This window comes from Ostrinia nubilalis, chromosome 6 (genome assembly GCF_963855985.1).
Source record: "Ostrinia nubilalis chromosome 6, ilOstNubi1.1, whole genome shotgun sequence".
Taxonomy (NCBI): Eukaryota; Metazoa; Arthropoda; class Insecta; order Lepidoptera; family Crambidae; genus Ostrinia; species Ostrinia nubilalis.
Genome location: NC_087093.1, coordinates 2,948,954 through 3,012,971, shown reverse-complemented (window position 1 = coordinate 3,012,971; position 64,018 = coordinate 2,948,954). Strand labels below are relative to the sequence as shown.

Here is a 64,018-nt window from a genome sequence, read left to right as displayed (position 1 = left end):
ATACAATTAAATATTTGAACAAATTGTCAACTGATTAAAATTCATAAGGCTCTGCAGAGGCAGCGCTCTCCGTTTGTTCGTTCGGGCTGGAGGACGTCGGTTTTGTATAATTCTGTAATGGGAACGGCGGAAATAACACCCGGAATAATACATATCAATGTTTATCTACATTTTTGTCTATATTGTGGATCGTAGCATATTATTCTATCGAAAAACCCTTAAGAGTTGTTAAAGGGTTCAACACATTTTTTTCTGCAGATCTGAATGCGAAGATTTGAAGAATGTCGTTCATAACCATATTTTTCAGATTTTAATATTTCACGTAGGTATAGATTATAGATATACCATTGGCAACCCTTTTCCTGGTAAGATTACAATTAAAAAAAGTTTCAAAGTTACTGTTAAAGTAAAATAATCAAAACTCGTTTAATACTTCTCTGAAACTAACTAAGACAAAACCGCACAAGACTGAAGCAAATGACAACTATCTCTTATTTGAGGCTAAGACTCAAAGTTAGGATCGCTGCAGAGCCATGTAAGTAACGAAACTATCGCCCGTATCCACAAACATTACTATGAGGACACGTGGACGCAGAGGGTGACACACAAACCAATCACAGAGCTCTATTCAACGCTGTGCGTTCCATTTGCTGCTTCATTTAAGCAAGCAACATTTGTGACGGTACGGGCGTAATAATTGAGTGAATCTACATCGAAAACGAATGAGTACAAAATGTATTTAGCAATCCTATCACCGACGAACCTCATTAACTAGGTTCAATTACACACAAACAAAATAATTACACCTAAAATAAACTTACTACTTATCAATTGCTATCAATATTGACCTTTGGTACAAACACTGTCATGAGACATTCAGGTAACATTTTTACCCGAATGTAGCGTGAATTCTTCAATTGTATGAAAACTTCACGATACAATCACGCTACGTGCCACTGGCTTTTAACGGGAACTTTAATATTATTTATACATATTATGTTTTATTTTTATTTTATTTTGTTTTATTCAGAAAACAAACAGCTTACAAATACATAAATTGCATAGATACAGTGTAGTTGGTCAAAGCCTATAATTTTCACCTCTATAATGAACATTTTGTATAAAGAATTACATAAAATATGAGTCAAATAAAAATATAAATAGTAAATGACATTATAAGTACATACAAGGAGACAGGTTTCATGTTATACCATTTCAATAGAGTGCTTAATCTAACTTTTGATCAAAGCCACAATTTGCTTCTGATATTTAATGTTACAGACACATTATGGACAATTTTCCCTAAATAAGAACCAAAAGGTTATTCTAAATTACGTTTAAATTACCAAGGACCATTTAACTTTAGACCCAATATAAGTTCGTGATTTTATAGCTTTTATAGCAAATAATAAAAGTAGGTACACTTATCAAAGCGTTTGATAGAGAATAGAAACAACTAAAGTAAATAAGATCAAAAAGCTTTTGAAATAAAGTCTGGGGGCACGGCAGTGCCCCCGCCAAGTCGAGCGCGAAGCAAACACTGCCGTACCATCCTTTACTGGAACCATTTCGCCGCATTTTCAGGCCCCTATTTGAGAACCTCTGGATAAGACCACAACGCAGAAATTTTCGTCATCTAGTAAGCTATAATCACATACTTCAAATCCAAAATTTCAAGCCTGTAGGTCATTTAGTTCCGAAGTTAAGCGAAAGCAAAGTTTCGTATTTACGACACTCACTCACTGATAATCATCAAAATAGAACTAGTACTTCCCGTAAACTCAGAGAGCTGAAATTTGGTACAGAGTTAGGGTTTAATGGCCACATAAAGGGAAAACTATAAAAACTAGGAAAATCTAAGATCTGGAGTAACCACATTCATAATCAATACTACTCCGGCACCGTGGTGTTCGCATGTATCGCTCGCCACTAGATGGCGCTAGCACTAGCAAGCGGTGTCCAGATTTTTTTCCTTTCTAGAGTCCCCCGTCGATTAAGTTGAATGTTATGTAATTTGCATTTCGTTAATTTCGTTTATTATATTATAAGGTTCGCTAAGGTTATGTTATTTAAATAATTGTTCATTCGTTGTTCGTTGTCCATTTTAAGGGTCGTTGAGTTTATTTGTGTTTAATATCGTAAAAAAATGTCGATAAAACGACGACGTTGAATAATTTTGCCACTTTCTACAAAAAGAAGTGAAATCCCACCAAAAACATTCTGTAAAAAACTAGCCAAGTCTCGGTGGAGCTGCTTGTTTATCTCTAAAAAGTAATGAAATCTAGACAAAGTCGTGCCAAGTCTATGGTTCTTTACTGCGATTTCTTTATTATTATAGTTAATGTTGTGTGACTTGGCCGTTGAAGGGTACAAAACGAGGTGCTCCATGACACAATTGCACCAATCGGTCGCTAGAACCGCTACCTACCGCGCCACTTGGAAAACGTTGATTCAACAATAACCAGTCAATTGTAGGTTAATAAAGCTGCGTATTTCAATAATACTTATGTAATTATCTTAATAAAGATTGTTCAACGGCCAAGTCACACAACATTAACTATAATAATAAAGAAATCGCAGTAAAGAACCATAGACTTGGCACGACTTTGTCTAGATTTCATTACTTTTTAGAGATAAACAAGCAGCTCCACCGAGACTTGGCTAGTTTTTTACAGAATGTTTTTGGTGGGATACATTTTAGAAAATGTGGTCTAAAGGAATATAACTATGCTAATCTTGAACACTATTGCCAATCTATATTCCAGGAGCATAGAGCACAGCTCCCGCGGGCTGCCTCTCTCTTTGACGAGCCATAATCCACATCAGAAGGTATTATGGTGTCGCTGTCGTAGTCGTAATACGTATTTCTAACTAGCTTTTCCCGCGGCTTCACCCGCGTGAAATTTAGTTTGTCACAGATAGTCATATTATAGCCTATATGTTATCCTGGGTTATCTATACTAATATTATAAAGCTGAAGAGTTTGTTTGTTTGTTTACTTGAACGCGCTAATCTCAGGAACACCGATTTGAAAAATTCTTTCAGTGTTAGATAGCCCATTTATTGAGGAAGGCTATAGGCTATATACCATCACGCTACGAGTAATAGGTGCAGAGCAAAAATGAAAAATGTTGCGAAAACGGATTTTCACGCGTACGAAGTCGCGGGCACAGCTAGTAAACAATAATACTGTAAAGTTTCATCAAAATCCATTCAGTAGTTTTTGCGTGAAAGAGTAACAAACATCCAGACATCCAAACTTTCGCATTTATAATATGTATTAGTAGGATGAAAAGATATTATGTATAGTTGGGTATACCTTACATAATAAAAATATTAGATTGAAAATCCGTTCCACTTTGAATTCGTTATTCGAATATTTGGAAGTTCCAATTAGAGATTATAATAGGTACATTTAGGAGTACATTTTCAGGTCATTATTATCATGAATTTTCAATAACAAGCATGCAATTATTTAAACTTGAATAATTATGAAAAACTAGAATTTAAAAGTACAGAACAGTACTGAGAAAAATATTCAATTGAAATAGCCTTGTATCACATACAACGTGTCATGTTAACCGAGATGCGTCTCATGGCAACATTGCTTCCAATTGGATTGATTAAATGGTAGTCGAGTTCAAATAATTGCGCAATAAATATCTTTTTATACAGGTTGTCCCTTATACAGGGTGTCCCTGAAAGTATGGAACAAAAAATAATTTTGAAAATCGGTCTACAATTGACGGAGTAATCGGTGAACATACATAGAAAAAAAAACATACATACAGCTGAACATATGAGGAGTGTCTTTTCAAAAGGGGATACCTACATTCTATCTTATTTTTCACAAAATGGGAAAAACTTATATGGGAAATATTTACAGACCTACCGAAAAGCATTATTTCTGTTATGAAACTATTTCATTACAGTGTTCTAACTACACTTTTTGCCAAAAAATATGACTTGTTAATTTAAAGTTACAGAGTTCAGAAAAATCATAATATCCTCTTTTGACACGGATCTTTTATAATATCCCCCTTTGTTCTGTACTTACTGTAAATATCCCCTTTAGATGAGCCTACTATTTTGTAAATATCCTCTTTTATATTGTACATCTCAAGATTTTAAATGATAATAAAACCACAGAATAATAATAAGTAGAATAATAATAAGTACTACGTACAGAAGTTTTACTTCGCGAAGGTATTTAAAAAAAATTATGCTCAATGTCATTAACAATATGGTGTAATTTAGCTGGTCTCAAGAGTCAAGCACCATTTTGTTGACAAACGTCAGTGATCGGCACTGCGCCGAAGCTATAGGGCTGACTTCGGTAAAATGATGTGACGTGAGGTGCCAAACTGTGGAAAATGGCGGAGAAAATACATGATTTAGCATGAATTATCATGAATAATATTACCTAACTACTTATTTACCTCTCAGTGTCTTGAGGCAACTTAAAAATGTACATTCTGTGTTTTTATTATTATTTAGGCAGATAAATACTGCACAGTATTTAGTACCATTTTATTTATTTTCTTCCGTCATACACAAGAATACGCGTGCGTAAGTCAAAGTTCGCTCGTATGTGAGGCCTTGTCGAATAGTATCCTGTAGGTGGGCCATCGTGCGTGTTTTGTTTTCGATGTAAACTCGCGGAGGCCTGATAAAACACAGATTATTCTTTTTTTTTTAATAATAATAATGACCAAAATTAAAGACGCTACTAAACAGAATTATATTTTTTTAATTATTAGACATTCAAATCCTGATTTGTCCAATATCAGGTGTCAGACAATCACACAACATAGATTCCGTTTTACGTTAATTTTGCGTTCCGTTCTACAGAGTAAAATGTCTAAAAATAAATCCTAAAGCATAAAGTTAAAGGAAATAAAACACTATGTAAAAGTAAATATCCCGTTTTGAAACGGCTAATTGGTATAGTGTAAATATTTGTATTGTAAATATCCTCTCTTGTTATGAAATGAAAAATAACTATTATTTTTTTAATTTTGTAAGTGTAAATATCCTGTTCTGAAATGAACACTCATATTTGAAGCTGCTTTACTTGGGAGAATATCCCGTTTTGATTAAGATTCAAGTGACGAAAGTGAGTATTCAGCACTAAGAACAAGACTGCATACTCAGTTTAATAAATAATAAAAATGTAAATATCCCCTTTTGAATAGACACTCCTCATATAACCTCCTCCTTTTTTGAAGTCTGTTAAAAAAGGATTGATTACAATGCAAATGCAACAACTTTCCTACATGAACAATACACAAAATCTAAAAAAAGTATCTTTACTAATTGGCTGATTATTGAAGACTATTTGTATGAAAAAAAATTAAAAGGTTTTTATTTCGAAGATTTGAACCTCCTTCTCTTGGGCAAATCATTTGAGCCGTAAAACCAATCCTTTTTGTTTGATCCATACTTACACGAATAAATGAATAGCATATTAAAGGAAAAAGTGCCTTCATTTGAAGGAAATGCTCTCCAAAAATTCAATTACTTTATCCTTTCAGCAGACAGACGAAATAGTATCTGGAAATGGCAGATACCTGTCTCCGTTTCGTCCTCCTCACATACTTCAGATATGAAACTTTTAATTTGTTTTTTCGGCACTTGATTTGGTTTGATCTTCAAAATTCTTACAAACTAAACCACAAATAAGTAGAGCAAATTATCATACTGTAAATGACGAATTAAATTAAAACTTGAAGAAGTATTTACAAATAATGCTTTTTAACTAAACTACCAATGCGTGAATACAGTAAATTATCATACTGTAAATGACGACTTAAATTAAAAGTACTAAAAGTAGTAAAGTACTACTTTCTTGTTGTATTTCTTATTAAGTTCGTACTTACGAACTTTTCTTAAAATGAGACATAAAACACAGACATTAGTCAGACAGACAATTATGAGTCACGATAAGTTTATAAATGTCACACGAAAACGCGACGTCATTTCCACACGCCCTCGTTGGTTCTAACTTTTGACATCTCTACGCAAAATCCTTCAAGAAAATACTTCAGCTTTATCTTAGAAGCTTTGGAACTTGCAAACCCGAGCTTTCGCTTTTCAGACAGCACGTCAGCTACTTATCAGTTATCACAAATCGACATGCGTCAGCCAAATTTGATAAGTAATCTTATCAAAATGCGGATAATTACAATGTAATATAATGCCACAATAAGTCGATTATCCTTATCTCCATAGCTACTAAATTACGTATCAGAATGGTTAATGTAGCATTATATGAATACGTTTGAGTGTGCGATATTATTGTAATAATGATTTATAGACTTATATGATTTATTTAAATGAGCAGCATTTTATGGTGTATTTAAATTTAATTTATGGTGCACGAGTACATAAATTGGATTTTTTAAATACAGGTTACAGACAAAATGTAGTAAGCCTTGAAAGTACTTTATCAAATGATACAAGATATCGGTATATAAATCTTTATGAGCTGTATGGAAGTTTTCCAACCCGTCTGGCCAGTCTATAGAACAAATCCTCATTTCGTCTCTGGTGAATAAGAGAGGCTCATGCTCCTACAGTGGTGATTAAATGACCTGTAAGCCTAGGATGCGCGCCACGATAAACTTTTGTCGAGGAATTTTATCCATTTTACGACAAGCCTATACATTTGTCGTCCAAGCTTATCGATAAGATTTAATCATGGCGCCCATCCTATCCCAGCTGATGATGATAGAAGTTATAGCAACTTTATTCCCTTCCTTAATGCTGTGTCTAGAGTTTTATTTAAGAATTATCGATTTTACGACAAGCCTATACATTTGTCGTCCAAGCTTATCGATAAGACTTAATCATGGCGCCCATCCTATCCTAGCTGATGATGATAGAAATTATAGTACCTTTATTCCCTTCCTTAATGCTGTGTCTAGAGATTTTACACAGTATTTAAGAAATAATTTGACATAAACTTAAGCAGTGAGTCTAGAGAATGTCTTGCTTGAGTTTAATTCCCGGAAAATTCACGACGTTCCCGCGTGTTCAGCTTCTAATTACGTATTTCGAGACTCCTCGTTTTCTTACGCTGTGTGTGTTTGCCAGAATAAATTCTAATTCTTTATCTTCGCAACGACACGATGACTCAAGAGAAATACGATTAAAAATCGTCAATGAAGTTCTAAAGTGCGCAAGTCAAAAATGTGCATTTTACAGGAGATTGGTCGGATAAAAGCACGCGCTCTTTCTTCATCCATCATCATCATCATCATCATTTCAGCCATAGGACGTCCACTGCTGAACATAGGCCTCCCCCAATGACTTCCACATCGCACGGTTGGTAGCGGCCTGCATCCAGCGCCTTCCTTTCTTCATTCAATGACATCAAAATGTTAAAACTGTCAAAAATGACTTACGCACTGTTAGAACTTGACTGGCGAAATGCTTTTGTAAATGTGTGACATTTAATTTAAAGAACTACTTTCATAATAACGTGACCTGATACTAAAGAAGTAATAAAAATAAGTGTGTCATCTATTTCAAGAGATACTTAATGTCAAATGGTGACTATTAACATGTTAACGCCTGCGGTGTGAACCATAATCTGACCGCTATAATGACGCCTAGACAAATAGCTAGACATGGAGGGAATATGAATTATTTGTGTCCAAACGAATGGCCAGCGGTAACAAGCTATTTTAGTAACGAACTGTATCTTTGTACAGTCAACCCCACATGTTTCATTCATTTCGTATTCTGGAATAATGAAGTTTAGTATTATACATCAAAGAGAATGTGAGTCTTCAGATTTATTGGAAGAATAATACAATGTATAGCCATCATAGAGTACTTACATTTTTTTTTTTTAAGACATTTTCTTATTTTACAAGTATCATCAACATCATCATCAACAGCCCTTTGCAGTCCACGACTGGACTATAAGCCTTCTCCACTTTAGTGGAGGGTTTTTCCATAATCTTCACGCTTGGCAGGCGGGTTGGAGATCGCAGCTTAAAAGATTATTGATTTTTAAATCAGTAAGCGCTGCTGCCTGATATATTTCCGACTATAAATTGTGTTTAATCGAACCCGAGACATCGCTGGCATTGTACATGAACCACCAGGTCAGTCGGCCCTTACTTAATTATTAACTGCTACTTATAATAATTGACCGCTCCAAAACTAAAGGTCACTTTATCGTAGCGACTGTACTTCCACGTTTTGAGTGCCTTTGTTGCTAGGTTACGTAAGAGTGACGTAACATCTGGCTGTATAGCTTATACTTGTGCCGTCCACGTGGGCCGGCTTACGTAAGGAACAGTCTGGCTCAATTGTCCGAAAACCGTACCAGACAGAGATAGTGTGGGAAATATCTAAACAGGTTTCGGACGATAATGATTATGATAATTATTCATATCATTATAATACTTTTGAGGACTTCCAAGCGTTGCATTTTGAATCGAGTTTACCATTGAGTATTTGTATTTGCGGTTCTTATGGATTTCTATGCAAATTTTAATCGTAACTTTGGTCATTCAAAACCAAATGACCATTATTTTGCAGCCAAATGGATGCCTGTGCACAAAACTTCTTGGCCAGAAGTACCTTGATATTTGAGACATGCTTAGCTATTTAAATTCGACATCTTACAGAATATAAGAGGCGAAAAGGAACCTTTTACCCGCTTAAAAATGTTTTCTATTCTCCAAATAAAAGTAATTTAAATAAACCACATCTGAATATAATAAATCATTTTATAAAGCCCACTAAATTACAATTCTTGCATAGATGGAGTTCGATTTTCGATCATGATCATAACCGGTTATTCTTTAAACTTTTACCGATCTCATGTATGGAACGCGTCGAATTACTTCTAACTTACACGAATCCCTCTACATTTAACGTAACTCTACTAAATATTCCGCCGTCGTCTGCTCCGTCTGAGCTCGCCCAGTGGCTCATTTCACTACTTAACTTCCAACTCGGCTTGCAACGTTAACCCTTAACCATCTACCGGGGGTCTCCCAGACTCCGGTGAATTTGTTTCTTCTTGTCTTATAAGATTTTAACCACGGCTGCAGCATAGCAGCCGAAACGTCAAGCCATGAGTACATAATGTAACTCAGTCATAAATCTCGCATTAAGACCCGTGTATTTCTATTTTAGTTGATTCTTGTCGTAACTAGTCGCATTGCGCTGTAAGAGATTTTATCTTTTTTGGCAAATGTCTTAGATTGTTTACGCCTTTATATGTTTTTTGAAATAAAACACTGTAAAAATTACATTTTTTTAACTTAATTCACCTTTTGACAACTTAGGTTGTTTGATTAGAGTCCTGAGAAGAGGAGTCTGAGAGACTCCTGGTGGGTGGTTATGTGACTGATACAAGAGGTAGGTAAGTTAAGGGCTAAAACGGAATGATAGCCAGACAGTGCGGGCATACGATCGATACTTGCCTAGAACACGCAAGTCTGGTAATGCTAGAGTGCTGCCAGGTGTGAGACAGCGGGACGTCCCACTTTGCATAATGAACAGCTTTAGTTAGGACTGGGCTGACATTAGCTATGGCGTCTATACCCAAATATTTGATTCGTTATCAGTACGTGTGTTACAGATTTACACTTGCAGACCTTTATTTAGGTTTTCAGGAAAAGTAGTAGTAATACTAGGGCAAGCTTTACGAGAGGTGTAAAAGCGCTTTCTAAAAGCCTAAAAAATAAATAACTTTTGTGACTCTAAATCTCTATGGTACCTGGAGGCATTCCAAGTGAGTTGGTGAGTTTAAAATTAATTTTTGATTGCTTTCCACATATAAAACCGAGTCTAAAGTGTTTTATCAAGATGTGACGATAAAAACCTGGTCACGAAATGTTATTGTAACGCTAGCTGCTTTTCACCTGATTCCAGTAACCGATTAGCGAGCTTATTAAGCCTGAAACGTTGTAATTAAACTTGGAAACTGACAAAACGCTAAAAATAATGACCTTACCCTTTATTTAAGTTAGGCTATAAAACAGGACAAAGAATGAGTCCATTGTTATAACTAATTAAGTTACACACTTAAAGCAGTCTTTTTAATACAAAATTATGAATTTTAACAGTAGGATCAAAATATGTTTTGTCCCGGTATTAACCGGATTAAACTGGTCCTCACTAGTGAGCACTGGAAATAGCCAGTTACACTACAGGCATGGGGTTAAAGTATAATCGCTTTTGCGGTTGAATGTACACAGGACTATGCAAAACAGCGGCACTTTCGATCCTTACTGCTATTACAGTGTGAGGGAAATTGGAACTTATTTTCATTATGTTTTAACAGAAAAAAGGGTGTCGCAAATTTTCTGGTTTTATCGTCGTCTTATTCTGTCATGTGTGCACGCAGTCTACAGCACATCGGACTATACATTTTTGTTACAAAATAGACCCTATTATAACTACATAAGATATAACTCAAAGGTAACTGACTGACTGAGACTGACTGACTGACTGAGACTGACTGACTGACATAGTGATCTATCAACGCACAGCCCAAACCACTAGACGGATCGGGCTGAAATTTGGCACGCAGGTAGAGGTTATGACGTAGAACATCTAAGAAAGGATTTTACGAAACTCCACCCCTAAGGGGGTAAAACAGGATCCACGCGTACGCTAGTAACTACATAAGATGCGACAGTGTTTGGCTTGGTGTGCCTTTCTCTGTACATGACTGTTTGTCACTTTTAGCAGCCATTTTTTCATGTAATCTGTGATTATACTTCAACTTTTTCGTATGTTATGCCTAAAGCAGTAACTTTTTTTGCCGTTTATTGTACGTCTGAATAAAGTATACTGTAATAGCCCTAAATACTATAGGCAGAAGGACTTAAACCCTGTGCTGTGTTTGGTTATTTGGGGCAGGGTTTGCGCTAGAGGTAATTTGACTTGTAATATTGAGAACGCGTGCTGAATTAGTTTTGTTTGTAAGCACATAACTAGTTAGCATGTATTCTTAATTCATAACGTAACATTATGAAACCAGTCTAGGTATTATAGGTATTATTGATTGAAAGGACCAAATGGGCACTTGTTTTACATTTTTCTGATTTAGTTCTTTATGAACACTAGTTCCTTGGGGGAGGCTCTTGTCCAGCAGTGGACGTCTTTCGGCTGAAACGAACGAACGAACAACCAGTAGGATTTCTCATTACTTTATAATGATACTCGCATATTTTTTTAATAATGACATTGCCTTAAAGTTAATGTAAAATTTTAAAGTAACAAAGTTTAACACTAGCCTAAGGATTTAAATATAAATTGTTTAAACTTCGCTTACACAATATCTTCAAAGATAAAGAGAAAATCTCTACAAATTAAAAGATACGATTCAAATTGTACAGAATAGTCTTGTGTGCAGGAGGCTTAAGCCTAATTCCATTCTTACCGTGTAATTCGCCTTAAGTGGAAATTGGGGCAGAATGACCCAGTTACTTGAATTATATGGCTTACTATTGAAAACGGTATTCACCTAGTTATTATTCATGATTGAACATAATAGCTTTTGATACTAATGAATTACTTTTGTGAAAAAACTATTACTCATATTTTGGAAAGTATTGGGTACAGTTTCAAATTACAATGCTGTGGTCGCGGGTTCGAATCCGAAAAAAAATTATATTTCTAGTACCCATAGTACAAGTTTTGCTTAGTCTGAGACTGGATAGAACATTATAAAAATTATTAGGGTATATTATTTAATGTTAGTTTAAATTCGCTGCCTGCTGCTGTCTTTCCCGAATATTATAACCCGGGCCTTTTCAAAGCGAGAGTGAATAGGCACTTACAGGGTAGATATGTACCATCCTAGACTTCATCTCACTTAACACCAGGTGCGATTGCGGCCAATTTCCTGCCCTGTTACGCATAAAAAATCAAATAATACCTACCTACTACCTACTGAAAAAACAATAACCGATATAAGCACAATAATAATGATAGTAGGTCTTATAAGTCGTCACAAGTGACGCAAAAAGTTCGCACTTACGTAAGTGACCGTGTATACATCCGACGTATAAGATACATCAACATCTACTTCCTTCGTACAGTCTTTAATCAACCATAACATGACGAATTGACAACGTTAGATACTGGTGTTATTGTGATAACGTTATACAATTACTTTAAGGGTGAGTTGCGCCACCTGACTTAACAGTAACTATGACGATAATCAGTGCTTTTTGTATGGAGTTTGACAGATTTTTGACATTTGTCAAAGTTGAATTTAGGTGGTGCAACTCAGCCTAAGAAACTAGAAAATGATACCGAATATGAATGGTGGAAAAATTTACACGTTCATAATATGGCTCTACTTTTCAAGTTCTGTACAAGTGTTAAAATAATGTCCGTAAGATGTATTTTGGTCACAAATTACTTAATAGTTACTGTTTGTGGCATAAAAGATGAGTACGCTGCAGAAATTATAAGGTAATATTATTTTAGAATTGCATCGTTTCATAGCAAATCATAGAGAAACTAAGCAGTCTTCTTATGAGCATCATCAGTAGGTAACCAATCCCTACTAATATTATAAATGCGAAAGTAACTCTATCTGTCTGTTACACTTTCACGCCTAAACCACTCAACCGATTTTGTTAGTTTGAGTCCCGTGAGAGTACATAGGATAGTTTTTATCCCGGTCTTTGAAACGGGAACGCGCGCGATAAAGTTTTTCTGTGACAGACAAAATTTCACGCGGGCGAACCCGTGAGCAAGAGCTAGTAATCTATAAATAGAGAACTAGAGTCATAAAATCTAGTTCAAACGTCAATGAGCCTGTTAGTCCGTTTTATTGGGAATCAATTTGTCGGACAAGTAATAATAGATCCGTAACGTTACTTTTAATTGGCTCTATTAGACAAGTGGTGGACGAATTCTTTTGTATTTAACAGTTTGGTGTGCTCTTGGTTGGAACATTTATAAAAGCATTTTTTGCTTTCAGTAAGTATCAATGACTATGGACTTATTTAAGAACTAATTTCAATTTTATTCATAAATGTATTTACAATACCAAAAAGGCTATTCGTTTTCAGTAAATAATGTCAATGGACTGTAAGATTCTATTATAAGAACGAATTAAAATATTATATTAATTGATATTTATGTATACAAATACATTTATAGTGTACTCGTAATTGGCGGTTTTAATGCTCATTCTACGCACAACATCACAATTATTTGGTAAAATTTTCTGGCGTTCTGTGCATAATTATCAAGAATAGTCAATCAAGTCAATTTGTATTGGGTAAAACTTATCTAGAATTTATTTAAGTCTGCAAACAAATGATACAATTACAATTTACAGGGTGTTAGGTAAATGGGTATATGAGCCGACAGTAGCCCATGTTAACATGGGCATATAAATGTTATGGTGAAGTCAGAAATTTGATATCATCATTTATTTTTTTTTAATTTTCATAAAAAATAAATTTTATTAAATCCGATTTGTATGAAAATTAAAATGAAGATATCAATTTTCTGACTTCACTGTACCATTTATATGCCCATGTTAACATGGGCTAGTGTCGGCTCATATACCCATTTACCTAACACCCTGTATAATGCAACTTTAATTCACCAGTTTCAAACTGAAAGCGATACATAAATTGCATATTTAATTTAAAGCAAACGATGCAAAAGATTCTTAAGGTATAATGCTACAATCTTCTGTTTGTAATAAAGGAGGCTATCTTCCGGCCTTGTTAAATATTGCATTAGATCGCTGCAGATCCTTTAAATTTCAGTTACGTATTTGGCTTGAAATGAAAAAAAAATTAAACACGAGCTTTGCGAGCGCGGAGGCTTTTCATTTTCATAGCATCAATGAGGATCATTTCGATTTTTAGCTGTGAATGCAGATTTATAGGGCTAAGAAATCCTTAATACACAGTCCAAAAATTTTTGTTCTACGACAAAAATTGACGAAGTTATGGCCAAATTACTAAAAAAGTTCACTGACCGCCCGGCGCGGGGACGATGACGTCATTATATCCGATCCGAACGCTGCCGGCGTACTGCGTGGATAGAAAATATTTTTTTCTAGCCAAACTATCAGTTTTAGAGAAAAACTTGTAATGACATTTATTCATCAGAATAAAGTAAGCTGTCAAAAAATCCGCCAAAAAAGCAAAAAATCCACACGCTCATACTATTCAATGGAACGCAGAAACGCGATTGGGGTCTCCGCGGTGGTATATTTGGCGATTTATTCAAATAAAGTAGTTAGCCTAGAAGCTGGGTATGACTCCCCCGCCCCCCTCCTCTCCCCAGGTCATAAGCTGGGCATGACTTCCCCTCGGCCAGAAGTTGGGTATGATTTACCCTTTTTTGGACATAGCGATACTTATTTTTCACAATTTTTATTTTTAAAAATTACTGGTCGATAGGTTACTTTATTTTGATGAATAAATGTTATTAAAAGTTTTTTTCTAAAACTGATAGTTTAGCTGGAAAAAAATATTTTCCATCCCAATAGTACGCCGGCTGCGCTCGATTCGGATATAATGACGTCACGCGGCCCTGCGTACGTTGACTTTTAGCGGCAAAAACGGCCTATGTTTATTACTTAATATCTTCGTAAGTAATGGTCCGATTTGGAAAATTCAAAAAGATATATCTTTCTTATGTCTTAAAGATTAACGTAGATACTAGTTTTATTGAATTTTCTACAACAGTACTGATCCTCATTGCAATGTATATTGTACACAAAGTTTCACTTTATTTCTAAAATATAGAACCTTAATATCCTCTGTATTTTTTAAAAACCCTAACTTTCTTAAACACTTATGACTTTCCAACTGTTTTCCTGGAAAATAAAAAAAAAACATGTTTTTCCAATTGTTGCATTCAGTGATATCAGAGGCGCATTCCGGGCAATCTACAACTTCATTATGCATACGATTTGTTGGAGCGAGCTATTTCAGTGATGAAATAATTTTAGACAAATCCCTGGCTCAAATCTGAATTTGAAATAGTAAAATACACTTTTACTCGTTTATAAAAGAACACTATTTTAGTTGCTGAGTGTATGTTTAGTACGGACATAGATAAACATACATAATTTATCTTTAATATCCGTAGTAGGCACTATAATGTACCTTGCTTTATGTAGGAATATTAGCTTTTTTATCAGTGTAGAGATTTCTTTTCGTCTGTCACAGTCTTTATCGTTGACTGACTGACATAGTGATCTATCAACGCACAGCCCAAACCACTGGACGGATCGGCTGAAATTTGGCATGCAGGTAGATGTTATGACGTAGGCATCCGCTAAGAAGGATTTTACGAAACTCCACCCCTAAGGAGGTAAAACGGGATCCACGCGTATGAAGGTCGCGGGCGGCCGCTAGTTAAAACTATAAAAAGCAAGCATAAACACGAATTATCATATCACTAACTTGAGAAATGAAGGGTTACCCATGTAAATATATGCTGCAGTTAGTGTCTATGATATATCGAGCTCTCCCAGGAGATGAATTTGACTAATATACAACGTATGTTACATACCAAATATATTATGGTTGCAAAATATGCGTAGGTGATTACTTAGAAAATATATACATATGGAAATTGGGATTTAGGTATAATGTCAGTTCAAGGGCTCCAAGTTTTGATGATTCCTAGAAAAGTGGAAGTCGGTGTTTACTCTAAAAACTTTCAATCTACACGTGGCATGGCTAATGAGAAAAGTCTGAAGGTTTCTGAGAGCCATTAGGAAATTAATTCCCTTTGGGTAAATGGGTACGTTTCTAATAGTATTTTTTATGTAAAGGCACGTTATTTGACCGCAATCGCATCTGGTGTTAAGTAAGATGTAGTCTAGGATGGTACAGTCACGGAATGAAAAGGTTCATCAGTTTTCAAATTGATTCCTTCAACGAATCGCGAGCACATATTACCTTTTGAAACTATGTTACAGAATAATCTCGAGTTAGAGAAAATAATCTTTAACTGTTCGTCAATAAAGTTCAAAATTATTCAGATCAAAGTTGTTTGACGATTTAACTTGTTAAGAAGATTATTATGATTGATAAACTAAAACCTTCTTGTTGGTACAACCTGCCATTATCTATTGAAAAAAAAAAACTACATTTTGTAACATTGCACTGATGGGATAGAAAAATAAACAAGCAAAACCTCATTCGTTAGCAAACGTCATATTTATTTAAATGTTAGCAGCATTGTTTCTTGCACGGTTATGTTGGCAGGTTTGACTCTTACAGTACCTAGTGAAAACCGACACTAAGGTGACGAACCTTTTCATTCCGCGACTGTACATCCCTGTAAGTGCTTATTCACTCTCGCTTTAAAAAGGCCCGGAAATATTCGGGAAAGACAGCAGCAGACAGCGAATTCCAGTCCCTATCTGTTCGCATTATAAAAGAGTTATCGAAACAAAAAAAATGGCGTCTTGTCTCGTTGTAATACAGGCAATTTTGCAACAAACATTTATAGTATGTGAATAAAGTCCAACAATGTATTTGATGATAAAATGTCCTTTATTTTGATTTAGTTTCACAAAAAACAATTCTCCCGTGACACTCTTGATGACATGACATTTTCTTCCTTTTTATTACTTTATGGTATTAAACATTCCGCCCACCATGACCGGAATGGTCATAATTCCGCCCACCATGATTAACCACCAACGAAAGAGTGGACTGTATAGTTAGGTTAGGAAAACATTATAAGAAATTTAAATTGGTTAAATCATGGTGACTAGATAACAAAACAATAGTTAGAGTTTAACCTCATAAATGGATAGGTATACAAAAATATTGTTCTAAGATAACTTAGCAACTTAACTTACTTGTTCACAAAAGTGGTTAAACAAAACGAAAACAACAAAACTCATCACTTAAACATGATAATATAAAAATAAAATAGCTCTATTCAGCCACTGGCAAAACACACAATTTTACAACAGGCCTTTTAATAATGGTATCTCTACATTTTATACTAACAACCCTCGTAAGGTTGTCCAAACCTTTGTGCTTTTCGGTAATTATGCCCATTAACCACTTCGCAGGGGGAAGATCGTCTTCTTTAACTAAAACTACATCCCCGATTCTAGGCTCTGGTGTTGTATTTGCCCATTTGTACCGCTGCAAAAACTGAGTTAAATATTCGTTTGACCACCTACGCCAAAAGACCTGGAGCATTTGTTGGGTTAGCTGCCAGCGTTTCAAAGATGATATTGTTGACGTTTCATAATTGTTATCGGGCACAAGTACTAAAGGTTCACCGATGATAAAATGACCTGGTGTGAGAGGTGTCGGATCTTGTGAATTGGTACTGATCTGTGATAACGGCCTTGAGTTAAGACACGCTTCAATTTGGTATAACAACGTAGATATTTCTTCATAGGTAAGGGTTGCTGTGCCGATCACTCGCTTCAGATGATGTTTTGTAGATTTTATCCCACTCTCCCATATTCCACCGAAATGAGGAGCTCTTGGTGGGATAAAATGCCACGTGGTTCCAGCTGTGGCCAAACTCTCTGCGATTTCTCTAGCCATGGTTGAGTGCTCTTGGGCCACCAAGGTCTTCAACTCTCGAGCGGCGCCCACAAAGTTCGTTCCATTATCGCTGTAGAGATCAGCGCAATGTCCACGTCTCGAAACTTTTATCTGGCGAAACATTTTGACTATATCAGCCACCAAGCAAATAGGATGCAGTCTCCACCTCATCGCCAAATGACGAAGATCCGATTGAAGCCTTGGGCCTACCAACAATTCGCTGTTGAGAGATACACCATTCTTGTCTCGACATGAAGCGTCAAAAACCACTCTTAGTTTGGTTGTTGTTCTGTTGAGCTTCACTACCGCGTGATGAGGTAAGTACACACTTTCTGTTTTGTCGATCTCGTCGTTTGGTACTTTTTCCATGTGACCCAGCTCCAGATACTCTGCAATAACATCGGAATAGAGATCCTTGAGATTTGGTGATTTTGATAGGCGTCTTTCTTGCATTAAAAATCTGCTTACAGCTATTTCTCGCGAGTTGCCTGATTTACAGTTTGGAGTTTCTTCTTTAAATGGCAGTTTTACGATATAACGTCCAGAAGGGTCTCTTGTGGTAGTTTGATTGAAAAATTCTTCGCATTTTTGTTCTTCAGGTGTGTGGTGACGTTTATCGAGAAGACACTGATCAGATTCTATTTCCCAAAAGCGTTTAAGATCAAACTCTTCTTCGACAACTTGAGTGTGTAATGTTGTTATGATGTTTCTACAGCTTTGTTCAGTTTTCCTGTCTTCAGATACTTGACCAGATAATATCCAGCCGAGTCTGGTGTTTTGAGCTATAGGACACCCTATTGGACCCTTAACTAGTCCCTCAGATAATATCTGACAATACACCTCTGCACCTAACAGCAAGTCTATTTTGTTTGGAACATTAAACTTTGGATCAGCCAACTTCATTTCAGGCATGTGTGACCAAAGTTTCAACTCAACCTGTCGTTCAGGAAGAAATGTGGTAAGTTTGGTAAGAACGTGAGCTTTCACCCTAATTGTGAAGTTCGGATCGTAAATTGATTGCAGTTTGATGTTAACTACATGTTTAGAGTTGACTGATGAATTACAATCACTCCCTACCCCAGTTATAACACTTTTGCTTGCTATTTTCTTCAGCCCAAGTAATTGGACTGCAGACTCCGTCACGAACGAGGCCTGTGATCCCTGGTCCAATAAAGACCTAAGTGTTACGAACGATCCATTATTTGTTTCAGCTTTTACCAACGCGGTTGCTAAAAGAACTTGACTCTTGTTGTTAGAGAAACAAGTGGTAATGTTGGTTTGCTGGTCAATGTCATCAGATGTTGTCGCTGTTGTCGCAACAACATGATTGGTTCTTGATGGGTTAATTGATTGTGTTGTTTGAACATTGTTGGATGGTACGTTGTTATTGGTTGAATGCAATAAAGAGTGATGCTTCTTATTGCAGACTCTACATCTAGTAGGTAAACGACAAGTCATAACCGAATGATTCGCGCCCAAGCAGTTAAAACAAAAATTGTTGGTTTGGACAAAGTTACGGCGAGCTGATAGTGTTTCATTTGCGAATTTCTTACAATTGCCAAGTTTATGGTTGTTGTCAGAACAATAAGAACAAGAAACCGATATTTTGCTAGGGCTGTTCTCTACTACATGATGGGACTGGGTACTTTTCATAACTTTGGGATCCAAAAATTCGAGAGACCTAAAGCGATGTTCTATGAAATCTAAAAATTGCTTTAATGTTGGTAAATCATTGGTAAGGTCACAAATTTTTGCTTCCCACAGTTTGCGAGATTCATTATCTAATTTTGACGACAAAATATAAATAAGAATGATGTCCCAATTTTCAGTTTTTACACCTGTGTTAGCTAATGCATTTAGACATTCATTAGTAGTATCAAACAAATCGTTTAAACGCTGCTAGAAATCCCTGTGAAGTGAGATCGGTTACAGCCTCTAGATGTACAGCCCTTGTGGCCATACATACAAATAGGCAAATGTAGCCTTTGTATGCTCGGTAACCTCTACCTTTAGAAGCTCTGATCTGGATGGGTCCAGCATAATCAACTCCACTCTGATAAAATGGGCGTATCGGCGTGATGCGTGCTGGAGGTAGCTGTCCCATGAGTTGATGTCTAAATTGTGCTGCATGTCGTACACATGTGACACATTTGCGCACAAACAATTTTGTGCGGTTTTTTACATCAAGAATCCAATATTTCGATCGTAGATAATTTACCATCAATTGAGGTCCTCCGTGAAGGGTTCGTTGGTGAGCATCGGCAATGACAAGATCTGTGAAGTGAGATTTTGATGGTAAAACAATCGGGTGTTTTTTGTTATCACTGATGTTAGCTCTCTCAAGACGACCACCAACTCTCAAAATGCCTTCACGATCCAGAAAAGGAGTCAAAGTGGTAAGTTTGCTCTTCTTGTTAACTGTACCTGTAGTCTCGATATCTTTGATTTCTTGTGCAAAATGAGCAGCTTGACACGCTCTTATGCTAACTAGAATTGCTTCTGAAAGTTCTTTGCTAGTTAACCATATCGGAAACGTCGTTGCTTCAATAGATTTCTTTGCCTTTGATGCAAATCTCCTACAATAAGCTATAACTCTTATTAGTTTTTGTAAAGACGAATACTTGGTCCACAATTCAAATTCATCTTCTTTGGTTACATGGTAAGCTTTCTTTTCTTTCTCTTCTAGGTTCGTGTCCTTTATGTCCGTTCTGTCGTGTTCTATGGTTATGTTTTTTAACCATGCAGGTCCACTTTTCCAGAGATGAAGTGTATCATATTCAGATGGGTTGATTCCACGGGAAGCGCAATCTGCAGGGTTATCAGAGGATACCACATGTGACCACTGTTCTCGGTCTAAAATAGCTAAAATCTCTGACACTCGATTTGCTATGAACGTCTTCCAGCGACTTGGATGACTGCTCAGCCAAGCTAACACGATCGTTGAGTCCGTCCATGCATGTAAGTTTGACTTTGGTACCTTCAAAATTTCTGAGACTTCCTTTAACAACTTCGCTAGTAGAAGAGCGCCGCACAACTCAAGCTTCGGGATGGAAATTTGCTTTATTGGAGCTACTTTTGTTTTGCAGGTGATAAGAGTGACCATAACATTTCCAGCTTCATCTACCACGCGCGCATAGACCACAGCAGCATATGCATCAGACGAAGCGTCGCTGAAGCCGTGTAACTCAACTGTGATACACTTTGAATTCGTACCAATCCGGCTCGAAGGACCATGAATAAAGTCCAACAATGTATTTGATGATAAAATATCCTTTATTTTGATTTAGTTTCACAAAAAACAATTCTCCCGTGACACTGTTGATGACATGACATTTTCTTCCTTTTTATTACTTTATGGTATTAAACAGTATGACTAGCTGACCCGGCGAACTTTGTTCCGCCTTAATGGCAATAAATAAGCAGACTTTTTTATTTCGAACGGGATAAAAAGTATCCTATGTCCTTCTCCTGGCTCTAAACTACCTCCCTGACAATTTTCAGCTAAATCGGTTCAGCCGTTCTTGAGTTATAAGTGGTGTAACTAACACGACTTTCCTTTATAATACAGTGTGAGTCACGTTAAAGTGTACATATGAAAATAGATGAAACTAGACCTATTTTTATCGACAAAAAAGAGGTCAAAATTTTTTTGAGATTTTTTTTTTAATTTTTTATAGAATTTTTTTCTTCCAATTACTTATTGTAAAGAAAACGTAATAACTTTTAAACTAAGCGGTATATCCTGATAAAATAAAAACAGTAATAATGCTAAATAACAGGCAATACTAAAAAAATACATAAAATACACAAAAAATGCCAACAAATAATAAAAAATGATACTTTTTGAAAAAAATCTGCTTAAAAATTCGTATTTTTTTGGTTATTTGATAAATTTCTCCAAAAAATGCCCTTATAACAGATGGTTTTTATTACTTTTTATTATTCTCTATCGTATTACTTTTGAAAAACCAAAAATCGCATGTCTCTATCCCTATCACAACATTTGCTATGATCGTTTGAACTAAGCCTCTCCGGGCGCGCCATTCAACGCTTCGTTGACAACGAAACTGAAAATGGCTACATTTGTAATTTTGATAAAGACAAGTTAGATTTCAAATAAAAACAAAAGATTTCGAAGTGAAATAAGCAATTAAGTTAAAATTAAAATTATCTCTACCTGTAGCGGAGAATAATGTTGTGGCAGGCCTTTGTTCAAACGATCATAGCAAATGTTGTGATAGGGATAGAGACATGCGATTTTTGGTTTATATATAGGTAATACGATAGAGAATAATACAAAGTAATAAAAACCACCTGTTATAGGGGCATTTTTTGGAGAAATTTATCAAATAACCAAAAAAACACCAATTTAAAAGCAGATTTTTTTCAAAAAGTATCATTTTTTATTATTTGTTGGCATATTTTGTGTATTTTATGTATTTTTTTAGTATCGCCTGTTATTTAGCATTATTGCTTTTTTTATTTTATCAAGATATACCGCTTAGTCTAAAAGTTATTACGTTTTCTTTACAAGAAGTAATTGGAAGAAAAAAAAATCTATAAAAAATTAAAAAAAAAATCTCAAAAAAATTTTGACCTCTTTTTTGTCGATAAAAATAGGTCTAGTTTCATCTATTTTCATATGTACACTTTAACGTGACTCACACTGTATAGATGTGCTGTCGACTGTACCATGAATAGTTTTTCAACATGATGACTATAGCCCGGTTTCTGAAGAGAGATTCTTGGCTTGAGCGTGCTCATCTTCTTATCAAATTCAATAAACTGTACATATTAAATTCACCCTTAAGTATAAAATGAGCACGTTCAAATACTAATTTTCAATTCAGAAACCCGGCCAGTGGCTTAGATACTAAAACGCTGAAAATTGTCTTTTATAGTTTAATAACACACTGCCTCCTGTCACACAAAAAAAACCTTAGAAAATTATCAAATAGTGTAATAATGATGATGGCCTCTTCCAACCATAATCCTCTTTCTCTACTAAAATGATGATCAAACCAAGCCTGTTTTATTACGCATTCCAGTTAGTAAAACAGAGACTTGTAACCTTTGTTCCCAGATAATAATATTACATAGTTTAAAAACATTATTGGTTAACACGACTCTATGAACGGCCATTATCTTTACATTTATCTCGGTTTTTCGCATTTGTTAAATGACTAATTGGGTCAAGTACACATGTACCAGTTGAAGTGTGTGATTGTGTCAACTTAAAAATAGGACAAATAACAATAACATTTGCTTTTGGCTTGGTAACGGTACTTTATCAAAATATTGGACTGGAGGCGTAGATTGTTAGAGCTCTACTACTCCCATTCGCATACATTTGACCAGGGTTCGAGGATATATATCAAGGGATATATATATCAAGATATATATCGGATATATATCCGATATATATCAAGCCGGTTTTGATGATATATATCAACTTTTAAAATTTGTTACTGGATTTGTACTTTTTGACATAAGATTTTTATTTTTTTTAGGTTATTTGGCCGTATTTCAAAGATATTTCATGTTTTTGCTTTATTTGTCTGATTTTAAGTTTTAAAAACATTAAAAACAGGTTTATGTAACACATATGCAATAGTATTCATGAATAATGCAATAAAATAATACTATGGCTTTCATACAAAATTGATATATATCAAAGTTGATATATCGGATATATATCATAAATATCCGATATTTTGATATTTATAATAAATATCGGATATTTTCGAACCCTGCATTTGACCGAATTACATGATCGAAATAGAATCTTATAAAATTGAATGGTTCGAACAACGGGTGTAGTCTTAGGGTAAGTTGCACCACCCTACTTTAACGGTAACTATGACGATAACCGGGGCTTTTTGTATAGAGTTTGACAGATTTTTGACGTTTGTTAAAGTAAGATGGTGCGTGCAACCCAGCCTTATTCTACATTGCTCTAGATACTTCTGACAAGGTTCAATAGTGGATTATATACAAATCATGAGTTTACTTCAGTTCGTTTATTGTACATAGTTGAAACTTTCTTGACCAAAAGATCGCAAGTTTTAGATTATTTGTGCCCAGCTTTAAACATTGTTTTAGTGTCAATCTAATTGTCTATTATGAAAAATGATGCTCCTTGCGATCGAGCTTTTCATGTGCCTAAGACATCTAATAGAGTCTGACACTAGTATTTTACAGACCGTGAAAATCCACAAAAAGAAAATGCGTTGCAACTGCTTTGAAACTGCGCTGCTTTCAGTGTGCCTCAGCCGCGCTGCAACTGACCCGCACTGCTTCTGACCCGCGTTTGGTCTGTGGAAGCCTTTAACCTTGACATTTTCCCGCGACTAGATTTACCTAATACGAGTTAATGTAAATTATTAAAGAAGAATAAGGCTGAGTTTCACCACCTAACTTTGACCGTAACTTTAACGATAACCGGTGTTTTTTGTATGATGTTTGATATATTTTTGACGTTTGTCAAAGTTAAATTAATATAGTGCAACCCAGCCTAACAATGAAAGACTCTAAAAAACTAACAAACTTCTAGTCTAAAGGTAATGTAACAACATTTAACATCGCTCAGGCATATCGATAAAGTTCTTACAATTTTTCCAATGATCTCAATACCTCGTCCTCATAAAGCTGGCCCGCATATTACCCGGCTTTATATCGCAAACCCGGATCGAATAAATGCCGCACTAGCCCCAGGAAGTCCCGATAGGATAGGAATTCTGGAAGCCTTTAACGATGGGATTAAATGCTCTTTTTAGGTACATTTATTGTTTTTTTTATAAGCCCGTGAGACGTAATATGTTATGTAATTCAAAAGTATATTTTTCTAAACAGTGAATTTTCTTGATGCAAAGTATACAAAAATCTATATGTACACATATTAAAAAGGCGACAGCAAACTTCTCATTTTGATATTTTTTTCACATGTTTACGAGTATAACAGTGTACATGTTGTACCCACTTGAAATAAGTCTACATAGTTCCATTATTCAATTACGTTCCTTTACTAGAGAAGTAGAGAAAAAGAAACTATAATCCGGGCCTCTTCAAGGCGAGAGTGAATAAGCACTTACAGGGCAGATATGTACCATCCTAGACTGCATCCCACTTAACATCAGGTGCGATTGTTGTCAAATACCTGCCTTGTTATGCATAAAAAAAAGACTTATTCCTTATAATATGTATATTACTATTCTTTCTCGTCTCTTCAAGAGTTTCTTGAAGGAGGTATTCGTGTAGTCCAATCAACTTAGTTAGTTCAAGGCGAGTCGCAAATCGCAGTCAACATGCCACTTAAACAGAAATAAGTGGCTTACATAAGGTCTCAGTTCGGATTTAAGTAAAGTAAGACCATTTATAGGATTTACAAGGAACATTTACAGTGGAATACACTAAAATAGGAAAATCAAACTCTATATAAATACTGGTTGGTTTGGTGATGAAAATAATATACAATATAATTAAATAAATTACTGTAAGGTTTGGTAATGTAATGACTACTTTATCCTGATAAAAACTTTATTTTTCATTTTTTTTTCTATGACATATTCACTACAATTTTAGTTTAATCCTAACACCATCAATTTTATTGGCATCTGAAACCTTTTCTTGCTCTCTCGTTTGACAAAATCTGTAAATGTAGAGCCAAATAAAAATTTATCAAAGTTAATAAGAATTGTGATACGAATACTAAAATAGTAAGACACGGGTCTTAGCGCGGCGTTTATTAATGAGTTACATTATGATCTCACGGCTTGACGTTTCGGCTGTGATGCTGCAGCCGTGGTCAATTGTGATACGATTTATAAGTAAAAATGTTCTGAAAAGATACAAGCATTTGACTCAAACTCAATCATAGATCAGTCTGAAATTGCTTTTCTCAATTTTCAGACTGACTCAGATATATTCACGGGTATAATATCCAAACTTTAATCTAAAAGATTCCACGTGGCTTATACCACAAGATGTACCACTAGAGATTCTCTTAACTTGCCGGCACAATAGGAATAAGAAGTTCTCAGAACATTATGTGTGTGAGTGAGTGAGTGTGTGTGTGAGTGTGAGCACACTCCACACGTGCGCGGAAGTGTGGGTAGTGGAGTCAGGAACGTTCTTTGTTTTACCCTTTGTTGGCTGGTTTGTGTTGAGTTGGTACAAACCCTATAAGTTCTCTATTAGTTAAGGGATATATTCATGTTTGATTAATTTAACTTAATCTAAGAAAAATGTTGGTAGAGACTTCTAGATTGAGTTACGTTTTATTGGTTGAATAGCAGACGTTTTAAATAGTAAATAATGGTACTAATAAGACCCGTATCAAACAACGCTAATATAAACGAGTACATATTTTTGCTATGAACTTTAGTCAATCTGAACATAACGAAAACTCTACATTGAGGGGTAAAAAAGCAATGAATAAAAGAAGATCGGCTTTATTTCTGCGAAAAATGGCTAATAAAATCGAGTTGGGGACCGTGATCTGAGTCCCTTTAAGTTTTTGCAAGAAGGTATCCCTTACACTGTATGTATGTGTCGTAGAAATATCAGACCCCATCGTCATTAATCTTCCTCTGTAAAAACCCTGATGTCAAATTGTCCGAACCGCCATAGGCTTGACAAGTCTCGTTTACGCTGACGGCTTCAGGACCGTCCAATATTCGACTTTTTTCATCCTACTATCTTTATATCAAATCCCCAAGGCGTGTTGTACCTAGGCAAATATTATGCAGAACTGGTCTGAACCATAGATTAATAAAGCCTAGATAAGTAGCCTAGTAAGCGCATGAAAAGTGAGGCAATTTGTGCACTTAAAATTTGAAACTTTATTGTTTTAATTAAATGTCTTATTAAAATAATTATGAAATAACAAAATAAGAACAATTTATTACAGTAAATATGGATAAAAATCTCTCACTTTCGAAAAAATCACCTTAATTTAAATATTTTAACAAAGTTTTGACAGTATTTTGACAGTAATGACATAAGATTTTTGCCTCACTTTTGACGAAGCGTTTGTATGAAAACTACAGGGTGTTTGGCGCATCGTGTGCCAAAATGATTTGGCGGATAGAATGGGTCATTACCTGTATTTTCAGCCCCCATAACACGATCCATGCCAGGCGGCTACTTTTAAATTATTATTTTTAGTAATTTCACCAAAATACCCAAATCGCATCATTTAATGTCGATTTAAAAAAAAACTACTAGGCGTAGCCTCAAAGTGAATATTTTGTTTTGACGTGCGTTGATGTAGGGTTGCATCAAATCTAAATTTACTATCAAATATCGTCTAGTTTTTTTTAAATTCAGCTTTGAAGTTTTCCGAAAAGTAAAAAATGGACTGAACATTTAAGTTTACATGGCTATACATTTTTTTTTTAAAAGAGATAGCGATCTTCGGATTTTATCAAAACTTCTCTAGTCTATCCCCATTCAAACGGTATACTAATCTTGTTTAAATAATAACAAGAACTTCACAAATTCCTTAAATTAGTGAATTGACTCTACTCGGACTGATTTGCGAAATTTGTGTGTAAAGCCCCTTTTTGTGTGAATAGCACGTTAAACACCTAACAAGTAAAAATTATTTATCTAATGCAATGTAAAAACCTTTTCCCTATCGTTTTTCAATGTGGATTTCTTGAAATTAAAGACGAAAATAATTATTTTGATCGTTTATTAATTATTACAAATTTTGTTCAAAATGACCGCCTCGGCAACGTATACACTCACGACATCTTCTTCTAATTTCGACTGTTGTCGTATGCAGCCACATTTCTCTTTTTATTACTACAAAGGCGTTTTCTACTCGTGGATTGGAAAAGATGGCCCTATACAGTGGCCTGCACGTTCCCCAGACCTAACTCCGTTAGATTTTTACGTCTGGGGACAAGCTAAAGAACTGGTATACGTAGCGGATTCAAACAATAGAAGAACTACAACAACGAATAGAAAACGCCTTTGTAGTAATAAAAAGAGAAATGTGGCTGCATACGACAACAGGCGAAATTAGAAGATGTCGTAGTAATTGTGTAAACAAAATTTGTAATAATTAATAAACGATCAAAATAATTATTTTCGTCTTTAATTTCTAGAAATCCACATTGAAAAACGATAGAGAAAGGGTTTTTACATTGCATAAGATAAATAATTTTTACCTGTTAGGTGTTTAACGTGCTATTCACACAAAAAGGGGCTTTACACACAAATTTCGCAAATCAGTCCGAGTAGAGTCAATACACTAATTTAAGGAATTTGTGAAGTTGTTGTTATTTATTTAAACAAGATTAGTATACCGTTTGAATGGGGATAGACTAGAAAAGTTTTGATAAAATCCGAAGATTGCTATCTCTTTTAAAAAAAAAATTATAGCCATGTAAACTTAAATGTTCAGTCCATTTTTTACTTTTCGGAAAACTTCAAAGCTGAATTTAAAAAAAACTAGACGATATTTGATAGTAAATTTAGATTTGATGCAACCCTACATCAACGCACGTCAAAACAAAATATTTACTTTGAGGCTACGCCTAGTAGTTTTTTTTTTAAATCGACATTAAATGATGCGATTTGGGTATTTTGGTGAAATTACTAAAAATAATAATTTAAAAGTAGGCCCCTGGCATGGAACGTGTTATGGGGGCTGAAAATATAGGAAATGACCCATTCTATCCGCCAAATCATTTTGGCACACGATGCGCCAAACACCCTGTATATCCATCTAGGCTTTATTAATCTAAGGTCTGAACAGTGTCTTACTCATGAATGTCACGCATAAAAAATTTCTCCGCCAAAAATCTGTCGATTTAAACACAAATCTATTCTCTACGGCTACAGCATCAGTTACGCTACCAATAATTATCTTAGGTCGTTACCATTTGCATTTTTAACAATGTCAGTGAACTCTCTGAATGTCATTTGCGCAATGACAGTTGTGCAACTGAAGTGCAGTTGCATTCACAATGTTAAGGATCTTCTTTGTCTTTCCTACGCTTTGTGGGCTGAGGAGTAAATTTGTAAACATCTTAAAAGTTTTACGAGAGTTCCTATTGACATTAATTGCAGGAATTGTTATGTTGTAAACTTACTTGAGCTCGGCTTTTGAAGATTTTATAGATTTTTGATCTATAGTTCGTTCGTTTAAGCCAAATGACGTCCACTGCTGGACAAAGGCCTCCTCCAAGGTTTTCCACAATGCATGGTCCTGCGCTGCCCGCATCCAGGCTCTAATTAACATATTTCATTGTATTCTCGCCATGATTGGTGGCATTTTGTCTTTAAATTCACTCTAAGTTTTTGGATAGGAAAGGAAAGGCTCTATCTTCTTCTGTAAATCCTGTTTAATTTAAACTCCACTATATTACAAGTTCTACTGGTAATTCACGTGATCGCATCTCGTTCATACTCATAACAAAAGAAACGAATCGATTTCTCATTCCAATGCCAAGCCCAACTCAATATAAGTAGGTTTCTATAGCTTTTAGTCGAAGTATACCTACTTCAGTTAGAATTTGAACTAGATTCCTCTATAAAGACAAAGATATTCAAAATCGATGAAGCCTTGAACCTAAAACAATAGTAACCAATCGACCCAATAAGAAATCAAGTTTACAACTGGCATTAAAGTGGAGCAGTTCTCTGGAAATATTATAATTTCCAACAGATAAATTAAGTAGTATACTAGCGGTTTAGAGGTTCAAGTTTATTCATTTTATTTTTATGCATAACAAGGCAGGTATTTTTCGCACCTGGTGTATAGTGTGTTATAACCGGAATTTTTCCTGAACAATTTGTAATGGAGTTGTGAGATTTTGGCTTAAAAAATATAGACAAAACAAAACAACTTAAGCCATATACGAGTATCGTCTTTAACGTGTCACAGTGAATGTAAAACCCTTGTACATACTAATTAACAGTTTTTTTTTAATATTAAAAAGTTTAAATATAAATATGGTTAAATATAATCACAGTTTGTTTCACCACAAAACAATCTCGCGTTTATTTTTGTAACGTTAACTGCGCACAATCGCAGTATTTTTATCCGCTCAGGTGTATATTTATCAACAATATACAATAAAAGTTTATCTTTTAAAATATAAATCATTAGTCAGATTCATTATTTGAAAAATAAAATAAAACGTTTGACTGATATGAAACAAAGTAAATAAAAATCATCATCCTACTAATAATAAAAATGCGTAAGTTTGTAAGGATGTATGTTTGTTACTCATTCACGCAAACTATAAAACGGATTTTGATGAAACCGAAGTTTATTGTTTATACATCAGATTTTTTTTAATGCAAGACAAGGCAGGTATTTGACCGCAATCGCACCTGATGTTAAGTGAGATGCAGTCTAGGATGGTACATATCAGCCCTGTAAGTGCCTATTATTATAGGCTAAAGGGGGAAAATTCGTTCTGTGACAAACTAAATTACACCCAGGCAAAGCTTCGGGCAAAAGCTAGTTATGTATAGACTTGACGACATGACGTGTCTGGCAAAAAGCGACGACGAACATGTCACACTAGACAAAGCGGAGCGGAGAATAGACGTAGTTTTCTATTTACGCTTAAAGGTAAGCTCCGCAATGGGACTTACGTGAAATTGACAGTTCACGAACAATTTGTACTATTCTTTTTTTGATGAGTAATTTAATTACAAAAAATAATTGGCCACGACAGATTAGCAGCGACGCTAAGTCCTCTGACACTATTTCAGTCTTATTTTTTTGGCTCTACCTCTGTATTAACTTTCATCTTTAGATACTTAGATCTTTAGATCTTGAGATAACGGTTTTGTGACAATAAAGTAATTTGTACCTACGAGTACGAAAGTTAAACCATCGGTTTTCAAAATTTACTGTCCAAATATAATAACATCTTAAAATTTTAAAGTGCATGACTATTAGTACATGACTTAGTGGCTACAATACGACTACTGAAACGTCAATATTATTGTCATATATGTCTTGTTGTATCGCGACATAACAAACAACCTTCTTTATTGTCTGAAACGGAATTGGTACGCGTGTAAATATTGTCCAACCAACCAAAACCTATCGTTTATATGGAGCTGCGTTTGGTAGAGGGGTCAAGCAAAAAGCAAAATTAATGCAGCATGCATTAATTAATGTATACAGATGAAGATGACAGTATATCAAGTTAAACATCGTGGCATCTTATTTAGCTGTTATAAGTGCTAATTTGCAATAAAAATGTAATATCTGAAGTGCCGGAAAGTAAAGTATCGGAAAACGCAGCGTGTGACGTCCACCCAAAAGGTGGACCGACGACACGTTGCCCGGTTGGTAGCAGGCCGCTACCAACCGGGCAACATGGAAAGCATTGGGGGAGGCCTATGTTCAGCAATGGACGTCTTATGGCTGAGATGATGATGATCTGAAGTGCTGTTGACTGCAGTATTTATAGAGCATCAGACACTTTTGTTGCAAAACCTATTGCAACCGTATAATCCTGTGTCACAGTGTTTAGCTTGGCTCTCGTCTGTACGATAAAATCTATATCATTATTACTTTGTGTCTAAATAATAATGTAGAGTCTGCATTTGCCAATAATATCCATAGAAATGAGAAGCTAAATTAATAATAACATTGGATACTTCAGTAAGACGGTATAATAACTCATTGTCAGAAACGAATAGGCTATTAAGTGACCATAATTCTGAGCAAAATTGATTAGAATAGTAACTACTTGACTTCGCATACCAGCCAATGGGTAGCGTATTCGATTCTCACAGAGGACTTATAATAGTGATATGAACACGAGCTACGTGGACATTTTTATAGTATGTATCATTTAAATAGTAATATCAGTCCCTCTATTTGGTGCTATAGAAATAATTTGATGGAATAGTTAACCATGCTATTGTCATTATTGTAATAAGCCGATCTAATCTAGCTACACTCACAACAATGAAACTGGTTAATAATCAAACAATATTCGGTATCGTGTCCAAATTATATTGAACCATGCGACTCTACCAAGCTGCTATCGTGATATCATCAAACAAAATCATGGTTTCGACATTGATTCTAAAAATAGAGTCCCTTGGAATCAACTGTAGAGGATGGGCCATAAAAATCGTAGCCATTTCATTTGCTTTTAAAATAATATTTGCGTTTGTTAACCAAAAGAGCTTGTCCTAGAAATGTCCTGGCAAACGTTTGATAAAAATAATAATGCAAATATTTTTGAGCAAGTGTCGACGGGCGTTTTTATTGCTAAAACTATCTGTTCACGAATGATTCAATGATTATAATGCACTGATATCTTGTGGTTTAGATGAGTTTTTATGTTGACTGCGTCAATATGCATGCATGTTAAAAACTGGTGGGTTTTTAAGTCATATTTATACATTTACTTATTGCAGCTTCTTGTGTAGACTTGGTAGATTTACTCGTATGTTGTATGCGTGTCAATATGTATTTAACAAATATAATGTAAAGTAGGCACTCTAGGCCATTTCATGAATATGAACATTATTGAACATTTAAAGTGATTCTTGCTAATCAGTTTTCTTTGTGTTCAAATAACCCTTTGCATTATTATTACTGCGTAGAGTCACAGTACGTCTGAAACGAAAGTGGAATAAAATGATTCATGACTGAAAGGTATGTAGTTCAATTGTTGTCTGACATACATTTCACCCAAAAATCTTAGCACTAGGCTGCTACGTAGGAATCTTACGCCTCTCAACAAATCTTGATGCTGACAAAAAGACTTTGATGACATAAAACGATTGTTATCAAACCTTATTCGCGTTCGTAAAAACAAGGGAGCCACCGCAGCCTCAATACGCAAGTACGTACCAAAACAATGGACGGTGCGGTCGTAAAACGTAATAACAGTGTTGAATATTCACCTGAATCGTAAACTTGGGATGGTAATCCACACACGCTGAGTGATACACAACACTATTCGTTCACACACATCGAGGTTTTGGGCAAGATGTACGCGATTCGTGTGCACACAACGCGTCCTCTCCGCGTCTGATCCGCGACTAGTCCGTTGTCATAACGAACTCGTGCCGTACGGCGTTATTCATCACGGCCCTGGCACCGAGCACAGCCGACTGCCGCCGACTTCCACAGCTGTTTAATGTTTGTGACTGAGTACATTGCCAATCGATTGTCGCCCCTGCGTGATGTAACGCCTTTATTATGAATACATTTCATACATTCACTTGCAGAAAATTACGATTAAACTTTCGTTTTCCCAATCTGAATAAAGAGGAAACGGTAGTTGAAAAACTATCTATAATACAGCAAGATTTATACAAGTATTCGTGTGAAAATACAGCATACAGCTAGAATCTAATAGGAACCGAGTACGCGTCGGAATATGAACGGCAGTAGCCAGTGCATTTTGAGTGCGGTCGCACCGACGCAGAAAGAGAAAGGGGCATGCGACTGGTACGCTCTAACATCGATTTCGGTCATCGTACCGGTCTTTTTTCGTTGTAATGCTGCGTCCCATTCTGGCGGGCGGTATACGCATGCGTGCGGTTCAACTGCAACCCCCTCTGTTGGGAAATAGTGGCCCATTTTAAGTCGGACACCTGAACTCGGTGTACCTTTGACTTGGAACCCTCAAAATATGTAGAACAGTCCACTGCGATGGCCGACATTCTTGGACTTGTTTTCAAAACGAAACCTAGGACTCGATTCAAACTAGAGTATAATTTAAAATTTTGATAGACCTCAGACCTCAATCTGTACTTGTGATTTGTGTCGCGTATCATTTCAAAATGTAGAGACGTCATAAAATATACTTACAGTATTAACTTGATTCGAGTTCGAGTTTACAATAACATTCTAAGGTGGATCAAGAGTCCACAATTTGACCCAAAAATTACTAGAATATAATAATTGTATCTCCTTTCAATTTACAAAAAAGGCCAAAAGTTGTGCCGAAACGGGTTAATGTAGAGTCAAAACCAACTCTATTTTGTTGTTTAGTTGAATTATAATCTCATATCGTAACTTTCATACTTTTTATACGTCACTATAGACTAGTATTCATGACTCCAAGTAAAATATTCGTACCACACTAAGATTCGGGAACAACAACAGAAACCCCTACGGGATTCGAACCGCAACTGTATGGCGTTGCAGTCGAGTACGTAAACTACGAGAACAATTAACAATACTTTTACTAGAGAGATTCCTATTACGATACCAACTAAAATATAAATAGTGTTAATAAACGCTGTGTAGTTTATTTACCATAACGAAATGGGGGGTGCCAGATTTGGCACGATTTCAGAAATACAACCAGAGAAACTTAATATGGCCCCGTGTTGCAGTACAACCACAATTCGACTACTGGTGAATGGCTGTATACTCTTTAGTCTACTTAAGTTTCTTGTATAGTTAATTCAGAATTATATTCTTCAAGCTGATAGTATTGACTGTAATAATATAGGGTGCAACTTTCTTTTCCAAAATAATTTGTCGCTACCAAAACTTAATTTCATTCATAGGAAGGGGATTATTCAGGGGAAGTCTTACATGCTCATACAAGCTTTGCTTAATTTAGGACTAGGGACGCAGTCTAAAATGTCCAAGGATATTTATTTATTTATCAAAGAACATAATGACATTATGTTGTAATTTTCTCTTTTTCGTTAGCTTTTTGTGTATCTAACTAAAATGGTATCTAATCCAGTGTAACACTCGAATAGGTAAGACATCGGTACGAGATTTATTTATCTAAAATCTAACATGCCAAAATCGGCTACGAAACTCTTCAAGCATTTTTCGCTATTTAATTTTCTCGCAGTTTCAAATTCAGCTATCAACACACTTGAAACATTCACCCTGTATGTATACTTCTAATTGGACTAGCACATGCAAGTATAAAACCAGTAAAATAGAGCAGTTCCTACCGCCGCAACATGCATTACCTAGGATTTACTGTTTAACCAATAAAAGCCAACCGGGGTTATCGGAAATCCGAAGGAAGTTTCATGAGTTTTCTTTATAAGAATGAAAATAAATTATAATTGGCAAATATCAAGAATTTGAAGGAACAAAGCTCAATAATTTTGTAGACAAGGTAGAAGAGAGTTATACTTAGTCCCATTGATAAAAAAAACTCGTAAAAACTCATAAAACTCATTTGTTTCTGTAAATAGGCTTTAAAAAAGCACTTTTACACGTCCCTGTATTAACCCTACTACTGCTTCAGGACAATAAATGGGCCAGTGTTGAGAAGAAGCAGCGCAAGAAACTCAGTCACTATGTAATTTACGAATACGTAATTTCATTAGAAACTCTTATTTCAATTACGAAACAAAACAAATAGTATGTAGTAGTAACTTTACAATACTGATAAGTTATCATACCATTAGTTAACATGCAATTGAATCTGTTGACATAAGGTCAACACGACAGTCATTATTGTACCTTTGTATAAGTACCATAAATTAGCATACAATTGCATTTTGTATTAAATCTGTATTAAAATTAATATATTATTTAAAAATCACGTAAGTCACGCTTATACTCAACTTTTTTTATTTTATTATTTTATTTCAAATATTATAACATATTAATTTCTACACATTAAGGGATAATAAATTTGATTCAGTTACCTTTTTAAACCATTCGTGAGCAAATTCGTGAAAATAAACCACTCTCATTTTCAAACTAACAGCAACTATGTCGATAACGGTTTAACATACTTCAGCATAAGAATACAAAATACATTTTAGTTAGCCAAAACTGTATTTTTATTATTTCCAAGTTGCTAGACTCCTCGTCAATAAAATATCGTGGTACCTCAGCTAACTACTCGCTTCGGCCCTTCAACGAAGCACCGAAGTTAGCCCAGTGCCTCTACCATGAGTTTACCTACCGAGCATCTCGCTATCGAGGGCGTAAAAAAATGTATGGCAAATTGTACAGCGCCTCTAGCGGTTAGTAGCTGAACCACAGCAAAACTAAAAACACTACCATGAGTTCATCTCAAATCGTTAGGTAAAAAACCTATCTAAATGAATACGATAGCGACTAAAGTTTTTATCAAGTTTCATACAAATAACTTACTACCATGAGTTGCAATTTTCAAAGATGTCATCGAAAAATACCTTAGCTGTCACAGTAACGTAACTCACTGGCTTATTGACGTGTGAAAAGCAAAATAAAATTGTGGTTTTAGGTCATTTTAGGTGTTTTCTTTATTAAATTATGTCGGAAAGAAGTTTATTACGATGGAACATGTTATCAGCATGTGGGCAGACCTCCCACTAGGTGGACCGACGATCTGGTGAAGGTCGCGGGAAGAACCTGGATGCGGGCACATTGTGGAGATCCTTGGGGGAGGGAGAGGATGCTGCGTTTCCCAGAGATATGCGAGGGAATTGTGTCGTGCGAAGATGTCTAGCTGTGCTGTGAAAATGTGTGCGGGTTTCCACCAAAGCTGTGCGAGGAAAATGTATCGTACGAGGATGTGTAGCAGAGATTTGAAAATGCTCATTAGTGTTGTACAGCCTGAGCCTTTTCTACCAGAGATGTGCTGACCGAGGCGAGGTAAATGAAGCGATTCTATTGGTTCTTTACAAACACATCCTTCGCTACCCATCCTCGCACATCTCTGGTGGAAACGCAGCCTTACGAGATCATGATAGAAAGCTAATCCGACAATGAATATGTATTTTCATAAGTTGAAATTTACTTTTGTTTTTAATCAGTCTCCGTATTATGTACCTATTAGGTTTTGTGAAATAAATAGTCAATAAAAATTAATCATTTTATTTTCAACTAGCTTTTGCCCGCGGCTTCGTCCGCGTGAAATTTAGTTTGTCACAGATCGTCATAATTATAGCCTATATGTTAATCTGGGTTATAAACAATAATACTGTAGTTTCATCAAAATCCGTTCAGTAGTTTTTGCGTGAAAGAGTAACAAACATCCAGACATCCAAACTTTCGCATTTTTAATATTAAGTAGGATATTAGTAGGATATGTATTTACTTAATTATTATTACTGACGAGATTGCTACCATGTATGTTTAGTGACCATGAAAGATTAAAACAATATAATGTATTTAATTAATTATAATATCTTAAGTTTTACAATAATAAGGTAGGTATATCCATCCAGTTACCCTAGGTCTTTATTATGGATTTAATTTACAAGTAGTTATTTACAAGCACTCTGCTCTAAATCTTTTGGCTTCAGGGTAGAACCTGGACCGCCACCAGTCCAGTGTTCCCTTGGCAGCTCTGTGTATGCGAGTTGCCTTCTTCTTGATGTTTAAAGTCACTCCACACCTTAACAAATAAACATTACAAATAATAATGACGAAATAAGATAAAAGCAATCAAAATGAATAAAGTAGTAGGTATTTATACACACTTTTCTCAATTTGTCAGTAGTTTTCGTGTCGCCGGTGGCATCAGCATTTCACGTTCGCGTGTCCGTTAGTTCCACCCATCGTTGACTATTGTTGGCTCTTTCTTGGGGCCCTTCAGTGGGCTTACTCAGATCGCCATATCTATAGAAAAACAACTTTATTGTATCTAGAAAATATAAATCTAGCACTCATATTACTGAATTTTAGCTAGGCACGTGGAAGTTATGCTGGAAAGGTTGTATTTCTCCAAAAAAACCAGCTCAAAATTATTCGTTTAATTTAGAAATTCCTCCACTACATAGTATGTTTATTTTTACTTAACTTACCTTTCCATAAATTCTACAATCGGTTTAAACGGATAGTCGCAGGTTCTCATTTTCCTATCGTGGTTAAAATCCAATTTTTTGTGGAAAATTATTCATCAATAATCCTTCAACAAAACATGTTTTGTTATCTGTTGTCATGACAACAGCTGCGTCAAAGTCGCAATGACAAGAAATAAACAATACAAATTTAAAATCATCATGTTAATTCAGCTTTAAGCACTGTTCTAGGACACTTAAATTTTGCAGTGTTATTTTTGACATTTTTGTTATTTCCTACTCTATCTTTTCTATATAGTTAGAAAGGAGCGGCATTCGTTCTTTCATTCATCCATTCATAGAGTGTGAAGTTGGATACGTTAACATGTTCACCAACATAACATCACAAAACCATCGAATTATCGCTGGCGAGTAAAGTATACGGTAATTGAACTCATGGTATGATTTTAATGCAAACTTCATCGATCCACGTTTAAACTCTATCGACTGTAGTATACGAATACAAGTTTTCGATGGCAACTCATGGTAGAGGCACAGTAGTGTAGTCAGACACTTTTTTTCACACTCGGGAAATCGGAAGTCAGTCAAGTCAAGATGCGAGGCGAGGTTGCTCGAAGTAAAGTGAAGTGTGTGCCACACTATATCTACTTCAGTCAACTTCGCGAGTAGTGTGTAGCTGAGGCAGAAATTAGAACAACGTCGCCACGTTGCGCCCTCTATTAAGAACAAAGCACATTTTCATCCCCGCCAACATGGGGTTGTTCTTTCTATACGGCATGGTGCTAACGATCGTAGGTTGTAGTTCACTTATGTGAACAACCCTTTGGACTGACCTTGTGGTAAAAGATGCTGACTATAGAAAATGGTCATTTGCATTTCACGCTTCGGGCGTTAAGTAAGAAGCTAACATAAATTAACAAGGAAAAATCCATGATTCTTTTACTTTTAACTGGACACAAAATATATTGTTTAATAAGCGCGAGTGTTTTATACATATTGATTTTTATTTAATCCCGAAATATTACGACTCTACCACATAATAGGTAGATATATAAAACTCTATCCATAATAAAATGGCTGCCATCTAAATTTTCTTAAAACTGAAAAATTTAACCTAGCCGCTTTTCTACACGTACCTCGTGCATTTCCTGACCTAGAGTTTTCTAACAAAAGTAATTTTCAGTAGTTAGCAGTTTTAGCACCAAGTGTGGATAAGTTTTAATCAAGTTATTTTACTTTAAATGTTAGTTTTTGCTTCTCAAGTAAAATGGTTAAACTTTAGGAGTCAAAGGTGCTGTTAAAAAATTAAATAAAAATATTGATTGACGTCTGGATACGAAAAGGGCGCAGGCGTGAACTAGCACAGTCAATATTCAGCAGTAAGACGATATGCTTTGACGAACGATTTCTAGTCACTTTCAGCTTCTTTTTCCCAGCGAGTAAGAGACTATTATTATTTTCATTTACACCTACCATCCACCAGCAGTCTAAGACTTTTCATCAGGTAAATCCATACTTTGTGATATAAGAAAATAACACAAACTTTATTAAATTAAAATAAGCTTCTACTTTAAAAGCACTGTGGACTGTTCCGAGATGCGCACAATAGAATCTGCGACACTGCACCAGAACGGGCATTTTGGCAGTGCCGTGATGCCACGTGTTACGAACCAAACGTAACGAGGGCGATAAAATCAACGAGGTAACAAACACGCATGATTGCACATGTGCAGTTAAGTTTCATGTAGCGTCGTGTCGCGTAGTATCATGTCGCGTATGTCGCGTTGCGTCGCGTTTGTCATTATTAATTATGTATTTAAAAAAAGCGTCGAATGCAATGGTATACTCTTTTACTGGCGAGAGACATTAATTTTAATAAGAAGTTTAATTTGACGTTAAGAGTGGATTCACCAAAATAATAGTAGTCAAAGATCGGACTAACTGATCGGTCGACTCTCGAATAGGTAGTCCAGTGCCATAAAATATAGTAAAGTTCACAATACGAGATATTTTTTAAGCCTGGCGCCAGTGATAGAATCCTAAGCATTAATAAATCTCAATTAGTTGTGCTGACTTGCCGAGTATGGCTGAAGAATGCAATCTAGATACCAGGTTTTATTGAATTATGTAAGCCTAACATTCAACTGGGGCAGCCATGCGGAAAATGTGCCTTCCTCATTCTAAAATTTCTAGGAAAAATTGGAAAATACCCAGCGATGCTGCAATGGAAAATACCTAGCAAATAGTTTTAGACACCAGGGACGTAGACAGACGTAAACGTGGCGATCGATGGCAAAATACATTTTCGTACTAAATCGCAAAAAAGTTTAAGTATCAGGTATCTTTTGAAGAAGAAAATTGCTAACCTTTTTCTCGTGCAAAAGCTTCGTATTAAGAATTCAACAAGGAGATGCTACATCCTCACTGTCTGAAAAACCTTTTAAAACAAGTTAATAATTTCAGTCTTGCCAGGTTCAGCGCTGTGCATACGAGCTTGTGTGGTTTTCATCCGAAATTTCAGAAAGAAAACCACAAGATTTCATGTTCCACACAAAAATGTGCAAGTAGAGCGAATATTATATTTATTTTATTAAATCTACACTTCTTGAGAAAAAAAGTGTGTAGGTAAGTATGGAATAAATAAGCTAAGTTATTATATCACATGTAATACGGGTATAATACCTATAAATTTTCCGATCCTTGAAATACCAAGCACTGAATCAATCAACTACTGCATTAATCAGAATTAATTACTATGTCTAATTAGTTACTCATTGAACTTCAATCAGCCTCAATGTATTTGACATCTGTTAAGAGTCTCAATTTATTGGCAATTTGATCTTTTGAACATCTGTGCAGAAACTAGTAAATACTTAGTTTTGTTATATGTAAAAGCTACAGTCTACGTTTGCGGTCTGAAAGCTCCTCTATGACTCTACACTGTTCTACTACACACCAAGCCCGCTGTCAGCCTGGCAGCTTGGCATTGACGGCTTTATTTCAAAATACCTAATGATGTTGACGACTTGTACTTTTTATGTGGCAGGTTTTTTGTGTTTGGTTTGCTGCATTATACAAGTTAGGTCAGGTCATAATAAAAAAAATTAACCAGCATTTGAACCCGAAACCCACTCCATTTACCTAAGGCAACCCACTACGAAAGCATTGGGGAGGCCTATGTTCAGCAGTGGACGTCCTATGGCTGAAATGATGATGAACCCACTACGACATCGGGCCACAAATAAATATTAAAGTGCAATCATTTATCGGTAATATATCTATTTGAGTATCACAACTGGTATAATTACTCTGAACCCAATAGATCAATGAAGGGTTGCGTTTTTACATTCTCTTGAAGCTTATCTTTAATGCAATAAATATGTAAATAATATATGTCGTGCACTCGAAAGCACTTTTAACAGGTTCGGTCTTTATGGAAATCCTTGAGGCAGACCTTTGCTACATACCTTTTGGTTAAAAAACAAAAAAAAAACGAATAAAATTATTCAAATAGGTTTTTGGTTACAAACATTCCTGTAATTTACCTAGTGATAAAATTTAAGTAAGCCTGAAATGGTCAGCTCATATTAACATATCGAGCTATACAGGGTGTTAGGTAAATGGGTATATGAGCCGACACTAGCCCATGTTAACATGGTCATATAAATGGTATGGTGAAGTCAGAAAATTGATCTTCTTTTTAATAATTAAAATTTTCATACAAATCGGAATTTATAAAATTTATTTTGTATGAAAATTTAAAAAAAATTAAATGATGATATCAAATGTCTGACTTCACCATACCATTTATATGACCATGTTAACATGGGCTAGTGTCGGCTCATATACCCATTTACCTAACACCCTGTATATAATATACATAATATTATTATACTTATGTACTTATTGGACATGCTCTTAAATAAGACCGGTCTAAACTAAACTTTGGACTTTATCAGTGGTAATAAACCCACTGTAATGGACAGCAGTCTTATTAAAAAACATGTTTATATGACTAAACCAATTTCTTACTACCAAGAATATCAATTATAATTATTGATTGACTTAAATGGCGCTATTGTGCACCCCAAAAATACCCTGTGGGAGTCGCATCGTGTCAGCCGCCGTACTGCGAGATAGGCCGCGAAGAGGCCGCTTATATTTATAACCTCCGGCCGAGAGGTCCGAGAGGCTGTCTCGCTCGCACACCCGCCGCGGGAGCTCCGTGTGGATGTAACCTACGCGCGAGAGGACAGATATTGCTGTCCCGCTTCCTCTATGGGGCGCGCGCGGGAACGCGTTTTTTTTTTTTGAAGGGACGCGCGCTGGTAGCTTGAGGAGCTTTTCCAGCTCTGAAAGTTTCAATGTTTTCATGTCGTGTGCGACAGCCAATGTTTCTGTCTATTTTCTGTGTACTATAAATATAGCGCATTTTGTAAATAGTAAATAAATCATCACTTCAAATCTGGACTCTGAGTTTCACTCATCTACCTGCACCTACCTTCTCCTCGACACACAGTTAGGCTCCATAACCCATTTAAAATATGAAAAATATGGGCTTTTTATACTTATCTTACCCGGGGGTGCAGATGCGATCTTTGGTAGAGTAAGCTTGCCCAGCAGGAGAGTTGCAACAGCCGCTGTGGTCTATTAGTGGCATGGGCCACCTGTTTCAAACCCAAGGATCCCAATTCGATTCCCAGTGAGGGCAAAATTTTCTGCTAGGTTTAGTTAGTGATAGAGGTTAAGGTTTAGTTAGTGTTATTAGTTAGCCGTAAAAACTTGGAGGTAGAATAGCTAGATCTTCTGTGGTTGAGGATTCTTGGTGGAGCTCAGTTCCTTCGTGGGCCTGATCAAGACTTTTCAGGTGGCTGGTAAGTTCCAAGTTCTTAAGTATTCTTAAGTCTTGTACTATACAAGTAAGTTCAGAGTGGAATATTTAGCAAAACTGCCTCCAGCCAGATGCGCGCGCATACCAATTGACGCTAAATGGCCTAACAAGCGCAAGCGCCACACAATGACCTGATTGGACGCTTCAATCAAATTGGTAGGTACTTGAATTCATTTGTGGTCTTTTGAACGAACAACAAACAATATGGTTTGTGGTTTATATTGGAGATTACTTCCCCCCAAAGGTACCTACTCCATTTAGGCATTGTTATTTTAGTTTTTATATAGTGTAAAATAGGATTATCAGTCTATAGCCTAGTATGCACTTTACTGAAATAAGAAGTTTTACAAATGAGGGGTACCACACTGTACCACACCAGAAATAAATGTCAAAAAACGTAATTTTCAGGAGTAACAAAAGTATTTCCAAATGGAAAAATAAAGTTTAAAGATTTTGGGTCTCCTGAAAATTACATTTACGGGCCATTCTAGACTGCATCACATTTAACTTCATGAGGTGTGATTGCAATACCTGCGATTTTTTTTTCTACATAAAAAAACTTATAATGTGAGGGTTTGGTTATGGAAAGTGTTTTATCTTGTAAAAACAATTACAGTATAAAAGCTCTTGCAGTTTCATCGTATAGGCGTAACACCTTTCAAATTGTAAACATATCGTCAGTGTAATTTATTGCCAGGATGTTTACATTTCCCAAGCATTCTTAAAGAGTAAACTTCGAAAATAAATCATTAGCAAGAGGTAAGATAAAAATAAACGTGACAGAAAACGTTTTTTAAAACAATCTTATACCTGACGCTAGAGTTTTCCAACTACCAAGCAAGTTTCTGTATGGCTACCTGATGGTACCACACGATGTATTAATCCCTGAATATTTATTTATTACCACAGTAAGATCATAATTATTACCGTGTCGTCCACAGTAGCTCTGCTGAATTTATATTATACAGAATTAGCTTCTGAATGACTCTACTAAATACTAAATGGTAACTGAAAATTCTAGAGCAGGAGTCTCCAAACTACGGCCCGCGGGCCATGTCCGGCCCGCCACTGCCATCAATCTGGCCCGCGATAGCTTAAGACTATGCCTATGTTTGCATAGGTGGGCAGAAAAATTAAAATTGTTATGCAACATACGGGAAAAAATATTATGGCCCCAAGCCCCTGGCTTCAAAGTTAGGATTAAGGTTCCCGAGTGTACCGATCATGGACTGGACGACGTAGCATGAAATAACGACCTAGGTGAGGTTTTGGAAGTGATTGCTCCTATAAAGGTATGCTATAGATAGATGACAGACTGATGATTCTTATGAAGCCTCTATTACTTGCAAAATTCATGTAAAACAGTCCATAAGATTGTCCATAAGATTCCTGTGGGTCATCGGCTAGGAACTGTACTAAGCCATTATAAGTGGTTAGCAAAATTATACCTATACGTTAAAATTATACTGTTATAAGGAAGCTGTGAAGGCAAACATAATTTTACTATACCGCGCGGTAAAGTTTGCAATTTGAGTTAGCGAAGAAGTCCCAAAACTATACTCGTATACTCATGGTGAGTATAAATAATACTCATAGTTATTATTCTTATGTAATACCAGAGGCACTCGCTATTTATTCCATGACGTATAATCATCATGTATGCGACGCCAATGATTAATACGTTCATAGTTCAGACATAAGTTGTTTTTCAATGTCTTTGTAACTTATAATTTGCGGAGATTCTTGGTACTTGCGTAATGTACAAATAATCACCATGGGTGCTATGCTAGTAGGGTGGCTATAAATATTTTTTTATCTAGCACAATAAGCAAGCATGTCAAATTATAATGAGTAAAGAATCACCCAATGGTTTGGGTTTGATTATTTTAAAAAAGTAAAAAATATGGTTAATTTTCAGTCATGAGAACCCTACTTACTTTTGTTTAACAACATATTTTATTAAAAACTAAAACTAATACGTAATGTGATCCATAGAATTCCAGAATAATTCGTGTTCCTAATTTGCGAAAGGCAAGACATAGAGTTAGCCCAATTATTAAGCCATGCCATCTCTGACACTAATCCCAAATGTATGAACCAGGTGATGGAAGAAAAAGAAATGTAGGTACACGTTTCAGCCCTTGAATTTTATGTGATAAAATTATGCTAAATCAGCGCTCGCGCAGCTCCGTGGCTAGATTAAATCGCTAGCATTAAATGCATTCAATAAGACTCTTACAAATTAATTAGCAAATAATTAAATCCTCATCTAAAATCTATCTGAATCAATCATCGATAGCTCTTAACCTCATTACCATAACCTCGTAAGCCCGGATGTGCATCAGAAGGAACTAAAACTTTGTAGTCAGTAACGCCGAGACATTTTCGGAGGTGATTTCGAAGTATCGCCGGATGTGCCTTCAGAGGAACCAAAACTTTAGCGATAAATTTAAGTTCAAAAATTCGCGCCTATCGAAAAGAAAGAGTGATAGTCTATGGCTTAAAGTATTCAAAATCAGGTATCCAAACTTATTAATATAAAAAAAACAAAACGTCACTGTCAAATTATCATTTTCCTTTGACAAGGTGGTTCGTCCGAGAAGACGTGATGTGCGATTAATTTTTTTTCTTCGCGTTAACGTAGTTTAATTGCAAAACTGATCAGTATAATTTAAGTTAAAATACTGCTAAACAAGCAAAAAAATTATTTTTCCCAATTTGAAGTAGTTTCGTAAGATTTTTTTTCGTTTGAAAATAATAGTTCTTTGCAAGGAACATTCGGTCTTGATGGTGAAAGTTTTATTTTTGTATATTTTTTCTATTGAGATGGAATTGAGTATTGGACTTTTCAAATTATGATATGATTGAGAAAATTTACCATGAGAACGTTCTGATTTTTAGTTTAGAAAATATTATAATTAACATGAATTTTCACTTTACTTCTTATACATTCTAACCTATCATTAGTGTATGTCATAAAACCGATAGTACTTTTAAAAGTACTAATTATGAAACATTAAATAAAATAAAAACCGCTGTATCTTTTCAGTTACATTTATTAATATCATTATTGTATCTTTATGTAGTATTAATTTATTAAGAAGGTTACATTTATGTTTTATTTTAAAGTATAAAATCAATTTATTTACTTTTCCTTTTTAAAGTCTGTAATACCGAATGTTCTTTTAAGAGAAAACTTTTTTTTATTATTTTTCACCTAAAATAAGCTCTATGCACTATTATATAGGGCCCCTGAAAATATGAATGCAAAAGAAAATCTCTAACATAGAAATTTTTTTACTCGAAGTGCTCGGCGTTTACTACTTCAAATTATTCGTTCTTCTGAAAGCACATTCGGCGATACTTAGAAGTCGACAAAATTTACTCTTCGGTCTTACGAGGATAAGCCATAAAGAAACAAAGACAGACGAACTCGTTGCCAGTGCTTGATTATGCAAACTAACAAAGGCGTGATTCACGTAGAGTCATCAAACAGATGTGGGGGCATTTGCACTGAGAGTAAGAGTAGGCGCACACCGTTGATTTTTCGTCGGCCGATAGTTTAGTCGGGCTGTTGATCAGTATGGGCATGTATGGGAGTGCGCACACTACGCCGATTCGATTTGGCCGATTCTTCATACAATTTGAAATCGGGCACAACTATCGGCCAACTAAAAATCAACGGTGTGCGCCTACTCTTACATAACCGGGACTTGTCATGGACCGATAAACCTAATTGGCCAGTTATCGTGAACTAAAAATGTTTATTGTATTTGTTTCGTTTTATCTCAAATTGGAGATTATTTATTGAGTCATGTAGTTCAAAGTAGAGTTTTGTAAAGTTACCTACTGCATACAAACGAGTGTTAATTTTTTTTGATAAATACATTTGAGATTTTTAATTACTGTTGACCATAAAGTTATAAGAACTTGATTTAGTTGGACACAGCAAAATATATTTTTTCTATGTCTATGTCCATCTACGAGTATGTAGAGTAAATCGCCTAACATCAAAAGATATAACAAGATACACACAAGATAGACACAATCAGTAAAAATTAAACTGTTTATGTTTTGCAAAATCCAGTAACCTAATCCATGATAAGTAACTAACAAATGATAATCACAATTAGTGTTAATTTACAACCACTTGTATCCAAAATATTTAAAAATTCCTTACCTCTACAACCGCCCCTTATATGTATACTGACGTCACACTGTCATGTAGCCTTTCACACCATATCTTGAACAAAGGCGTGAGTCATGGGCACCCTACATCGTCAGGGCGGTCGGTGCACGCGCACTCGATGCACTGACAGCACTCAGCACCAAGAAGCGAGAGCCCGATTCTGTTGATTTCTGCAACAACATAAATCAATCATTTTTCTTTATCCTGCACTTATTATGCACTTTTATACGAGTTCCTTACCCATACTGATATTTATAATCAGAAAATAATACATTAGTATGGGTCCAAGGGAACAAAATGTGTCACAGAATAAACCATTTTAGGAACCTAATGCTACGAGTAGTAGGTAGGTATTCAGAGATAATAATTCAGAAAAATAGAAAGATATACAATGTAAAACATAGATTTATACTTATCAGGTAACAAAGAATGGTCAGTGTCTCTCTATTTATTGATGGATTTGCAATTGGGTTCACAATGTACTATTGTAATGTCTACCAATATTGGTATATGGTGGCAATAAACAACTATAGAAATTACTCATTCTCTGTCACATGTATCTGGGAAAATTATTGATTAATAAGGAAAATATGTTCACATTGATCAGTAGAATCAGTACCTCTAACAATTTTTAATAATTTTAATTTAAAACATTATAGAGCAATAATATCAGAATCGGAGCCGACGTATAAAAAGTCGACCACGTAGGAGACTATGGCCTGTTTTAACTCTGACTTTTTTATCTGTTTTTGTTCATCAGAGATGATCCATGGGGTCAAGGCACTTGAACCAAAGCTCGGTAGATAGTCAAGCTATTGGGTGTAAGTAAGCTTGTGGCCATGTGACTTTTTGACTTGAATAAGTGGTACATTAACATTTAGAATAGAAGTGACGATGATGTCATATAGTTTAAAAGTAACTTCTACATTTGCTTGCACGTTTCATATCATATAGGACAAAAAACATTAACACAGTTTTTTCCTTGTTCAATTAAGTTACTTTAATGTTCTTCAAAATATTCATCTGACTGTTTTGTCTAAATCTGCCATTACAAATCCTGTTTGAAAAACATTCGTAATCATTGAAATGGTAGCGTAATATTACTAGTTACTTTCATGTAGTTAGATAGATGAAATGCCTAACCCATCTGTGTATTATCGTAGAATACAAATTAGCACAAATACTGAATAGTTATCTGCCTAATTGGTTACCAACGACCGCATTTTCTACACTTTAGTATCAATAAACTGGTATTTATTCTATGGTATCTTTGCCTATAAGTACCTACCTTTAATAGAGGCCACGCCGTGCCCGTACCTATACCTACTTTTTGAAAAGTTTTAGCCAAATGAGTGAAGGTTTTAAAGCAACAATTTGTATACTTAACTATGCGAGTACTTTTAATAAGATGTATTTAATTAACGCAAGACTGCTCATTATTTAGAGAAATCGCAATTTACGGAATGTTCACGTACCTGTAACGTGAAGTATGATAAAAAGCAACAAAGAACGAATCTTTTCTTATCTTTTTTTCTTTTTAAAAAACAATCTCAAACTCTCTGTCTCGCGAGAACTAAAAGAATTTTCAACTAACAACAAAAAACTTTTAGTTCACTTTTTAAGTCGGTTGTAAATTGTTTTAATCACGTTAATTTTTTCAACTCCCTGGTTTAGAAGTTGTATACGTCCACACTATCTGTGCTTAAAGGTGACCATAGGACAAGTTCTGCTTATAAGTTGTATTTTTGAGACAGGCATTGGCGATAATATCAAGCATATTATGAAGATTATACCATCAATTCGCGGTCTCCCTCAATACAATCATCAAACAGTTCAAAAAGCCATAGCCCCATTTTATTAAAGTTGATTAATGGTGATTATTCAGAAGCCTATCAGTTTACGTTTTTTAATTACGTTCATGTCTTCCGCGGGTGACATTGTTAATTGTCCTAATTAAAAAAACAATGTGGCTGTTATGACGGTGGAACAAACAACATTGCTTGAATACCTATTTGTTTTTTCTGTTTCACATGTTCCAAGCTGATCCACATTTTTAAACAGTTTTGTATCAGTATTTTAGCCTACAATTCTTTATTAGGATTCCGTACCCAAAGGGTTTTTAATGGGACCCTATTACTAAAAGTTCGCTGTCTGTCCCCAGGCCGTATGTTACGTACCGTATATAGACAGTTGAATTTTTCACAGATGTTTTCTGTTCTTTCATTGCTGAAACAACTAAGAACACGATAATTATTAATGACGGTATTGCTACCATGTATCTTAATTTCCGATATGTCTGCCCATAACATTTCACACACCAGTTTCCTCAGTTACTCCGTGATCATGGCGCTTGCAACAGTGACGAAATATCGGAAACTCAAAATAAAGGTACATGGTAGCAATCCCGATGTTAGTGACCATGAAAGTTTAAAACAATAAACTTAGAACACGACTTTAGGTATAATCAATCAAAGGCATCTAAAATAGCGATAAAAGATTTCCCACAAAAACAACAACAAGGAGAAATGAGGAAAATGAATAAAAGAAAACTAACGACTGAAAACTCAACTAAACATGAAAATTGTTAGAACAATCTAGAATCCACTTTCAATTTAGCTACTCATGTATTAGATTCAATTCATTTACTCGGAAGTACGCGAAATATGTTGCTTTCGCGTGTTTAAATTGACTCACTTTCGCCCTTATTTGATGCAATACCTACGCATTTACACCAATTTCAGGCAGGCTAGAGGTCTACTCTGTCAACGATTTTGTTTTTAGTCGACTCTACCCTTCCTTGTAGCTTTATCCTCTTTTCTTTAACATTACTGATTCGATATAGGGAAAAGACCATCTGTGTGAGCTATCAAAGGTATGTAACATAAAATTAACTGCTCAACTCAACTCAACGTTTCGACTCACGGAATAAATTTTCTTATCGGACAATCATCTCGATGTTTCTCAGAGTCTTGCCAACCAAACTGAGGACCACAGAAATAAGTGGTCCATGAATAAAAGGGGAATTCATCCAACCTAAGAACCTTTCAGAAGAAGAAGAAAGAGAGAGAAAGAAACCCAGAAGGATTCCTGAACTGAAATGAGAATGTTTACTGATAAAGTTGGATAGTCTTACCCTGTCATTGATAATTTCTATCTTAATTTGATTTAGATGATGTGATGAAATGTAACCGAACCGTATTAAAACGTGGTATATTCAGTGTTATCGATTGTATCGAATCCGTTTCACAGAGTATTCCCCTGTGATATTGTGATCGTGACGTACCAGCCTGCGTGTTGCGAACGACCCGCTCAAAGCAACGCCTATTTCGTAACGCGCCGCGTGCGCGTGCACTCAAATCGCACTGACAACGAACTCTCGCAGTTCATAAGGGCTTGGTACTAATAGTTGTCAAACAAAACAAAACAAAACAAGCTTTCTAGCCGAAGTAATGGTAGTGACAGTTCAATCTGAAATCGCTCCGTAGAGATTATGAAACTGGATCTGTTACTTATGTTACTTTGTTTACAGGCACATAATTTAAATTCAGGTCATGTAATAAGTAAGTAACCCTCCACTAAAGTAGAGGAGGCTCATATTCCAGCAGTGGACTATAAAGGGCTGTTGATGATGATGATGATGATGATGAACCGTACCTGTACTGTACTACTGTAGTAGGTACCTGTACAGTATATTAGGTATAGTTCTGTTGTTGGTTCAACGGCATACTAATTAGAAAAATGCTGCTCTATTAATTTACTAATAGTTTCTGACATTTATATAGGTGCTCGTAGTTACTCAGAAGTCATCATGCCCTGCGACTTTGGCCTGCGACCTATTAAAGATTGATAAAAACACGAATAGCATTGATAACCCGATAACTGTTATTTTTTAACAAATGTGTTGATATAGTCGACCTTAGATAAATCTAGGTGAAAGTAAAGACAAATGATGTAACTGAAAACTTGAAAATGCATTCACTGTGTCTGTATGTATATTTACTTAAGTTTTAAATATTGTCTTTAACGTGCACCATTCTCATTGTTTTTATGAAAATTTATTTGGAAAATTTTACAATACCATGTGAAGTTATCTGCAGAAACCCCATAATTTGTATTTAATTTTTATCACGAACAATAATTCTATTTTCCATTTTTTACGAATAAATTGCTGACACGGATGTGGACAAAGGTTTCCTTGGAAACAATTATCATTGTAGTTGAGTCATTACATGGTTCAATGAATAATATTGTAATGTAACTCATTTCTTTGTTACCAGATCTAATATACGTTTTGTGTTACTAGATCGAGTGCGGGCGCACTGGTTGCACTGAGCTACGTACGTTCAATGTTTGTTAGATGAAATAACTAGCATACTTTCGTATCAGCCGACTTTAGATAAAATAAGGAAGCGACAATATAGAGTGACGTCATTAGTTTTATGATCTTGCTTTTGACACATCTACTTAATCATTTGATAATGAAACATGAATACTGTTTATTTTTATATTTACTGTGTAACTCATAAACAATTCGTCCTAATGGATAAATTGAGCCATAGATATAGTTTAACTTCTAGCCTAATTTATGATCTAACGACTGACTCTACCATTTGACATTCCCTTAGGAACTGGGACACACTTGACCTTCTCTGTAGGCCTAAGATGCGCGCCGCGATAAGCGGTTATCACGCCATTTTATCGATTTTGCCCATACATTTTGACGTCGATAAAAGTTATCACGGCGCGCATCTTAGGCCTACTGGTTGCGTTTCTACTGGTAAGTGGTATCAAGCTATGGATCCTGTGTTCACAGAAGTTGTAGAAATGGAAACGAGGGATGGAAATAGTCTCTACTCGACGAGTGACATTTATAATTTCTATACATATGCATATTTTATCTCTTTCTTCTTCTATTCAGCACCAGCCGATATTATTTTGTCCAGAAGTGGTGGAAGAGCAAGTTATATGTATTTAAATGCCCTGAAGAGGGCGTACCTACATACCTACAAATAATTTCTATTTTACCGTAATTAGAAAAACCACATGGAAAATCAGTGCGATTGTCTATTCTAAATTACAGAAAATGTGCTACGATAATGGTATGCTAAGGATGTGTGGTTAACCCAATCGCGGATGTCAAGCGAGCTGTGACTAACCGTTGCGCGGTGTCACAACGTAAGGCTGCGACCATAAAATGAAATCTAATGCGTTTTCATATCGTCCCTCGCATGACTAACTATCCTATCTCAGTTTTTTTTTTATTCACAACGAGGAAGCTCTTGGCCTGTATCTCACCTGTTTTGCCACTTTCTCAAAACCACGGGTTTTCAGTTAGGTCATTTCAAATTTAGTTTCTGTTTATACTTTACGGACATTGTGGGAGGAAAAATAGGTACATACAGATACGTGAGTTAGAGAAAATCGTAGACAATGGAAGCAGGAAAAAATTTGTAGTCCGTTAGGACTTGAGTTATCAAATCGCTAAAAGACTGAGATAGGGTAGTTAGTCATGCGAGGGACGATATGAGTTTCATTTTATTGCAACCTTCCACCACTATCTCCGATCTTCTTCTTTTCGTGTCGACAACAAACCTACGCCTACAAACCTTCTTTGCGAGATCGAATCAGAAATGAGGAAATCCGTAAACGAACTAAAGTCGCTGACATAGCCCGACGGATTAGCAAGCTGAAGTGGCAATGGACAGGGCACATAGTACGCAGAACTGACGGCCGATGGGGCAGGAAGGTTCTGGAATGGAGGCCGCGTACCGGAAGGCGCAGCGTGGGACGTCCACCTACAAGGTGGACCGACGACATCGTAAAGGTAGCAGGGAAACGCTGGACGCAGGCCGCTACCAATCGATCAACGTGGAAAGCATTAGGGGAGGCCTATGTTCAGCAGTGGACGTCCTATGGCTGACATGATGATGATGATGATGAACAAACCTACACAGTGTCAGCCCAAAACTCCGCCACGAAGGTGATCTATCTCCGATAATGCTTTTGAACTAAAAGTCGCTGTTAAAATTCTAATGGCAGACGAAAATCGGAAAATTAGGTACAGTAGACAGCAATATCAGACTACGCATTTTTGTTGATACTAACATCTATCTATAAAAGATTCCACATTGTTTAGGTTGACGAGCTGTCGACGGTCCTCTGTACATTTTGATTTACGTCAGATTACGGCATATGGAAGTCTTGCGGTTTCATTTTACTTCCACATCCTATCAGAAAATATATTTTAAGGTAACCTACATTGTTGTTCATGGACGGGGAATATTGGTATAACGAATATGATAGGTAGCAATAAACTAACCCATGAAAAAATACTACGAAAAGAACATGGTAACTTGTAAAATGGTAGGGAAAACTACATTTTAGAAGTGTTTAACATACCTACAAGCATCCTGGTAAAAGTGTAGTTTATCCAAAAGGATAAACTACTTAAATAATTAATTGACAATGTGCGACATTATATGTATATGTTACGGTCAAAGTGATAAATGTGAAAATTATGAATAATCGCCGGTTATTATGAATAATTACCGCATGATTTGGTAAATGTGATTAATATGGGATCATTTATGTGTGTATAAAACTAAATAGGCGGCTTAGGGGTGGCCCAAGGGCCACCCCCGCCGCACCTTAACCTATTTTTCACTTTAAATCAAAACATTATGTTATGGGCATCATGGAAAAGTAATATTATGCAAAAAACATTCCAAACTCATTATGCCAAATTATATTAATTTAAGATATCAAAACGTTCAAAAATTTTGGCTGTACAAGAGCACGTACACAAGATGTTGTTCTCTTTTATGATATTTGTTAGTACTAAGGTTGAATGATTAAATAACCACTGTTAAATGTTATTAATTTATCACTTTTACCGCGAGTGTCGGTAATTATTCATAATAACCGGTTATTATTCATAATTTTCAATTTATCACATTAACCGTAACATATACATATAATGTCGCACATTATACATAATCAACATGGATCTACTCGTACTTCCTCCCTTTTGAAGTCGGTTACAAAACTATACTCATCATCATGCTTTTAACAAAACCACGTCTCTACTCTACACACCTTTCGTTTTGGAAAGTGGTTATTTTAAACTGAGCACATGCCACATCTAAATATGGCCGAAGCCTATTGATGTAGCGTCGGTGCAAGCGCACCGGAATTGTACCCGAGTGTTGACAGTACAAAGTGCGGCTGTGCCGGTTGTGGTGAGTGGTCCAAGGCGAATAGTTAAAACATAACTAATCGTAGAAAAAATATCTAATATGGAATTAGGATTAATCATCATCATCATTTCAGCCATAGGACGTCTACTGGCGAACATAGGGCTCAATTTCCTAATTGGGTAGGTTGATTATGGCGACAGACTTTATGTAAGACGGCAGGCGGACTTAGAAGAACAAGCTCTACCACTCCACTAAAAAAAAACGAGTACAGCCCCCATTGGAAATTGGACTATCGGACCCGAGACCTCTGGGTTTAAGACAGGTGGTCTTAAAACTAGACCACAGAGAGGTTACTTAGGCAAGATAAATATGATTGTGTTACGTGTTGGATCACCACAATAGTCCAGCAGCGGTGGTGTTCGAACCCATGTTCCTTGGATCATAAGACGGCCAGTCCTATACCGACACCATTGACTTGGAGCGATTAAGAGCGATTTACGACAAATTATTACGTTTTAGTATAAAAAGGTAAGTAGGTTTGCCTTTCGGCTCTAAATTTCTATGCCTGACTGATTGATAGAAATTACCTATTGTTATCGACTCTATAAAAACCCATCGCACGGATCGGATAGAAAATAAAGATAAGTATCAGATAGATAAACGTAACTATTAGTTATTCTGTGACGTAAGTCATGACGTGACGTAGGTCACTCACCTAACGGGATTCAAATCCGCTTGTTAGCACCGATACGCAGACTATGATCGCTATGTTAGCGCGATACAAAAATAGTAGATGTAACTATGCAATGCAACCTTGAGGAACCAAAATTTTATCCGACCGTTAAATAGGTGAATGTAGAACATCAGTTTGCCCTCGCCAACTTGTCTAGCGTTTATTCTATACCTAACCTATCCTTCATTGGCCTCTGATAAAAAATAATTAAAGAATTTAACCTAAATTACTTGATGATAAGGAATGGCGACGGATTGTAAGGCTTGCCACCGGACCTGGTGTGACGACCACAACCACTCTGGCAAGAGTGTATCGACGAAGAAGAAGAAGACTTGATGATGATAACGGTGACTGATATAAACAAACTGAGTTCTAACAAATCTAATAGATAACAAAGTTTGTAGGTACACGGCAAGCTATGTCCCCAAATACTATGCCGTTAAAATTTTGCCTAAGTGTTAGGTCGATGCATATGCATGACCACCAATGAGTTGGCAGAAATGCAGTCAGTATGGCCGTCCTAACTGGTTTTGGCGCGAGATCGTAGATAGCTGCAAGTGGCATTATGTAGGTATTCTGTGACGTCACCACTGCCTGCCTAATTTATAGTCTAGTCTGGTCAACTAGGTATTTACTTACTTAGCTCCTGCATGCAAATTCGCCTGGATTGGTTTAGCCACAGAAGCATTTTTTTTCGAGCATAAGTAAATGCATTAAATTGCATAGGTACATACCTACCCTACGGGGACAGGGTAGGTTTATGCCGGGCTCATTAAGGCCGGGTAGCAGAGAAAATGGCGAAAATGAGGTTTTCATTTTTCATTTTTGAGGTACTAAACAGTAAAATTAAAGGCTAAGATTTTTATTGGGCATAGTTGAGGATATTTTCTAGGGCTATTAACGGATGGAAACACGATTTGATGAAGTTGACTCGATAGAATAAATTTCCAAAGTTACCTCTATTCGTTTTCTATTTATGGTTTTATTTTTAAACTAAGCGATTTGAGATTCTAAATCTTTTACTAAACTAAAGTTCAGAAATAACTTGAGGGCTTTTAACGGATGAAATTTTTATATTGCGTCTTATTTAGTTACTATGTTAAAAAATGTGGAAAAAATCGTCCATGACGGCTTGGACAATCTCAATCAGTCGCGCGGTGGCGCTTACGGAGGACGGACGCGTGTCAGTTTTTTGGCCGTGACAGTTCGCGATTTGTCAATATTTTTGACAATGATGACTTTGATGAGTCACAGTATAATAATATCAGTGTTACTGGAGAAAGCTTAAATTTTTGATAATTGAGAATTATCAATTTTGTCTACCTATTGAAAGGACAATGACCAAAAATGTATGGAGTGTGGTCCAAATGTCCACCACTAACGAGACCTATGTAGTAAAATAGTCTACTAAATACTGATTCATTATAACCAAACCGCAATCAAAAGTATGCTGTCAGTAAAAAGTTATGACTGAATGAAAAGTCATGTTTTTTACCTTTTCATCTGAAAAATGTTCTTGATATCATTCTATCCATCGCACATTTTGGATTAATCTATGCATGTTATGTCATGTCGCTTAGTGTGCCGTGTTAGATTCTCGCTAAAAGAAAAAAAAATAGACTCAGAAGAAAGATAACAATATTGGAATTGTGAAGAGTTGGATACTTTGGTTGTTGTAGATAGAGCTTCTTCGTAGGAGATACGTAGATAAAACACCAGACAATAGTTGATTAATATATTTGATGTTGTTCGTGCAACAGTGGTACAAAGAGTGAGGTAATAATTAATTGAATATAAAACGAAGACTAGTTATTATGACAGAATATTACAAATTAGGGATTGGTGCCGAGTGCAAAAGGCAAAGAAAAGTTATTAGGTACATGATTAATCTGTCCTCAATATTTGGTACATACATGGTGTGATGAGTGCATAAAGAATGATGCAATCATATTTTATAATTAACTGAGTACAAAGTAGGCACAGAATTATGGTCGGGTGGTCGCTGCTCCGCCCCTATTGGTTGTAGGGTGATGTTATACAGTGTGAGTCACGTTAAAGTGTACATATGAAAATAGATGAAACTAGACCTATTTTTATCGACAAAAAAGTGGACAAAAAATTTTTGAGATTTTTTTAAATTTTTTTATATAATTTTTTTTCTTCCAATTACTTATTGTAAAGAAAACGTAATAACTTTTAAACTAAGCGGTATATCCTGATAAAATAAAAACAGTAATAATGCTAAATAACAGGCGATACTAAATAATTAACTTTTAAAAAAAATAAAACCGACTTCAAATGCGTGAACACAAAAAAAAACTAAAAATTAAAAATATTGCGTATAAAAAAGTTCATCCCCAATTTTCCACCCTTGGGGGTGAAATATTTTCTTCAAATTCGCATGAAACCACCCTTTTGATAATACCTATTCAACAAAAAAATAATCGTTCAAATTGATTTATAATCGGCGGAGATATTGCGTATAAAAAGTTCATCCCCAATTTTCCACCCTTGGGGGTTGTTTTTTCTATTATTAAATTTAAATGGGACCACCCTTGAGGTATTACCTATACGCCGAAAAAAGATTTGTTCAAATCGGTTCATAATTGGCGGAGTTATCGCGTAACAAACATAGAAAAAAAAAAAAACATACGGGTCGAATTGAGAACCTCCTCCTTTTTTGAAGTCGGTTGAAAATACATAAAATACACAAAAAAGGCCAACAAATAATAAAAAATGATACTTTTTGAAAAAAATCTGCTTTTATATTCGTGTTTTTTTGGTTATTTGATAAATTTCTCCAAAAAATGCCCCTATAACAGGTGGTTTTTACTACTTTGTATTATTCTCCATCGTATTACCTTCGTAAAACCAAAAATCGCATGTCTCTATCCCTATCACAACATTTGCAATGATCGTTTGAACTAAGCCTCTCCGGGCGCGCTATTCAACGCTTCGTTAACAACGAAACTGAAAATGGCTCTAGATTTGTAATTTAGATAAAGACAAGTTAAATTTCAAATAAAAACAAAAGATTTCGAAGTAAAATAAGCATTTTAGTTAAAATTAAAATTTTCTCTACCTGCAGCGGAGAATAATGTTGTGGCAGGCCTTTGTTCAAACGCTCATAGCAAATGTTGTGATAGGGATAGACACATACGATTTTTGGTTTTACAAAGATAATACGATAGAAAATAATACAAAGTAATCAAAACCACCTGTTATAGGGGCATTTTTTGGAGAAATTTATCAAATAACCAAAAAAACACGAATTTAAAAGCAGATTTTTTTCAAAAAGTATCATTTTTTATTATTTGTTGGCCTTTTTTGTGTATTTTATGTATTTTTTAGTATCGCCTGTTATTTAGCATTATTACTGTTTTTTCACTCGTACGAAGTTGATTTTGTGGCGTCGAACCTTGGACCAGGCATATGGCTAAGCAATGAAATCGTACAGGAGGGTACAAGGAAGAGGGGCAGCCACATTAGGTAACACAGAGTCGTTCAGGAGAGTGCCAGGAAGAGGTGCAGCAACCGCAGTTAAGGAACGGCTGGGACGAACAAGGATAAGCGACTCAAACTCGTGAGCCTTGTTAGGGTTACACTGGTTAAGGCGACCCTTTAAAAGGCTTGGAAGCATGTGGGTAACAAGCCATTGGACGTGGAGAGGGTCATTAATTATACGTATATTTTCTACTTTGCCGAACTTTAGCGCGAGAACGGTTTGTCCAAAACATATGAATTTGGTCTTATTCAATGCAGGATTAAGTGCCCTTTAACCGTCATGAAGACCACTTTTCGATAGGGTAAGTCCTTTACGCGGTATAACCGGAAAACCGAAAAAATGCCTCTTTCGGGGGCCCCCACCACTTAAGCACAACTCCGTCGAAGTCGAAAACTTAGGAGAGTCTTAATGGGCAACCAATGAAGCCATTAATGCAAAAAAATCTTTTGTAGGAATTATTTCCGATTTAATCAATTTTTGTGTTTAATTCTACTGGCCTACTTGATAAATGGGCTATCCATAACAAAAAGAATTTTTCAAATCGGACCAGTAGGTTCTGAGATTAGCGCGTAAACTACTACAATTTTTCATACAGTCATAACTTTTTACTGACAGTCTATTTTTTTTTCGTCCCATACTGAAAGTTAATCTCTATTTAATGGACCATAAGCCAATATAGGTCTCATTAGTGGTGGACATTTGGACCACTTTTGGTCATTGTCCTTTAAATCGTTCCCATCCTTTTAAACGAAGACTCTACTCATGATACATAGTACATTCCTCAAATATGAGACAAAACCAATGAGTTAAAATTACATTTTAATAGTACCTACATACAATCATCTTACACTCTTTAGAAGAGCACACTGACACAAATAAATAATAAAAAATACTGTCTAAGGTCTGTAGCTAAAGGTCTAAGCTGTAAGATAGAAGAATCTTCTAGCCAAAAAGATGGCAGATGCAGCAGATGTCAACGGATTTAAAACTGGAGTTCATGTGACTCCTTGTAGACTTGCGTGTCTAGAGCGTCCCTTCCTCCACCATGCGTAAGAATGTTTCAAAAATACTGTCTAAGGTCTGTAGCTAAAGGTCAAAGCTGCAAGATAGAAGAATCTTCTAGCCAAAAAGATGGCAGATGCAGCAGATGTCAACGGATTTAAAACTGGAGTTCATGTGACTCCTTGTAGACTTGCGTGTCTAGAGCGTCCCTTCCTCCACCATGCGTAAGAATTTTCACAAAAATACTGTCTAAGGTCTGTAGCTAAAGGTCTACGCTGCAAGATGGAAGAATCTTCTAACCAAAAAGATGGCAGATGCAGCAGATGTCAACGGATTTAAAACTGGAGTTGATGTGACTCCTTGTAGACTTGAGTGTCTAGAGCGTCCCTTTCTCCACCATGCGTAAGAATTTTATTTTATTTTATGCTACACCTTTTTATTCGATTGTAAGAGTACTGGTTTACTCACAAATCCGTTTTATCTGATTTTCTGAAATCTTTTAATTACACTGGTATTTATTATTCAAATCAATGACTAATGTTTGAACTAATTTGGACATATCAAGGTCTATCATTGGTATTTTTTTCAAACTTCTGCGTTGAGCCATTTACGAGATCTGGGACATCACAAAACATTACCCCGGCAAAATTCTAAATAACTTGAGAACCGGAACACGAACAAATTTTGCTATTCGTGGACAAATTACTACGCAATAAGAGCTACCTATCCATGTATTTGGTTCCGGGATAGAACGACTTTCAAAAAAAAATTTTGCCAGGGTAATGTTTGAAACGTTACCCCAGCAAAATCTGTGTTTTCCTAATAACTTTAAAACTATAATTTGAACGAAATTTGCTATTAGTGGACAAATTTCTGCTCACGATGGACTAATTATCTGCTATACTCTCGACTCTCTAAAGCACAACATTTATAAAAATTTTGCTGCGGTAATGCACTCCAGGTAACCGTGTGTGATGCTCATTGCTCATAGTGATTTTCGATACAGAGCCCCGTACATACGTTATACATAAATTATGGAAAGAAAACACCCAGACCAATACAAACAAATATGTATGCAATTTTAGTATGATATTTCTATTTATTAATAAACAAAAAGACTGAACAAAATTGAAGCGTGTACTGATTAATGTAATTAACTACATGCAAAGCTTTGTGAATTGCAACAACTATAATTTATTATCCAAGCTCTAAATAATCGCTACTACGAGTAACTGATCATAAAATGTTTTTCCAATCGCTCAAGCTCCCGAGGATCTACCGATAGGTCGGGTGACGTAATCTTGAAATTATTTTAGCCGGCGCGGAACTTCCGGAAGGTCGGGTGACGCCACGCCTCTTTGAATCGTGTTTACTTTGGCAGTTATATTCTATATTTATTCGATTATAAAATATATTCCCAAAAATTTTGAAAGTTGTTTGAATTTGTATCACTTGGATATGATTTGTATTAGAAAGTGCTGTGAGTGTGACGCTTGAACGGAAGGAAGTCAACCTAACCTAACCAACTGCGTATTTCTAAACTGCGTATTTCTATACTGTGTAGCCGCGAGAGCTCTTTGGCGCGCTGTCTTCGGCGAAGTATTGCGCGCGCAGATTTTGACAGCGCGAAATACCTACTTTAGCAGAAATACCAAGCCTTAAGTCAGAAAGATAAGGCATTCGCACTAAATAGACCCCGGTGCTCCGTCATTCTGTGAGATTCCGAACATAGCCTTTTTTTACGTCGGGAAATGCTTTGCGCATACACCCATTGGTCGATAGGGACGGCCAGTGGGTTATGTGGGACTCTCCCCGCCTACCCACTAAACCCGACGGTTTCCTCCAGAGCCAAAAGAAACGGAGCCGGGAGTTATTGTTCTAGTTGGACATTCGTCCGCAGCTCCGCCTCAGGCTGAGGCTTGTTCACGCACGAGCGAGCCTCTCCGGCTTCGAGGGAACCCTCAATCCCCTGAAGTTTTCTCCTCGCGGCCCTGGTACGATAGCACCCCCGGCCCGCCGTAGCGCTAGCGGGTTACGGTCTTTCCGGACATAGCCTACACATTACAGATCAAGCCTTAAATTCACTTCTACAGCCACAGAAAGCATTTAACCTAGCTAATTAAAACATGATTGAATTGTGAATTACTTAAACTAACATAATTATTTAAACTAACTACATAAATACATACGTATTCTAAAATACCTTTGTTTTACTTACTTTTATTTTTTGTATTTTCATGGTATGTCGATGCCGACAGCCAGTTTAAAGACACACGTAAAGACTCCTGCCTCTGACTCCTCCCTCCACCAATCCTGTAAATATGTAATAATGATCTACTTTACAAGAATACTTACTGAACTGCCTCAATATTTATTTGCACACATTATTACATTAGGTAGGTACCTTAATTATTAAAGTTTGCTTTCGTGTCATCTATCCCACATCTAAAAAAAATTAACTCCTATATTTCTTTACTTACTATTACAATAAACATATATTTTTTAAACTAACGCAAACTCCTATATTTTGATGATTTACTTACTTTGTTTATAAAATTTTAACTTTGTTTTATTTTAAGGTTATGATGATTACGGCAGTATTTTTCCCTGAGATTTTCCCTCGTTTTTAATTTCGTTCACTTCCTTACTTTTTACGCGCCATTAGCGCCATCTGTTGACAAAGTGATAAATAACCAGGCATACAGCTACGTTTGCGTAAAGACAGATGACGCTACTGTACAGGTCACTAACCTTTCAATAATTTGTTTCTTGCTTATTTTTTCTTACATAAAATTAAACAACTAATTTTTTTATTGTAAAATTACTAAGAAAACAATTTAATACTATTCAAAATAACCTTTAAAGGTTTTATTTATTTCAATCTTTACAGCCTTCGTAAATAATTCGTTTCAATTTTTTTGTAATGTTGGCGCTTAAATTATTTTTACGGTGATGGCTACATTGATCTCAGTGTTACACTATAAAATAATAATGCTCAGTGAATGGGAAAATTTAAAATTGTCACAGAGGAGTTTCAATATGAATCACTATAAATTAAAAAAATCAAAATCTTTTTGTAATAAACATCGATTTAAATATGCATTTTACTGCGTGTAATTTAAAGGGCATAATTTCTTAGGTTAAAATTTAGAATGAAAAAGATTATTTATTTATTTATTCATTTGCATTAACATAATAATATTCAGCACATACAGGATATACATGCATTCATACATTGACCCTGTAAGGGTGTAGCAAAGTCACAATCATTTAATACTTAGTTAACATCTGACATTCCTCACCAAATCTTAACAATAAGTACTTTCATTAATAATACCGTATAACCCATAATTATCATGAGACAGCCTGTTAGATAGTAAGAAATCATTATGTACTTACATCGAATTTTGAAATTATGTAGGTAATTAATAATTTATAAAAAAAAGATCACACTTCCAAGTCTGAGGACTGTTGCTCTTAATGACCATACTTATCATACTGTACCTACTTTTTCAATTTTGTTATTAGAGAAATAATAGAGTAGGTAGGCCTAGGCCAAATATTATTCAAATGGTTTAAATGGGTAAGTAATTTATACTTAAGCGAATACTAAATACTAGTGATGAATCGCCTAGTCAGTTAATGCATGCTCTTCTAATTTTTTTTTCAGCTAAGCGAACACCCTAACGTATTATATCATTTTAGTGATTAGTTAGTATTCATTTCTAGGGAGATCAATTTTTTCATATCAAGAAATGAATGAAACTTCGATATATTTTTTTTAATGGTACATAATTAAAAAAATGCAATAATAAAATGTACCATGTTAGGGTAACCAGGTTCAATGATGGCAACATTTTAAAAAGAAAGTAAGTAAAGTGAAAGAAATGAATTTACGAGAATAGGTCGCAAACTCGCAAGTCGCATAGATTTTTGGTTGATTTCCTTTTCACTTTGCTTTCGTATTCTCCAAGATCTAAGAAACTTACGTTAATTTGTGTTTCTGGTTAAATTTTGATTCAACTTATTATGTGCGGCGGCACCCAGAACAGGAAAGTACAAGAGTGAACAGCATCTTATTGATTTTCTTACCTTGCATATGCTTTCAACCAACGCGAAGTGGTGTTAATAAAGATATCGTAGATTCTATGGTCTAATTCGGATTTATTGTGTTGGATACGATATCTAACACATTCAGTGACATTTAACCTAATTTGGTGTAAACGTTAAATCAGCGAAAATGATGGCAAATTCACTTGACACAGTAAACGCGAACCAACCCACGCAAAATGGTAGCAAGGTTCAGCCATGTAATAACGAGTCCAAGACTAATCTCATAGTTAATTATTTGCCGCAAACGATGACTCAGGAAGAGATACGGTCACTGTTCTCGAGCGTCGGCGAAGTAGAAAGTTGCAAGCTAATTAGAGACAAAGTGACAGTCTTTCCTGACCACATCCTGAACGGTCAAAGTCTTGGTTACGCCTTCGTTAATTACCACAAGGCGGAGGACGCGGAGAAGGCTGTGAACACTCTGAATGGATTGAGATTGCAGAACAAAATCATCAAAGTCTCGTATGCTCGACCTAGTTCCGACGCAATCAAAGGCGCCAACCTCTACGTATCAGGTCTACCGAAACATATGACTCAGCAAGAGTTGGAGAAGCTCTTTAGCCCCTACGGAACCATCATCAGCTCACGCATTCTACATGAGAACATGAATGTTGGGCACTTACTCCAGGTGGGAAATGAAGACCAAGGAGGCATTCAGGGCCCTTCAAGAGGCGTCGCGTTCATCCGATACGACCAGCGGTGTGAAGCAGAAGCAGCTATACGTGAGTTGAATGGATCTATACCGCCTGGTGGTACCGGCCCAATTACAGTCAAGTGTGCAAACAATCCAAGCAACCAGAACAAGGCATTAGCTCCATTGGCCGCATACCTGGCTCCAGCTTCGGCACGTCGCTTCGTCGGACCCGCAGGGAAGGCACTGCTTGCTATCAACAAAGGGCTCCAAAGATTTTCTCCCCTGGCTGACCCACTGATCCAAGGTAACGCTCTAGGTGGTTCGGGTTGGTGCATCTTTGTGTACAATATTGGAGCTGACACTGAGGAAAGTATCCTGTGGCAGCTTTTTGGCCCATTCGGTGCCGTCCAGAGTGTTAAAATAATAAGAGATCCTACCACCAACAAATGTAAAGGATATGGGTTCGTCACTATGACTAATTATGATGAAGCGG

General features: G+C 35.9%; 1 protein-coding gene and 2 long non-coding RNA genes across 3 annotated transcripts in view; 1 reads left to right on the top strand and 2 right to left on the bottom strand.

Moving 5' to 3' along the window:
- Positions 1-36,625: 36,625 nt before the first annotated feature.
- On the bottom strand, positions 36,626-37,250 carry LOC135072876 (uncharacterized). Its single transcript, XR_010257502.1, has 2 exons — positions 36,942-37,250; positions 36,626-36,856 (listed from the first exon to the last, which is right to left on the bottom strand). It is a non-coding gene; the product is annotated as an uncharacterized LOC135072876 (long non-coding RNA).
- A 9,088-nt stretch (positions 37,251-46,338) lies between these two features.
- LOC135072407 (uncharacterized) lies at positions 46,339-61,390 on the bottom strand. Its single transcript, XR_010257428.1, has 3 exons — positions 61,322-61,390; positions 60,997-61,091; positions 46,339-46,512 (listed from the first exon to the last, which is right to left on the bottom strand). It is a non-coding gene; the product is annotated as an uncharacterized LOC135072407 (long non-coding RNA).
- A 1,304-nt stretch (positions 61,391-62,694) lies between these two features.
- LOC135072405 (ELAV-like protein 1) overlaps positions 62,695-64,018 on the top strand; it is a 2,081-nt gene continuing 757 nt past the window's right edge. Inside the window, exon 1 of the mRNA XM_063966313.1 lies at positions 62,695-64,018. This exon is cut by the window's right edge and continues 757 nt beyond it. Coding sequence (XP_063822383.1) covers positions 63,019-64,018 — 1,000 coding nt within the window. The 5' untranslated portion in view covers positions 62,695-63,018.